General features: G+C 37.8%; 1 protein-coding gene and 1 pseudogene across 1 annotated transcript; both read left to right on the forward strand.

Moving 5' to 3' along the window:
• Positions 1–14,620: 14,620 nt before the first annotated feature.
• LOC149185261 (cyclin-U2-1-like) lies at positions 14,621–16,804 on the forward strand. Its single transcript, XM_089419067.1, has 2 exons — positions 14,621–15,462; positions 15,889–16,804. Exons 1-2 carry the CDS (start codon positions 15,044–15,046, stop codon positions 16,193–16,195), a joined length of 726 nt encoding a protein of 241 aa, XP_089275193.1. The 5' UTR covers positions 14,621–15,043; the 3' UTR covers positions 16,196–16,804.
• Positions 16,805–30,660: 13,856 nt separating this feature from the next.
• LOC149185262 (cyclin-U2-1 pseudogene) lies at positions 30,661–54,841 on the forward strand (annotated as a pseudogene).
• The last annotated feature ends 17,248 nt before the right edge of the window (positions 54,842–72,089 follow it).

The raw sequence follows: 72,089 nt of genomic DNA on the forward strand, positions 1-72,089 counted from the left end.
CAGCAGAGGTTTATTCAATGGCTTAGCCATCAGGCATTGAAAATTTGATTCGGCTAGGAGTTAACATCCATGTGATAAAATAGATCATTCCGAAAGCTGAAAGATCGAACTTCTGGGGGAACCCATTGAAAATTTGCTATCAGAGCATGTTTTAATAGGGTGGTAGTTGTGGCCACAACAAGTCCACAAAGCAACAGAAGAGATTGGATTTATCATTGCGGCATTCCTCCACAATGTTCCTAAGCGTAACGAGGTGGTCCGTTGTTGAGTGCTACCTTCTAAAACCCACTTGATATACCTATCTACATATATCAACCATATTAATAAATATAATTGTACTAATATATTCACATTTAATATAAATTTACATAAATATTTTAAAATATAACAAAATTCAATATATTCTCACCCAACCTTCAATTCCCATAATTACTTCACATATATAGTTACTTCAAGATCTTTGGACTTACCATTTGATAAATTTTGAACTTTTGTAGATGCATCCCAAAAAAATTTGGTATAGTCTAACAACGCAGAAGAGTTGCCTGGAAAGTTATGAAAATTTCGGCAAGGATTTTTGTAAATCCAAGTTATAGTTGTTAAACTTCAAAATTTTAGGTGTTCTAGAAGTTTTTGATGGTGTTGAATCCATTTCCACCATCAAAAATACGATTCAAACACTACAAGATTTTTTAAATTTTTTTGCCCGGATTCCAACCACTTTTAACTGTCGAGTCAATTCCTTCCCTCATTAGTTGACTCCAAAAAATTGTGTCAAAAGTTATACGTGGATTTACATAAATGTTTTAAAATATAGCAAAATTCAATATATTTTCACCCAACCTTGAATTCCCATAGTTACTTTAGGGATTGGTGGACTTACTATTTAATAATTTTTTAACCTTTGTGCATGTATGACAAAAATATGTGATGAGAGAGAGGCTGGCATCTAGGAATTTGTAACGGGTGATTCTTTCGATGTCGTTGTCTTGAGATTGGAAACAGTATAGTAGTACAAGATCAAGAAGCTTCTCATAAAATTTGTTAGAATTTATGAGAATTTGTTAAAATTTATGAGAGGTGATTTTCCCTGCACGCACATTTGTTTATTTTGTTGAGGACCAGCGTGTCCATTAGTCAGAGGAGCTACCAGTTATGGGCACAGTAGAGTCATATTCAATTTTAACTGATTAAAGTTGGCTCATAGGAATATATTTAATCTATTAAATGATGGTATTTCTATACATAGCAAATTTTTTTGAAATATAGGTTTTTGTCTTTTATAATAAGTTATTTTGGATAAATGATATTTATGTTTTGTAGTTTTATTAATTTCGAATTATAAAATATAATTTATTTTGTTTTAATAATGAACCATATTTTATGGTTGGAAAAGTTTATGATTTATTTGAAATAGTTGATTATAAATATTATGAAATAATAAAATTTATATATTTAATAGAAAAATGAATATACAGTAAAATGTTTATTTAGATTTAAGAACAATTTAGAAATTTAATATAAAATAAAGTAAATAGTTAAACTTTTATTTATATTTATTTGATTTTTAAAATATTTCAAATCTACACTCAACTTATTTTGAAAATCAATTATTAACATTATACCAAATTTATTAAATGTCTCAATTTGTAATCAACTAAAACTCAAATTGAAAAAAAACATATTCTATAAAAAAAGTTTTTTTTTTTAAAACACCCTTAGGGAAATGGGAAAAAGTCAATTTTTTTCCAAGTATACCTGCAATTGCACACTTGAATAATTGCACACTTGAATAATTATAATACATACATGTAGAAGTTTTAGCTCACTACATATAGAAATGGCTAACTTGACTAGGTACGCTGAACACATGAGAAGGTTCCAGCTGATTATTTATACATATTATTGATTAGAAGGTTGTCAACTTGACTAGTTAGGCTGAACACATGAAGAGGTTCTCCTCTGTATATTCTGACTATACATACAAATTGTCAACTTGACTGGGAGTGTTAGACACCAGGTGAAGTTCCTCTGGAAATCAATCAACTTTCCACTAAATACACATGAAAAGGTTTCCACTAATTTACATAAAAATGGCCAACTTGACTGGTTACATTGAAATTCCAATCGTTTATGAGGAGGTTCTCCTCTGTAAATTCTAATTATACTTACAATTTGTCAACTTGATTAGTAGTGTAAGATGACCATCAATCAACTTTGCTCTGCGGTTCCCATTTCCCAAGGCCCATGAAATGATATCAACAGGTAAATTTCCGGGCAGCTAGTTCTACCACCATAAAGAAGAGATTTGTTTGTTGTGTTAATATTATAAGTATTAGTGTCTTTCTGATCAGACTCAGATTTTGTGTGCTGAAGTTTCCCAAATATTTCCTTCCACTGACATCTCTTACTTTATTATTTTCTATTTAACACTGGCATCACCGAAACGACACGACACTGACATGGGTCTGTGAGCAATAAAATCTTTTTTAATTGAATTTGACTGTTACATATAACGCCAACGCCGGTTGGATCACGAGCTGGCTGATAACTTATGGCCAGCTGCACTTACTCACATTTTTCGTTGCATATGGATCTGTCAGCCATGATGAGAGTGGGGATCAAAAACTTTAAGAACTTGTTTACCTCACTCCGGTTTACCGAAATTATAAAACTTACACCGTTATAGTAGAAATGAAATAATATTTTAAAGAGAGACTTTTATGGGACTATTTTTATGATCTGGCTTGGTTGAACACTATATTTTTGTTGATTTTTTTAGTCAAATAGTTGTATTGAAGTGGGTCTTTTGTTTCACAAACAAAGGGTCTCATACATTAATTTGGTCTCTAGTTTAGCAGTGAACTTAAAATTAGATAATAATAATAATAATATACTCATTTTTGTTTAGTAAATTTTGGAATTTTCTAATAAGTAAGAATAAGGTGAACTGTTTGACTTTATTCATATACATAAAATTTCATAAATGTTGTGAAATCTACTGTGAAAATAAAGGTATTTCCATTTTAGTTCCTAGTATATAGTGTGTAGTGGTTTGGTTCTACAAGTTTAGAGAAAAAAGATATTCACATTTTCATAGAATAAGATTGATTGAGATCATTTTTGAAAATAAAAAGTCATATCATTTATATCAATTTATCAAAATTTATTAATTGAAAATGTAAACTTTAATGAGTATAGCTTGCAGTGAAAGTTTTTAAACCCTTAGCATTTCAAAGTTGGAAAGCCATAATTAGAGTTGAAATGAATGAAAAGTGTGTTTAAATCTAATTTAATTGGTAATATGGATTTGGAAGTATTATTTCTAAGATGGAATATTTGGTATGTAGTTGTGATCTTTTTAGTGGTAAAAGAAGATACAAAATTTTAAAACTAATTTGTAATTTTTTATAATTTTATTTGTGAAATTCTATGATATTTAAAAATTTAAAAATAAATTTTCAAAACATAAAATTAAAAATGGATTAAAAATTGCTTTTCTTTTTACTTTTCTTTTTTTTATGACATAATATTGAGATTTATTTATAAAAATTTAAATACTATGAACATAGGAGGATAGGAGGTTGTTAGGGATACATATGAAACTTATTTTTATCTGGCTTTTTATATATATACTTAATAATAAATATCTACATGGACATCCTAGTTGCCCATATCTCTTGGAATGTCATGGGCATGTAAGATATTGTATTTTATTATAATGAAATATTATGTTTTTTTCCTTTAGAAAAAAATATATAATCTTAATTTTAATTATAACAAAAATACAAAATTTAAATTAAAAGAGAATAAAAATTCTCATTTTGTCATAAAAATAATAGAGTTGTCTCTATTGTGATTTTTTGGATTTTCGGGTGCCCAAATCCGATTAACAAAATTGAGGTGAAATCTTCATTTGTATTACTTAAACTAGTTTTTTGAGTGTATATATGGATTCAACACCCTAAAAAAACCAGTGCACTTTGATTTTACAGGGGTTACCTATCAAACTTGTGATTTCAATAAATTATTGCCAAATTTTAGAGAAATTAGACCTGAAAAAACCCAAAAAAAAATTTCAAAAAATCACACTAAAATAACTGAAAAAATAATTATATTACTTTATATATATATATATATATATATATATATATATATATATATATATATATTTTTATATATATATATATATATATATATACATATATATATACACTTTTATTTTGGAATTTTTTTTATTATTAAGTTTTAATATTTTTAATTTTATAATTTTCTATTTTAATTTGATAAAATAATATTTTTTTTATTAATTTTTATTATTATTAACTTATTGAAATTCTAACTTTAATATAGTTATGCAAAAATTATTTAACAAAATACCTTATCACTAATTATTTTATTGATATATTTTATTTTTAATAATAATAATAATAATAATAATAATAATAATAATAATAATAATAACAACAACAACAACTACTACTACTTAAATATTATTAAATTAAATTTCATTTTTCAGGGTTTCTATTTCATAATATAATGGACAAAGTTCGAGGAGATATCATTTTTTATTTTTAATTAATTTTTTAAATAATTGTATATATATATATAGATATAGATATATAATTTTGTTTTTATTTTTCTTTTGATTTAATAAAAATATTATTTTTATTTTTTTCTAGAGATAAAAACCTTAATTTTTATTTATGCAAATAAAAATTACATTTTGTAGATACAGAGGGGTGTGTATGCATTATTGTCATCCATAGAATATATAGAGCAAAAATATATACAACCTGAAATCATATAACAACATTAATCTTCATAAAACAAAATCATCTAAAACTCACCAATGAGTGAGTGCATTAAAAAATGCGAGAAAGAGTCAATATAAAGATAGTAGAAGTACCATAACAAAGTGCAAAAATAAAAATATAAAGAGTAGGATCACGATCTATTACAATGAAATCATGAAAGCTATGCTCGATCAGAGTAGCGACTGTGAGTAGACATGGACACCCTGCCCTCATGGAATTTCGATATCCGCTAATAATATTGATCCGAAGAAAGAGCCTCTTTGGAGAGGTCATCTCCACATTGTTTTAGTTCCCTATAAATATGATGACAAGAGAAAAATGAGAGCATATTTTTCAACCTCAGAATCTCATCTAAAATAGCCCAGGCTAATTGATAGTTTCTATAATATTGTGAACCATTTAACCAATTGACCACAAGTTTTGAATCACCATATACTTGTAGATGAGAAACACCTTGTTCGAAGGCAAAAGCAAGTAGATTCTGACAAGCAAGAAGTTCAACATAATTGTTTGAACCAACACCCAATCCCACTAAGGCATGAAAATATGAAGTGTTTGAGAGGAAAAGGTTAAAACCACCCCTGCTTCTGTCACCCGAATTAACTAAAGCATTGTCCAAAAATGCCCAAACTTTTGTCTTGTCAGGGTGCACATCAATAATAACACGAACCATTTGAGAGTCTTTCTCTTGTGGAAAGTGGCTAAATATGGCCAATGCTTCACTTGTTATAGACTTTGGAGAAGAAACATGATCTTGAAGGATGGCTCGGATCCAGGCAATCCAAATTCCCTAGTGGATGATAAGAGGAAGAGCTTTAACAGTGTGAGAGGATGCAACCAATAGCCAGTGAATCCATGCATATCAATAAAAGGGCCCTGCCAGGGACCGATTTGTGCCTCCACATATCTGCAGTGATCCCAAATTTTCCAAGTGAAAGAAAAATTTAGAAAAAAGGTGATAAATAGATTCTCCATAAGCCTAACAAAGAGCACACCAGCTAGGACTGACATAGTAACACCTTTGAAGAACTTCCCAAGTTGGGACCTTCTTGTTCATAATACACCACATAAGAATCATTGCCTTTGGGGGGGGGGGGTTTATTTCCACACAAGTTTCCACCACCATTGTGTGACATTGGGAAGTCGTTCAAATGAAATAAAAGTGTAACCAATTTTTGGTGTATTTATCTGCTTTTTGCACCAGGGCCCAAACAAGTTCATCATCCATGTCTGTGATACGAACATGACCAACCTTTAAGGCATTGATATAAATATTCCATTGTTCAGTGAACTGTGCAGGAATGCCTAGACCGATCCCTGATTTCCACCCTTGACACCATATGTGTCACACCCCTACACCTGCGGTAGTCTTTCAACCGCTTATAGCAAGGTGCGACACTACCAATCATTTTCTTTTCACCAATACTTACGATTGTAGACTACGCCTAACATTCCATACTTAGTTTTATTTTTGTTACCAAGTATTATTTTTATCCTTTATACAAGTGAAAGCCCATAACATTCACATAAATAACATTATACAAGAGAAATGCACAACAGTATAAAGGGAGGGGCAACTCCCTGCAATATGAGTCTACCCGAATCAATATATTATACAATCTTCACTTTTACAAGTACAAGTTAAATCTTGGGAAACCCCAAATTTACACTTAGCCAATTTTCACAACTTCGGAAAACTCGGTTGCCCAGCTTGCCGGCACCTTCGCACGGTCGCTGCACGACTCACCAACCCTTCGTTCACCTTGTCGCACGATCGTGTTGTTTGCCCAACTTGGGTGCGCCTCGTCGTAACCAAGTCGCCACACACGGGTGCCTCCGCACGAGTCACACCTCTGTTCACAATCTCAACACTTCACCAAGTCACACCGTGCACACTTGCACGACGAGCGGGCGCTCACCCGAGTCACCCAAGGACCCGTGCCAAGTCGTCGCACAAACCGGGCGCCCACGCCCTTATTTACCGTCGGGCGCTCCTTCGCAAAACCTAAGCGCTACACACTCATGCACGCCCTTCTCTTCATTTGGCGGGCGACCCCTACCTGCGCCCTCACCCAAAACTAAGACAGCGTGTTTTCCTTCGTGTAGCCTCGCCCAAGGTTGGGCGCATCACCTTATGCGACCTCCTTATATTGTTGCGACCACCTCTTATTCCCATGCACTTCTCCTTTTGTTGGATGAGCGAAGATTCTTGTTGAGCGATGAGTGATTGTTCAAATTCCATCCACGTATCTCTAATATATATGAGCGTAGGGCGAGGTCGCAGCTACCCAGCCAACCTGCCCACGCCCTCAAACATTATCGCAAATGTGAGTCGCCATCCTCCAAACGCTTCCAACCATCGATCGGGCTGTCATGTATGTTGGTCAGCCCATGGGTTGAGCCAACCGCTCCCCACGCCATATAAATCCAGCTCACCCTCATCTACGCACTTCGCATTATGACATAACACTTCACATGCCTTAGTCGAGCTCGCTCATCAAGCCGGAACGTTGTTCGTTCAAGCCTTCAACCACGCGCCCTCCGTTCGGTCGCAGTCACACTTTGGGCGGAACCGTTCAAGGACTGCAGGTCCTTACATCCTCCTCCACCTGAAGTCGTTGTCGTCCTCGACAACATATCATCCTGGTAGCCATCCACCAAGATTAATAATAATTGTCTCATCCATGATGTCAACTCCTCCACATACTGCAAACATCCTTGCAACATATGTAGAACCACCGTCTCCATCATGTCTCGTCCTAGTAACCATCTGTCACCAAGATCACCATACCAAGGTATACACCCCATCGGTATGTCATACATCGGAAATCATCTCAATCCATGACCATCGACCACCCTGTCACAATCTCCACGTGCTGCTCTCCATCGTGGAAGGCTGGCCCCTCCATCTCAACCTGCATGCTTCCTGCAACCTCCCGTGTCGACCTCATCATGTATCGTCCTCATGTGAACTGCTGCCATGATACTCCAACACAATGCTAACATATCTCTGCACACTTCGCGACCCCATGTCTGAACTAGTTGGGTAGCTAATCCAACCGTCACGCTCAAACCATGAGAGTGAACATCCTCATGCCACCATCAGTCGTTTCTCAAAACTTCCGTCACATCCTCAACTCGATCAAGAATCCATCTCCATATAAGTGTAAGCCATGCTCAGGTCCATGAAGTAGTCCTCATCTCATCTGCAACATGTTGTCCATGATGTCTAGTACTAATGTGCTGCATGAAATCAGCTACATCTACCCCAACATCATCATCCATATGTGTGCCTCCTCAACTTGAAGAGACCATCTCATCAAATTCTGACTCTTGATGTGCCACATTCAGGTCCATGAAGCAACCTCCATCATATCTGTATGTCCCATCCCTCAAGTCTGTCATAGAAACAAGTATACACCTGTCTCATCTATCCATGTGCTGCCCATGATCATAGATTAATCAGCTCCCATGTGTCCAAAAGTGGTTGAGTCCCGGCTCAACCCATGCCCAAGTGTTGCCACCAAGGCATCATCATCGTTGTAATTTCATCACTCCAAAGTGTCTCATATCGATCCTCCACATCAAGTCACTCTTTCAAGCCATTCCCATACATGTACTTGAAAGTATGCACCCCATCCTACATCAAAGTCTCTGACCTCAGCTCCCCAATGCATCAGATCCTCTAAGTCCACCATATATGAAGCCCCAAAGTCACAACCTCATGCCATCATGAGCTCCATGAGTCATCTCCAACCAACATCTCAGCAAGCATGCAAATCTCGGCCCAAAGGTCTATGCAAGATGCCTCAGCTCCCATGTAGTAGGAATGCTCCATAGTCTGCTCACAACTTCATCCAAGTCCATGGCCTTGTTGTACAAGAGTGCACAACCTCTCCATCGACTCATAAGTAAAACATCTCCATGTCACAACAGCAAATCCACCAGCACAAGATCCCTGCCTTGGCACTCCTCATTGGATGCCTATAAGTGACACCTCTACAAGTGCTCTTGCATAATGTCCCTGCATAGACTGCCATGCTCCATGTCTCCAACCTGATGTCCATGAATAAGTTGCCCATGTAGTCCAACCAAGTGGACCCATCACAACAATCGGTCATCCTCATCCAAGTCTGCATATTCGATCTAGTGAACTCGGTCACCCAACCATATCATCATCATCACGAGTCCCTTCCATCATAGCTCCCCCACTGAAGGTTCCACCAAGACTATCTCTTGATCTCGGCCATGAGAAATCCACCCAAGCATCATCATACCTCAAGTGTGTGCCCTTCAATCTGTCCATGAGTCATGCCAAGCACTTAGCCAATTCTCCATGTGGCTAAAGCATGACCCAACCCTCCGCAACAATCATCATGTTCCTCCCTTGTCACGGGCCTTTGTACCTTCTACCATAGGGTCACAAACAACCTCAACAAGTCCTGCAACAATCAACAATCCTTGCTTCTCCATACAAGGTCTCATCGTAGTCATCCATGGTATGATCCTCCTTGGCATTGGCAAACTGATTTTTCCCTTCCCTGCATACGGTCCATCCACCAAATGCTCAAATGAAACACAAGTATCAACAATACTTACATCATCATCATGAGGCTCCTCCATGTGAGTATCCTCATCCATCCATGTCTGCAAACTGCACGATCCTGGTCCAACTTGATCAACCTCAAGTTCGTCCTCCATCGTTGTCATATCTGCAACATCCTCAATCATCACAGCTTCCTCTTCCTTGTTAGAACAATCTGCAACTTCAACTTGCTCCATTGTCCAACCAAGTTGAAGAAGTACGTCTTCAACATTCTTTTCCAAGACTTCAAGTTCCTTTTGAATCCAGGGGTTCTCTTCTTTCAACCGCTTTAACCTGTATAAGGTAAGCAAGAGCTTCCCTTCGCATTCTTCCAAACTTGCCATGCCTTCTTGTTCAACTTGGTCTAAGCACTAAGATTCACCTCTGCTAAACCTGTTTCACCATTCACCTAAATCACCCTGATATTCCACCTGTCACCTACAAAACTTGAGCTCCCTGCCAAGTCTTCGGTCTTTGTAGAATCAGCTCCTTGATTCAGTTCACTAGCTCTAATACCACCTGTCACGAAGTGTAGGTGTGTATCAGCTTCAACGCTTCAACACTAGCACCAGCTCTCCGGCACTAGCTCTGATACCACCTGTCATGCCCCTACACTTGCAGTAGTCTTTCAACCGATTATAGCGAGGTGCGGCACTACCAATCATTTTATTTTCACCAATACTTACGATTGTATATTATGCCTAACATTCCATACTTAGTTTTATTTTTGTTACCAAGTATTATTTTTATCCTTTATACAAGTGAAAGCCCATAACATTCACATAAACAGCATTATACAAGAGAAATGCACACAGTATAAAGGGAAGGGCAACTCCCTGCAATATGAGTCTGCCCGAATCAATATATTATACAATCTTCACTTCTACAAAGTACAAGTTAAATCTTAGGAAACCCCAAATTTACACTTAGCCAATTTTCACAACTTTGGCAAACTCGGTTGCCCAGCTCGTCGGCACCTCCGCACGGTCGCCGCACGACTCACCAACCCTTCGTTCACCTTGTCGCACGATTGTGTTGTTTGCCCAACTTGGGCGCGCCTCGTCGTAACCAAGTCGCCACACACGGGCGCCTCCGCACGAGTCACACCTCCGTTCACAATCTCAACACTTCACCAAGTCACACCGTGCACAATTGCATGACAGGCGGGCGCTCACCCGAGTCACCCAAGAACCCGTGCCAAGTCGTCGCACAAACCGGGCGCCCACGCCCTTACCGTCAGGCGCTCCTTTGCACAACCTGGGCGCCACACACCCGTGCACGCCCTTCTCTTCGTTCAGCGGGCGACCCCTGCCCGCGCCCTCACCCAAAACTAAGACAGCACGTTTTCCTTCGTGTAGCCTCGCCTAAGGTTGGGCACATCACCTTATGCGACCTCCTTATATTGCTACGGCCACCTCTTATTCCCACACACTTCTCCTTTTGTTGGATGAGCGAAGATGCTTGTTGAGCGATGAGTGATTGTTCAAATGTCATCCACGTATCTCCAATATATATGAGCGTAGGGCGAGGTCGCAGCTACCTAGCCGACCTGCCCACGCCCTCAAACATTATCGCAAATGTGAGTCGGCCATCCTCCAAACGCTTCCAACCATCGGTCGGCCTGTCATGTTTGTTGGTTGGCCCATGGGTTGAGCCAACCGCTCCCCACGCCATATAAATCCAACTCGCCCTCATCTACGCACTTCGCATTATGACATAACACTTCACACGCCTTAGTCGAGCTCGCTCATCAAGCCGGAACGTTGTTTGTTCAAGCCTTCAACCGCACGCCTCCGTTCGGTCGTGGTCACACTTCGGGCGGAGCCGTTCAAGGACTACAGGTCCTTACAATATGGATGTAGTTGTTGGGTTCACAATTCGTGTGAGTTTTGAAATCCCATGATCACAAAGAAAATCAATTAGATGGGTTGGGAGGATACGATCAGATGAGAGCCTGGTCATGGGTAAAGACCTAGACAAACCCGAAGACCCGATCCGACTCACCATACAAGATTACTGCGAATAGTTTCAAAACTATTCAATAAATCTCTCCAGATTACAAAGATATTTTGACGAGGTTTATCTGATCCTCACACCCAAACCTCTATCATAAGGGGTGATATATATTTGTCAATAACAACCATGGTCCAAAGACTCTGAGTAATGAGAATATGTGAGCCACATTTAGTTGCTAGAGCATGAGAAAAATGGAAAATGTTCTTTAGATCCCAACCACTAAATGCCTTTGGCTTTGCTATTCTGTCCCAGCCCACCTAAGGGAGAGTGGTCTCAAAATTAGAACCATACCATAAAATTTTATAGCAAACCCTCCTAATGTGTTCTAAAACTCTTTTAGGGATCCAAGCCAAAAAAGACCAAAAAAACAAGAAACAAATACTATTTTTTTTATTATTAAAAGATTATCTATAAATAATAATATTTCAAAAACCTAAAATATAATTATAATTTTTTTATAGTTTATATGTTATTATTAGAAAGATAAATATTATGTCTATTTGTAATATATTTATTTAAAGTAAAGTATGGAAATCATTACTTTGTAATCTATTCAAAATAAAAGATTGATAGCTAACTCATATGAATTGGATAAAGAAAAATTAATGAAGAAATTTAACAAAAAATATCATTAATTATATAAACATTTGTATGAAAGAAGATAATAGAAAAGTTAGGCAAACGATACTAAAAAAATATTTCGTAAACAAAAACCACCAACCTCTTGATTATATACAAGTACAACTCAATAAATATGTTCAATTCATATAATTTGTCAATTCAATGTGTATTCTAAAGTCTATCTCTATTTTATTTATATCTAGAGAATACTATCATTTAAAAAAAAATATGTACAATTTATATAATTTGTCAATTCAATATATATCTAAAGCCTATATCTATCTTACAAAGAAAAAGAAATAAAAGCTCAAATACATATAATACTACATTGTAATATATACAAACCAATAAAACAAAAAACAATATTTTTTTTATTAAAAATAGTATTTTAAATAAATTCCATATTAATAATTTTTATATACATTTTTATATAATTATAATAAAAAAACATTTAATTAGAAATATTATTTTAAATACTTTAATATATTTAGTATAATAGTTTTGCTTTCGTTTCCCATATTATATTTGTTTCGTTGAATTAAAAAGTTATAAAAAAACCGACCTTAAAAATTATCATCTATTTTTTTTTAATGTATCCATCTTAACAACTTGGCAAAACAACAAAAGGTTCAAACCATTACAATCCAAAAACATGGCTATTTTTTGTATTTCTTCATCTTGACAATTTTGCAAAACAAAAACACTAATGAAAATATATGAAATTTGATATTAAGTAGCATTCTATATTCTATAAAATTTCTCTTAAGAATGAGTTTGTATATTAAATGTCTAGTAAATTTTTATGTTAATTTTCAATCAATTTGATATTGATGATGATGGTTAACGTCCGCTGAGACCAAACAATAGTCTATGGGACCTAAAAGAAACAAATTATTTATTTTGATTTAAGATTTTATTCCTATGCTCAAAAAGCTTGGAGAGAAGCCTCCCAAGCTCACTATAATTTTGACATTGTAAAAGGCTAGGAAGGTCAGTATTGTAACAAAGATTGTGAAACTGAGATCTAATGTGGTTATAGGCAGGGCATTCTAAGAGGAAGTGGTTTTCATCCTAGATGTTCCTATTCTCACATATATGGGAGATCCTTTCCATCCATGGTGTTTTAGGAACTGCCCAACGACCTGTTTCACTATGGAGCTCATGAGAATTCGTTCTAATATTTGCTATATTAATTTTCTTCTTTGAGCTAGTTAAAATAGAGAGATACTTTTGATCTTCTAGGATGGGGTTGATGACCTTCTTATAATAACTTAATTTTCTTTTAGTTGCTAAATCTTTCTCACACCACATTTTTTCTTTGAACTTAGAGGTAACAATATCTTTAATGTTATTTATGTTTTGCAATGCATCATTTTCGTTGATCTCCCAATAGTTTAACTAGGCCCTTGTGTCTTTATGCCACCCTCGATTAAGTAGCATTCTATATTCTTTAAAATTTCTCTTAAGAATGAGTTTTCATATTAAATGTCTAGTAAATTTTTATGTTAATTTTGATTGAAATGAGGTAAGAATTTATTGGAATAGTAAGATTTAGTAATATAATTTATATTCGAAAGTTGTTCAACACGTTAAATTTATTTATACATTATAAATCACATTTTAAACAATTTAAATTCATAAATTTAAACAATATATTAGAAATCACATTGTAAACAACTTAAATTCATAAATTTAAACAATTTATACACAGCTTTTGCAGGAGTATTTTGCATGTGGGAACATCAAATTCTGATGTAAATTTTTTGCCCATGTTGTCTGTGGTCATAATATAAGTTTTTTTTTTCATAAATTCACTTTTACTTAATTTTTTTAAATGTGATAGACCTTTAAATATGAACAACAAAACTAATCCGATAGAAAATATTTTCCTTTTAGATAGTAATTTGTTGAATAGTGTTTAAGTGAGTTTTTTTGGAAAATCTAATAAGATTCATTGAAATCACAAGTTTGACAAGTGAATTCTTCACAATTGAAGTGCTCCATGGATTTTGATGGTGCTGAATCTATATATATACTAAGAAATCAGTATAAATAAAGAAATCAAGATTTAGCCACAATTTTTTTCACCAAATTTAAATAAAAAATTCCAAAAAATCCCACTTAAAAACTACTCCTTATTTGTAAAAACACATATAAAGTCATTTGTAAAAAGACAACTGTCGACTTAGAGGGGACCTTAGCAGATTTTGGAAAGTATGGAAAAGATAAAATCATATAAAAGTGTAAGTACTTCACATTATAATGACATATGTGTTTTTTCCTTTTGGAAAAAAAACGTATTCATAAATTCGCCAAAAATTATATCGTCCCAGTTCCTATGGAAAATACAAAAACGTCTGCTCCAAATTTATGTGTGCACTTTCATTAATAAGTCGTGTGGAATACCAGCTGTTGTTGGGTGAGCAGCAGCTTTGAAGTACGAAATGGACCTCCGTGGACGGAACGATTAGGGGTTTTACTTTACATTAACAGCTGCTTCCTTCTCCCTTTCCTTCCTTCTAATCTGCTTGCCCCAATTGGAATCATCCAACACTCTCATTTTTTTGTTTTTCTCCCGCATTCGCCAATCACGGGTTTCGTAGCCGTGGTCCTCCAGCTTGCAGCTTTTAGCTCCATATTTTAAGCCCTTCAAATCTTGGAAACTGGAATCAACTGATTTTATTAGCACCCATTCACGCGCACATTGGGTCGCCATTGAAGCCCCGGTACGGTTTGTCGGTGATGGTGTCAAATTTAGCAGAACAGTGAGATGTTTGGCCCAGGGATTCGCTAAATAGTTGTCCTGACACCTGCGTTGGGAAAGGGAAGACCCCACTCTTCATTATCTCTCCAATTACCCATTACGCTTCTTAGCTACCTATAAATACTCCTTCCACATCTTCCCTTCCTCTCACCATAATTGGCTTCCTCGTTCATCAGATACAACCCTTGCTTAGGGTATAGTGTTTTTTTGCATCGATTGAAAGTTGTGAAAAAAATCCAAATGGCTTTAGATATGATAGAAACCTATTCAGAGTCAGACCTGTCTTCTGTCTGTTCATCTGATCTATACCGTTCAGAGGGTGAAGATGGGTCAAGTCCCCTGATTCTTTCTGTACTAGCTTCTTTGCTTGAAAGAATAGTGGCCAGAAATGAGAGGCTGCTATTTTCTTCAGGGATTAGGATATTCTCAAGAGAAGACCTCTGTGTTTTCTCTGCGTGTCAAATCCCTGACATGAGCATACAGAGGTACTTGGAAAGAATCTTCAAATATGCACACTGCAGCCCTTCTGTGTTCGTTGTAGCCTATGCTTATATAGATCGCCTTATGCTCAACCATCCTGGGTTTCGCTTAACATCACTTAATGTGCACAGGCTTCTCATCACCAGTGTCATGGTTGCTACTAAGTTTCTTGATGACTTGTAAGTGTTCTCATTAAATAAGATGGTTTTGAATCCTTTACTAAACAAGTAACTATGCATTACGAGTGTTTCGAAATTCAATAGTATAGGTAGTCATTATTAGGGTTTTTGGATATGAATTGTATTGAAGTTTCAGAAATATTCAACTATTCTAATAGACACTCCATCCATCATCCTCTTATTATATCGGATAAATTGATCTATTTAAAATATTTAACAGAATAGATGTTTGTGATAAGGAAAATAGTTTTGAGAAAGATGGTGAAGTATTTGATCTTTAAAAATTAATTTTACTTCATGTTGATAACATAGAGACAGCATTGAGGAAAATGTGAACTAAGCTATGGAAACCTTTTTGCACAAATTACATTGTTAACTTTTTCTTAACTGGTTTTTGAGTTACCTACTTTTATGCCATGAATGCAGACATTACAGGAATGCATACTATGCAAAAGTGGGAGGCTTAACAACTGATGAAATCAATAGTCTAGAGATTGAATTTCTCTTCATGCAGCGATTCCGATTGCAGGTGACAGTTAGTGTTTTCCAGAGCTACTGCTCACATCTTGAAAGAGAGATTGCTATGGGTGGAGGGTTCCAAATAGAGAGAACACTCCTCTGCTTATCAAGATCTCCATCCACAAGAGGCAATATCCAGGAAGTCAAATCATGTAGGCAAGATAAGTCCAAGAAGCAGAGAGTGGCCACCACTTATAGCTATGCTGGATGCTGAACTTGATTTTCATAGCTATATAATTGTTTAAAGCCCAATGAAACAAAACAATTTTTTTCTGATTCAGCTTCCATTGCCTTTGTATATAAGATAAGAGGGCCTAGTTTAGATTGTATTATAAGATGAGAAGGCTCTGACAACGGATAATTAGCATTCAGATGAATTCAGACAATGTACCTGTAAACAGAGTATCTGTGATAACCAGGTAATCCTCCTCAAGAAGCCAAGCATTATTAGAGGCTGGAGGCTTAACGTCACGACCATCAATCCACAGAAAAATTGGGAGGTAATCAGAACTCCCTCTTGAACTAATCAAGGATTTCACCCTCCAAGGATCGACCATCATTGACCAAGAAGCACATGGTTTTCCTAGAGCATGATCACATCTGGAGAATTTGTCTGTACAAGAAACTTGAGGGCTTCTAATTTTGGGGTACCCCTAACCCCTAACATTGAAAGAAAGGAAAATCATGGAGTACCCTTTACTCAGGCACTCCCAGGCATCGAAGGGTCTCCAAAATTGTAGCCTGTTTGCCACTTCTCACTTCGTTTTGAGCTTGCTACTAGGCAAGTGATATATGGGATTAGAGCACTTTTATTTTTAATGTGAAAACATTCAACCAAACGCTGCTTCAACAAAAACACATTATATGACATTCAGAGAATGTTAGAAATAGAAATTGTAATGGAGGACGAGGTAGTTAATTACAAAGTGCAACGTGCAGGTTTAATAATAAATTATTGAGTATACAGATTAACAATTGAGTTTTAAAAACAAAAATTTGCCACGATGGTCTTAGCCCAACAAGACATGAGCTTGTCATGCCTACACATAAAAAATATCAAGAAGTCCATAATTTGCACTGGATAGAGAAAAGGAGGAGATCGAGCAGATATAGTAAAACCATAAGAAGGTACAACTTCCAAATTGACTGTTTATGTTCACAATATGTATGATGTGTGAAGTGTTTATACTTAGTCTGATTGTACTTGTAATTAAATACAGAAAGTTTGAAAAGTTAATTAACAAAATTAAGATACTAAGTTTGTTAAATACCTAATTTATTTTAGGAATATTTTGATATTTAAGGAATATGAGTGAAGTTAAATTAATTTTCCAAAAGTGGCTGGAATCCGGGTAAAATTTTTTCAAAAGTCTTGTAAAGGCAGTGTTTGAATCGTGTTTTTAATGGTGGAAATGTATTCAGCACCATAAAAAACGTCTAAGACACCTAAAATTTTGAAGTTTAACACCTATAACTTGGATTTACAAAAATTCTTGCTCGGTTTTCTCTAAATATAACTTAAATTTCCATAACTTTCAGAGCAACTCAGTACTACCACTTTAATTTGTTTCCCAACCAAATTTTGTGTGCTTAAGTTTCCCAAATCTTTCTTTCCACCGACCTCTCTTAGTTTATCATTTTCTATTTGACACTGCCATCACCGACACGACACTGACATGGGTCTGTGAGCAATATATATTTTTTAATAGAATTTGAGTATTACATATATATTTTTTTAACTGATTTTGACTCTCCCAGAGGTTAGCTATGCATTTTTCTGAACTCAGTTTTCTCTCCTCTCCTATGTTGCCTCCAGCTTTCTCCCGGTTGTCTTCGTTGGTTTCTTCTTTGCGTTTTTCCGTTAAGAACTCTGACAGGAGGGAGATAAGTGAAGTGATTCTTTAAAATTGTCTAGTAAAAGAGTGTTTTTTATCGGTTATCTGATGGCGTTTTTTCTCTTAACACAAGGATAACCACTCCGTGTTTCATCCTAGATCACATTGCTAAAAAAAAGCCCATCCTCAAATAATTGTGTTAGTGAGGCTTCACATTTATTAAATTTTAATATTAGTATTATAATTTTTTATTTCAATTTTAATATTATTATTATAATTTTTTATTTTAATTTGATAAAATAATTTTTTTGTTTTTTATTATTAACTTGGGAGATTTTAAATTAAATATCTTAAATATTATTTAACAATATACTCTATCACTAATTATTTCACTGATTTTTAAAAATAATTCAAAAAAATAAAATTGACTTTTAGAAGCAAAAAAATTGGAACTTAAATATTATTAAAATTAATTCTAATTATAATAATTTCAATTTAAAAAAAAAAAATCCAAATTTAAATATTATTAAATTAAATTTCAATTATTTTGGTTTCAATTTCATAATATAATGGAGAAATTTTATAACTATTAGAGGATAATATAACAAAAGGGGAAGGAAATATAATTTTTTAAATTATTTCCTTTTATGTAATTGTATATCTATATTATTTTATTAAATGTATTATTATTATAATTCTATTTTTTTATTAAATATATTATTTTTATATTATTATAATTTTGTGTTTTTTAATTTAATAAAAACAATATTTTTATTTTTTCCAAGAGGAAAAAAAAAGAAACATAATTTTTATTTATGCAAATAAAAATTACATATTATAGAAACATATGAGTGTGTATGCATTAATGATATCCATAAAGTATATAGAGCAAAAAAGTATATAGTCCTAGATCATATAACAACATTAATCCCCATTAAACAAAATCATCTAAAGCTCACCAACAAGTGAATGTATTAAAAAATACGAGAAAGAGCCAATATAGTCCGTATGTAACTAGATAGTAGTAGTACCAGAAACAACAAAGTGCAAAAATAAAAATATAAAGAGGAGGACCACAATCTCTTGAGTTCAAAACATGAAAGTTGTCTGAATGTTGGATCACAGTAGTAACTGTAAGTAGATGTGGATACTCTGTTCTCATGGAATTTTGATATCCGCCAATAATCGTGATCCAAAGAAAGATCCTCTTTTGAGAGGCCATCCGCATATTGGTTTAGTTCCCTGTAAATATGATGACAAGAGAAAAATGAGAACATATTTTTCAACCTCAAAACCTCATCTAGAATAGGAGTTAGTCGATAGTTTCTGCAAGATTGTGAACCATTTATCCAATTGACCACAAGTTTTGAATCACCATATACTTGTAGATGAGAAACACCTTGTTCTAAGGTGAAAGCAAGTAGATTCTGACAAGCAAGAAGTTCAGCGTAATTGTTTGAACCGACACCCAATCACACAAAGGCATGCAAATATGAAGTGTTTGAGAGGAAAAGGTTAAAACCGCCCCCACTCTTGTCACCTGAATCAACCAAAGCATCGTCAAAAAATGCCCACAATTTTTTCATGTCAGGGTGCACATCATTAATAACATGAACCCTTCGAGAGTCTTTCTCTTGTGGAAAGTGGCTAAATATGGCCAATGCTTTAGCTTGTATAGACTTTGGAGAAGAAACATGATCTTAAAATATGGCTTGGTTCTGGGAAATCCAAATGCCCCAGTGGGAAGAGCTTTAAAAGTGCCAGAGGATGCATGCAATAGCTAGTGAAGCAGCCATGCAGATTCAGTAGAAGGGCCCTACTAGGGACCGATTTGTGCCTCCATAGAGCTACATTGATCCCCAATTTGCCGAGTGAAAGAACAATTTAGAAAAAGGTGATAAATAAATTCTCCATCGGCTTGACAAAGAGCACACCAACCAAGACTAACAAAGTAATGCCTTTGAAGAACTTCCCACGTCGGGATCTTCCTGTTCATAATAGACCACATAAGAATCATTGCCTTTAAGGGGGGGGGGGGTGGGGCGGGGGGCGGGAGGGATTTTGATTTTCACACAAGTTTCCACCACGATTGTGAAAGTGTAACCAACTTTTGGTGTATATATCCACTTTTTGCACTGGCCCAAACAAGTTCATCACCCTTGTTTGTGATACGAACATGACTAGCCTTTAAAGCATTGATATAAATATTCCATTGTTCAATGAAGTGCATAGGAATGCCCAGATCGACCATTGATCTCCACGCTTGACACCATATGGTACTTGGGTTCACAATCCGTGCGATTTTTGAAATCCCATGATCGCAAAGAAAATAAATTAAAGGGGTTGGGAGGATATGATCATGATGAGATCTCGATCATGGGTCAAGACCTAGACAAACCCGAAGACCTGATCCGATCCGCCACATAAGATCACCGCGAATAGTTTCAAAAGCATTCAATAAATCTCTCTTGATTACAAAGATATTTTGACGAGTGTTATCTGATCGTCACACCCAATCCTCCACCATAAGGGGTGATATATATTTGTCAATAACAACCATGGTCCAAAACTCTAAGTAGTGAGAAGATGTGAGCCACATTTAGTTGCTAGAGCATGAGAAAAATGGAAAATCTTCTTTATACACATTGGCTTTGTTATTTTGTCCCACCCCAACAAGGGGAGAGTGGTCTCATAATTGGAACCATACCATAACATTTTATAAAAAACCCTATTTGTATGCTCTAAAACTCCTTTAGGGATCCAAGTCAGTGAAAACTAATAAACAAGAAACAAATACTATTTTTATTATTATTAAAAGATTATTTATACATAATCATCTTTCAAAAACCTAAAATATAATTGTAAAAAGTTTATAGTTTATATGTTATTATTAGAAAGATAAACATCATGTCTATTTATAATATATTGATTTAAAATAAAGTATGGAAATCAATATTTTATAATCTATTCAAAATAAAGATTGATATCTAACTGAAATGGGTTGGAAAAAAGAAAATCAATGAAGAAAAATAACAAAAAAATATGATTAATTATATAAAACTCGGTAATAAAGAAGATAATAGAAAAGCTAGACAAATGGTACTAAAAAGGATTTCATAAACAAAAACCACTAACCCAATGATTATATACAAAGAACGACCCAACAATTATATATAGAGAATAATATCATTTCTTAGAGAAAATATCTATTCACAATTCATATAATTTGTCAATTCAATATATATTCTGAAGTCTATATCTATTTTGCAAATAAAGAAAAATAAAAGCAGAAATACATGTGATACTACATTGTGTTAAAATGGAAGAAACAATAGAATATATTCTCGAACTGTGCAGCTCACGGGTGAGGAGCTTCTCCTGGAGATTGCCTTTGGAAAAACGCTCTACAATTGATCATTATTCATCAAGAATATATAAGTTTACATGAGAATAGGAGAGTTATAACTAACACCTAGAAAGTAGGAACTAATTCCTAAACTAGGACACATGCACAACTAATGAACATACTCTCTCCAATAATACACATTCTCTATTAATTCCAACACCCCCCCTTAATGGAGAAAGGGTTCACTAGTACTCCTAACATCTCCCTAAACATTTCAAATTTAATCCTCCCAATGGGCTTGGTAAAAATATATGCAGCATTATCACAAGTATTACAATATTCAATATAAATTTATTTTGACTAAACCTTCTCTCTAACAAAGTGAAACTGTGTATCAATATGCTTTGTGTTTTTGTGAAACACGGGATTGTTTGCAAGTTTGATTGAGCTTTGGTTTTCACATTTGATAATTGTACCAATTTTTTGTTCTTCTCCGGCATCGTGGAGAAGTCTCCTCAACCAAACTGACTCACACATTGTTGCACACATTGCTGGATACTTTGCTTCTACTGAAGACAAGGATACAATATTCTTCTTCTTGCTGCATGAAATGATCTTGGACCCAATGCTGAAAGCATAACTTGTTATGGATCGTCTATCATCCAGATTTCCAGCCCAATCTAAATATGGAAAACCTGTCAATCGAACATCAAACAAATCAGTATATTTAATTCCAAAGTCTAAGGTTCCTTGAAGATACCTTAAGACACCTTTTGTTGCCACCCAATGACTCTCAAGAGGTTTTGACACGAACGGACTCAAAATGTTCACTGCAAAAGCTAAGTCTGGTCTAGTTGTGGTCAAATAAATCAGACTCCCACCTAGCTACCTATCCAGTGTTTCATCCACCTCCTTAGAACCATCATCATTATGAAGTTTGACATTCTGTTGTAAAGGCACTGAGGCAGCTTTGCATTGATTCATTTTGAACTTTTTCAATAAGCTCTCGAGATACTTTCCTTGAGACAGAAAAGTCTAGCCAGAATCCCTCAAGACTTCAAGACCCAAACAATAGTGTAACCCTCTAAGGTCTTTCATCTCAAAAACCTGTGACATTTGCATTTTGATTTCTTTAATGAGCTCATCATCATTTCCTGTAATAATAAGATCATCTACATATAAAGAAATCAAAACAATTCGCCCCTTTTCATCAAACACAGTATACAGATTTGGGTCGTTCTTGCTCCTCTTATAACTATGCTGTAAGAAAAATGAGTCGATTTTTTCATACCATGACCTGGGTGCCTATTTTAAACCATATAATGCCTTTTTTAATTTGCAGATTAAATGCTCTTGTCCTTGATTGATAAAACCTTCAGGTTGTTTTAAATAAACCTCTTCTTTCAATTCTCCATTTAAAAATGCAAACTTCACATCTAGTTGGTGTAGACTCCAATGATGTTTTGTAGCTAAAGCTATCATCATTCTAATAATATTTAGCTTAACTATTGGAGCAAAGGTTTCATCATAATCAATTCCTTCTCTTTGTGAGTAACCTTTATGATCTAGGCGGATATTGGTGGCCACCCGCCTATTCCACTTGGACCCCCACCATTGTTTCTTTCAGTTTCTTAGTTTCCTTATTTGTAGCACAATTTATTATTTTTGGCAGTTTTTCGGGTCCTGAACTTCCAGAGTCGTTTTGAGGCCCTAAACAACGTTTTTTTGGGAAAACTGGGACCAACATGGCTAGTAGACCGATGTATCATTCAAAAGTTGTATTCCTCGAATATATATTTCTAACGAGGTGTTGTGCACATCAAACAAAGATTGCATGCCAAAGTTATGACCCCGGGAAGTTGATGTACCGATTTACCCAACCGGGGCCCATAGTTTGGCGCTTCATCTCCTAGGGTTATGTTTTTGGATGTTTAGGGTTTTCCATTGTTTCTCAATAATAAATAGGCCTTTGAGCCTCATTTTAACACAGTTCAGAGGCATGTAGCCACCACATCTCTTCTCATAGATAAGCTACCGTCGACCGAACTAGTCTTATTTCCTTTATGTTTGTAAGCACATTTCAGTATTTGATATTAATGAAATGAAGTGTTATTTCTACTACATCTTTGTATTTATGGTTATATCTGTAATTTGTTACGTTCTTGTTTAAATACGGATCAATGGTATCAGAGCGGTCTGCTCTTTCTTTGTTTTTCTTTGCATGTCCTCAACAAGGTCGGGATATAAGGAGTTAGGGCGCAATCTAGTTGAACCTTTGCAAGATCAACCTCGCAAACCCTGATGGTTGCCCATGGGGGAAGAAAATAAAGACGAGGAGGCAGGAGATCCTATCAAAATATTGCTCGAGGAGGCCCTTGAGAAACAAAGAAACGTGATGATAGGTAACTTTTTCCAGATCCTTCAATGGTTGCCCACCGACGGTGCATCCACATCCAGTGGCCACTCTGGAGGCTCCACTCCTTTTAAGGTACAAGTAAACTTTGACATTCCCATATTTGAGGGCCAAATAGTCGTAGATGCCGTAGATAAATGGTTAAATCTTCTATAATGATATTGTTTTGTTCATGATTAGATTACTTTTGATCTTCTCAAAGCCGCCCTCCACGTCAAGGACTGGTGGGAAACCTACTGTGAGCAGAAGGATGAAAGTACGACCTCACTGTTTTCAGCCGCACCCACTTAAAACTCATTCTGGGATGCCACCAAGGAGTAGTACTACCTTGTCGTGGGCTATAAGGATAAATAGATAAAGTGAACAACGCTACGGCAGGGAAGGGACCAAGATGTGCCAGAGTTTACCAATGTTTTTCATACCCTTTATACGAAGTTGGGTATCAAGGATTCTGAGAAACATTTGGTACTCAAATACTACGACTGCCTACATAGGTACATCCAGGATGAGATGGAGCTCCTGGACATCTCCTCACTCGACACGGCATACCAATACGCCATCAAGATCGAGCAGATGTTTAAACAGAAGAAGCGAGACTTTGGATCCGAAAATCTGAAACAAGGGAAAGGTGCCTCCAAACCATAGAACAAATGACAAAGCCAAGGTGGGGCGGCCCGAGACAAGCTGCCAAAGCCGCAAGCAAAGAACAACATCGCAAAGCCGAAGAAGGACATGGGAAAGTCGTGTGAGTTCCATAAGAGCTCCACTCACAACACAAGTGGGTGTTGGGCTAAGCAGACACTGGTGGTCGAGCTGAAAACTTTGGAATCAGATGCATGTTCCAACTCTGAGTTTAAAACCGACAAGGGGAATGACAAAGGGAAGCAGATTATCGATGCGGAGCCCAACGCCACAGTTTCCACCACAAAGATCCAGAAGGAGGAACCCAAAGATCCAGAGGAGGAGGAGTACCTCTTCCACTCCCAGATGTGGGTAAAGGGTTCCCCACTATAGTTCATTGTCAACAATAGGAGCCAAAAGAACCTCATTTTGGTAGAGGTCGTGAAGCGGTTGGGCTTACCAACCACAACACACCCACACCCGTACACCATCAGGTGGCTTCACCAAGGAAGGTATCTTCGTGTGAGCCAACAGTGTCGCCTTCCATACAACATCAAGCACTTCCACGATGAAGTATTATGTGATGTTTCTCCCCTTGATGTTTATGATGTATTATTAGGCGAACCATACTTGTGGAAGCAACTTTGGGAAATAAGTTGTACAAGATACCAGAGGTAGCACTGCCTACCGTCATCTCTTTGGTTACTACAAAACAATGCAGTAAGCTCATCTCCAAAACTGGGAAATTTGTTTTTCTTGATGATACGCCCTCAAGGAAAGAAGAAGACGGTAGCCACAATCTCCAGATAGGGCCCCTCAGCACGACAACAATAGATGGAAAAGGTCATGGAGGAGTACGAGGACATATTCATCTCTCACGCAGGGGTGCCTCTGCACTGTCAGGTAAAGCACTCCATTGATATGACCCCAGGTGCACTATTTCCCAATGGACCAATCTATCGATGCTCCGTTCTGGAGAATGACGAAATCAAGAGGCAGATTCAGGAGCTGATGCAGAAAGGTCACATCCTGCTGAGTTCACTTCCCTATGGGAGCCCGATTGTCTTGGTACAAAAGAAGAATGGGACTTGGAGACTCTGTATTGACTATCGGGTGCTGAACAAGATCATTGTTTAGAATAGGAACCCGATCCCATGGATTGATGACCTTCTGGACCAACTCAAGGGGACAAAATATTTCAGAAAGATTGACTTGAAGTCCGGATATCACCAGGTACTAATCGAACCCTCCAATGTGTGGAACACTGCCTTCAAAGCCAAGGAGGGCCTTTTCGAATGGTTGGTTATGCCTTTCGGTTTGACGAATGCTCCTGCAACCTTCATGAGGCTGATGGATGACATCTTGCGCCCATTCACCAACTCATTTGTGTGCCAATTTGTAGAAATGCACTTTTGGCATGACCTAAGTTTAATATCTGGGATACATTATTGATGAACGGGGGGTGCATGTGGATCCAACCAATATCCAAGTCATTTGGGATTGGCCAGCCCCAACCACTCTGATAGAGCTCCGCAACTTTCTGGGTCTTGCCAATTTCTACCATAGGTTCGTGTTGGGATTCTCTCATATCACTTGGCCCTTGAGTCAAGTCACCAAGGGAGGAGCGAAAGCAAAATTCTTTTGGTCTGAATCTCAACATAAGGCATTCGTAGAGTTGAAACATCGCCTCTGCTCTGCACCAGTGCTCACATTACTAGACTTTCAACAACCATTTGATATCGAGACAGATGCCTCTGACTATGCTATTGGGGTAGTCCTTACTCAACAGGGGAATCCAGTGGCATATCATAGTGAGACACTTTCAGACACAGTCTAGAAGTATCCCACTTATGAAAAAGAGATATATTCCATTATGCAGTCCTACTGACAATGGAATCATTACATTTTGAGGAAGGAAACAATCATCCACACAGACAACTGGCCCCTGCAGTTCATACAGACATAAGGGAAGTTACAAAATGATCGCTATCAGAAGTGGTCCACATGCCTACAAGAATTCCATTTGAATATCAAGTATAAGAAGGGCAACACCAATAATGTTGCAGACTGCCTGAGCTGACCACTGATCATATCGTTAACCACTGTGCTCAACTCTTGTGGGCACGAGACTTCTAATTTTCCAGTTCTCACAAAAGCGACCCAGTATTCGGCCACACATACCAGACGCTCTTGAAGGATCAACAAGTTCCAGATTTTCACCTCCAGGATGCCCTGTTATGCCACATGGGACACCTTTGTGTTCCTTCAAGCGAGCGTGCCAAGATGATTTGGGAAGTGCACTACAGTCAGGCCGCTGGGCATTTCGAGGTTGAGAAAATGGTGGAAGTATTGCATAAGTATTTCTATTGGCCGAATCTTCGCCGGGATGTCAGGAAGTACATCAGATCCTGCACTTCCTACATCATTGCCAAACTAACCATCAAGAAGCAAGGCCTTTATACTCCGCTGCCCACCCTTGGTCGACCTTGGGAATCCATCTCCATGGATTACATGTCGGTCCTTCCTTCTACAAATCATGGCAACGACTGTGTTTTTGTGGTCGTTGACAGATTCTCAAAGATCGCCATTATGGAGGCCTACAAGAAGAATATCATAACAGCCACTACTAAACTCTTCTTTGAACGAGTGTGGGTACACTTTGGGATCCCACAGTATATCATCTCAGATCATGACAACAGTTTCCTCAGTGAATTTTGGTTCAGTCTCTGGTCAATGTTGGACACCAAGCTCACTAAGTCCACAAATTTCCATCCCCAAACTGATGGCCATACAGAGGTTGTCAATAGGATGATCATACACATTATGCGCATGTACAACTCAAAGCATCCACACACATGGGATGAGAGCCTCCCCTATGTCTAGCATAGCTATAATCGGGCTCTCCACAACTCGACTAGCCACAACCCTTTTCAGGTGGGCTTGAGATTCCAACCACTATGTCCCATTGATGTGGCCATACCATTTGTAGCTACTTAGGCAGATTCGGATCATGTCCAGTCCAATGTCGATAAGGCAAACAACTTCATTGAGCACATCCAACATATCCGCTAGCAAGTCCATGACATTATAGAGAAATCAAATGCCAAGTACAAGCAGCAACATGATCAACATCGGGTGCCACACAAGTTTCAGGTGGGTGACATAGTTTGGTTGCATTTGCAGAAGGAACACCTTACCAGAGCCTATTGAAAACTCAGACCACTCCGATATGGTCCTTACACCATTACCAAGGATGTGGGAGACAATGCATTTGAGCTCATCATTCCCCCATTTCTTGGCCTGCACCCAATGTTCAATGTGAACCGCCTTCGACCATACTTCCCACCATTGCTAGACACATCAAACATTGCAGAAAAATTCACACCTACAGAGTTAAATCCATATTGCATGGAACAAGCCACAACTGATCGAATCATGGAAACGCAGATCAAGAACACCCAACAACAAAGGATACAACTATATCAAGTTTTCAAAGCAGGTCAACTCCTTCACTAGGGCAAGTGGCTCACCAGGGACCAAGTTCAGCGAAAGTTTCCTCATCTCATGGAGGAACTCAACGCAATGGAGGCCATTTCTTCCTAAGGGGTAAGGAATGATCCAGGTGGATATTAGTGGCCACCCACCTATTCCACTTGGACCCCCACCATTGTTTCTTTCAGTTTCCTTATTTGTAGCACAATTTACTATTTTTTGGCAGTTTTTTGGGTCCTGAACTTCCGGAGCCGTTTTGAGGCCCTAAACGATGTTTTTTGGGAAAACTAGGATAGATATTTCTAACGAGGTGTTAAGCACATCAAATGAAGATCGTATCCCAAAGTTATGACCCCAGGAAGTTGATGTACCAATTTACCCAAACGGGGCCCATAGTTTGGCACTTCATCTCCTATGGTTAGGTTTTTGGATGTTTAGGGTTTCCCATTGTTTTTCAATAATAAATAGGCCTTTGAACCTCATTGTAACACAGTTCAGAGACATGTAGCCGCCACATCTCTTCTCTGAGATAAGTTACCATCGCCCGAGCCAGTCTTATTTCCATTCTGTTTGTAAGCATATTTCAGTATTTGATATTAATGAAATGAAGTGTTATTTCTACTGCATCTTTGTATTTATGGTTATATCTGTAATTTGTTGCGTTCCTATTTAAATCCGGATCACTTTAGATACTAGCCTAGCTTTGTATTCATTTACACTACCATAACATTTAAATTTAGGTTTATATAACCACTTGCAACCTATAGATTCTTTCCCTTTTGATAATTCAACTAAATCCCAGGTTTTGTTTTTAAGTATTGACTCATATTCCTCTTCCATGGCTACCCTCCATTCATCATATTGACTTGCTTCTTTATAATTTGAGGGTTCAACAACATTTAACATACTAGTTATAAGAGCATGATCCCTATATCTTGCTGGCAATTGAGTTTGCCTACCTGATCTCCTTAGTGGTGGACTTGCCTCAAATCTATGTTGCTCATTCCTTGGTGGACTTGACTTGCTAAATGTACCTGCATCACTTGATTCTTCCATTTGATGCTACTATTGTTGTTGTTGCTCAACATTTAAAATACTAGTTATAAGAGCATGATCCCTATATCTTGCTGGCAATTGAGTTTTCCTACCTGATCTCCTTAGTGGTGGACTTGCCTCAAATCTATGTTGCTCATTCCTTGGTGGACTTGACTTGCTAAATGTACCTACATCACTTGATTCTTCCTTTTGCTATTGCTGTTGCTGCTCATGGTTGTCCCTTGTTTCATCACTTCCATCATCCGCCAGCAAAGGCATGTGCCACTCTTCATTGCCTTTATCATCAACCTGCTCATGGAATACTACATCTCTACTCGCAAACACTTTATGAGTAGAGGGATTAAACAATTTATAAGCTTTAATGTCTGTACAGTACCCAACAAATATGCATTTAATGGCCTTTGAATCTAATTTCTTCCTATCCTCTTTTGGAATATGAGCAAAAGCTTTCGAGCCAAAAACCCTTAAATGATTAACTGCAGGCTTAAAACCTAATAAAGCTTTGAATGGAGTCTTAAAATCAAGACTTTTTGTTGGACACCTATTCTCTAAATACATTGCAATATTTATTTCTTCTGCCCTTTACCTTTTAACATGTTTCATGCACACTCCACAAGGGTTCGATTCTTCCTCTTTGCAACCCCGTTTTGTTGAGGAGTGTGGGTTATTGTGAACTGTTGAACTATCCCATGGTCCTTGCCTGTCTGTTTTTCAACTATGCTTTTGAACTCTTTAAAGTATTCAAAAGTATGAATCTTTTTTCTGAGAAAATATACCTAGGTAAATATTGTATAGTCATCAACAAATAATAAAAAATAATAGGCACCTCCTAATGACCTTGTCTGCATCAGCCCACATATATTAGTGTGCACAAGGTCTAGTATATCTCTCTTCTTTCTATCTAATCTTGAGGGAAAATCATCCCTGTGCATCTTCCCAAGAGCACATGCTTCATAATCAATATGAACATTTTTTAAAACAGGGAGACCATTGACCATACCTCATTTATGAAGTAGCAGCAAGTCATGAAAATTGACATGGCCAAATCTTTGATGCCATAAATTTTTTGTAGTCATAACTAAAGAAGTCAAGGCTTGGTGTGGTGCGCTTCTTACATTCAACTTGTACAAACCTCCAACTCGAATACCTGATGCAATTGGCTTCATATGATCTAGTAGATCTTTAATAACACAATAAGACTTAAAAAATTCTACCTTAAGATTATGATATGTTATCATAGAGACAGAGATCAGATTCTTTTTAATTCCTAGTACATACATCACATTTTGAATACGCCTAATATTACCATCAGGTAATACCACAAGAATATTTCCATACCCCTTAATTTGGTACCCTCTGTCATCACCAAGGTATATATTAGCACCACTGCTGGTTTCTTTAAAATTTTCAAACCAATGTATTACCTGTCATGTCAGTAGAAGCCCCTGAATCCACAAACCAAGTTTCTGCTTCATAATTCTCGGTAGAGAAAAGCAAAATCAGATACAAACAATCTGAGATTCTGATTCTGATCTTCATCAGCAAAGTGCCCTGCATGCTTCTTATGTCTATGTTGAGTTTCATCAAGCTTCTTCTTATGGAAATTCCTAGCAATGTGACCAGATTTACCACAGTAAAAACATTTGATCCCTGAATCATTTCTGGTCGAAGACATACCTTGAGGTGGCTTTCTCTGTGGTGTACCTCCGCCTTTTTGTCCTGTGCTTTCTTTTCCTCTGAAAGGCTTTTTCTTTGCCATTAATGCTATATCTGAATTCTGGGGTTTCAGAGTCATCCACCTCTCTTCCTCTTGTATCAAGATCCCTGTCAATTCTTCGAAATTGGGGGCTTTCTCCCTTGCATTCAGGCCTGTAATAAACATCTAATAATCGCCAGTCATACCATTCATGGTAACTATGACGAGATCAGTGTTCGATACTGTCTCCCCTATATCAGCCAACTTATTTCTCAACTCCTTGATCTGAGAGATGAATGCAGTGACTGATTCACTCTCCTCCATTTTGATGGAGAGAATCTTGCTCTTCAGGAACAATAAATGATTTGTATTCTTTATCTCATACAAATCCTTGAGAGTTGTCCAAATGTCATTTGCTGATTTACACTCTCTGATGTGAGGGATAATGCAGTCTTTCACTGACAATTTCAACAACACTTTCGCTTTGTTCTCCCTCTTCTCCTAGTCTTGAATTGTTATAGTTGTTGCGCCTTCGGCTGCAGTGGGCTTCAATTCATCCCCATTTGTAATCACCCATGCACTTTTCCCCTCAAGCAAGGTCTGCAAATTGAATTTCCAATTAGAATAATTGGATCTAGTGAGCTTATTGCTCTCATTCAAGTATGCTTCTTCCATTTGATTATTCATCATGACAGATTGGTCTATGAATCTACTCCAAGATCCCTTTAGCCTCGAGCGATTGATCAAGGAGAGAATTTAATTATCAGATCTATTAGCAATGGATCTATCTCCAGATCGAGAGGAGCGATCTCAAAAACATAGCTCTCTCCAATAGAGGCCCCACGATGGGCGCAACAATCAAAAAAACCGCAGTCTTAAACAAATAGCTCTCTCCAATAGAGGCCCCCCAATGCTCACCACTAAGCAGGTCTCACCACCAGGCAAACTCCTTGGTCGACGCTCTACTGGACTTCAAATAACTTTTTACAGTAGTCGATGTTCAAACCAATGGATTCCACGCTCAAGAAAACGACGATCTATGCTCAAGCAAACGACAAATTCCCTACTCGCTTGCTGTGAAGGAGACACAAACAGACCGCTTACAAGGTTGTAACCACCCACTAACATAGCCACAAGTGTGACTCCTCCACCGCAGGTCAACTATCCTCCTCACCAAACCCAAATTTTCCAGAACCTCCGCATATTAATCAACAGTATAATGAATTCATCGAAATTCAAGACAATGTGACATCATCTCCAGCGCGAATTTTTGGAGAATAAGACGTGCCGATGAACCGCACTGATGCAAAATGGTATAAGGAAGGGTTGATCACATTGTGATCAAGCCTCAGATCCGCGCTGATCGTTGAAGAAATCCGATCAGTTCAACGCGTCTATTTGACAAACCTTCACACTGCTCGTGCTAGTGCGCCACAACTCCTCCAGCTTCCACAAATTGTTGGTCTCAATCATATTGGAGTGGGTTTCAATTCCTCAGGCACTAATCCTGGAGATTGTTGAGAGAGCAACATGCACGCAGGCTGGGCACGCGTTTCACGATCCACACATTAACAACCCACACAGTGGCATTGACAATCGTGAAACTACAAGATGCAAAATACCAAGATGTCAATTTTTCTGTCGTTAAAAAAAATGTGAGGATGTGCTTAGTCTAATCTCGACAATGCAGTTGAAGACGCTGAGACGTTGAGAGCGAGCGAGCAAGGGTTTTGATTTCTAATGGTAGCGCAACAATGAGGGGATCTGGTCTTCCAGCGAATAATTCTCGACAACACTCTCGATAAAGATCTGGATCCTCACCTGCGACAATCGGATGCCAAACAAAAAAAATGCAGATCACACCTTCAAAGGACTCGGCCTCACAAGACACATAGGCCTTTGAATCCATTCTCTGGTACCATGTTAAAATGGAAGAAACAACAAAATATATCCTCAAAATGTGTTGCTCACTGGAGAGGAGCTTCACCTAAAGACTGTCTCTAGCAGAACGTGCTACCTTGATTATTATCCATCAAGAATATATAAGTTTACATGAGAATAAGAGAGTTAGAACTAACACCTAGAAAGTAAGAATTAATCACTAAACTTGGACACACTCACAACCAACATATTATACTAAAAAACATTTAATATATAAAAATTTGAAATATTTTTTAAATTTATAAAAAATATTTTATTAAAACTATAAATAATCATATATCAACTCTACATATATAATAAAATAAAAATTTATTTAATAAAAATCTATATATATATAAAATACTGATTTCAGTTTCTCATATTTTTTTTCGTTGAATAAAGAACAATGAAAAAACTATCCCGTCATAGATTACCATATTATATATATATATAATAAAATAAAAAATTATTTCATAAAAATACATGTATATATTTTTGATTTCAGTTTCCCATATATATATTTTTTTGAATAAAAAACAATGAAAAAACTATCCCGTCATAAATTACCATTCAATAACATGGTTGGTTAAGTTTTTTTTTAATATTTTTTAAACGCCTCTATGCCTTAACCACTTTGCACAATCCAAAAACATGGCTATTTTTTTTCTTTCCTTCACCGTGATAACATTTGACATATGTAGCATTTTATATTCTTTAAAACTCTTTTATTTATTTTTTATTTTTTTTATTGAAATTGGACCATAAAAAATTGAAATTGTAAATTTTAGTGATATAATTTACACTTAAAAAGTTTTTCAAAATTCTGAATCTATTTATATATTAGAAATCACATTTTAAATTTATAGATTCTAAATCTATTTATATATTAGAAATCACATTTTAAATAATTAAAATTCATAAAATTAAACAATTTACACACGGGTTTTGCAGGAACATCAAATTCTGATATATTTTTTTGTCCATCCTGTCTGTGGTTAGAGTACGGGTTTTTTGGTTTATAAATTCACCTTGTTATATTTTTTAATATGATAAACTTCTAAATATGAATAAAAAACTATTCTGATAAAAGATATCTGTCTTCTAAATAGTATTTTGTTGAGTAGTCTTTAAATGTAACTTTTTTTGAATTTTTTTTGGTTTATTTTTCGATCTAATGAAATTACAAATTTGATATGTGAACTCTTCACAATCAAAATGTCCCAAAGCTTTTTGAGGGTGCTGAATCTATATATACACTCAAAAAAAATAATTTAAACAACATAAAAAATTTTCACCAAATTTCAACCAAAAACTCTCAAATATCTCATTTAAAAACTATTTTCAAAATTATAATACATGACAAAAGATTTATTGGTTAAAAAACATCTGTAAGTTATTTGTAAAAAGACATATGTACACGTATGCATATGGAAAAAAAAAATCATATGAAAATGTAACTACTTCACACTATAATTATATATGTGTTTTTCTTTTTGGAAAAAAAACATATTCATAAATTTGCCAAAAATTACATCGTCCCAATTCCAATGGAAAAGACAGAAACGCCTGCTCCAAATTTATGTATGCACTTTCATTAAAAACTGATGTGCAACACCAACTGTGTTGTCAGCTGCTTTGAAGTACGAAATTGCCCTCCGTGGACGGAACGATTAGGGGTTTTACTTTACATTCACAACTGCTTCCTTCTTCCTTTCGTCCCTTCTCGTCTGTTTGCTCCAATTGAACCCAATCACTCTCATTTTTATTTTTTTGCAGTTGCCAACGGATCACATCGTACCGGTATGGGGTTTCGTAGCCGTGGTCCTCCAGCTAGCAGCTTTTAGCTCCATATTTTAAGCCCTTCAAATCTTGGAAACTGCAATGAACTGATTTTATTTGCGCCCATTCACGTGCACATTGGGTCGCCATTGAAGCCCTGGTACGGTTTGTCGGTGATAGTATCCAATCGGGATCAATAAATCCCATGCTATCGGGCCATAAATGAACGGCGGGTGTTTATGCCCACCGTTCGATTTTGTTAAATCCGAAATCGAACGGTGGGCATAAACACCCGCCATTCATTTATGGCCTGATAGCCTGGGAAATATGGCTCGCCTATCCAATTTATCAGAACAGTGAGATGTTTGGCCCAGGGATTCGCTAAAAAGTTACCTGCGTTGGTAAAGGGAATACCCCATCCAGCAGTTAAATTTGACAGGGGACCTTACCCGTCAAAACAAATTTTTTTATGATGTTTTTATTCTTAAACTGTTCATATGACTTTTAAAATTTATTTGTACAAGTTTCATCTAATTTTAAATTGTACTCATAATTGTTCAAATTTTCCATTTTTTGTTGTACCATTAAATTCAAGTCTCATTGCTACACTTTGTTTTGAGCCCTGTTGATCAAATTTTTCTACAAATTTTCCAGATTGTTCAAATGTTCCGAGTTTTTTTTGTTTAAAATAGAAACAGTGATAAAATAGATGGGAAATATATATAAAAACAACAAAAAATAATATTATGAAGTGAAAAAATATATATTCATAATTACTTTCACATGAAAATAATGAATGTTAATATTGTTGCAACAAATTTGACAAAAATAATTCACTCACACATACCATGTTTCCTTTTTGAGTCACTACCTTGTTAATCCCATTAAAAGAACAATAGTTGTGAAATAATTTTCAAACCAAAAACATAATGTGCATGAACTATGTAAATGTTCAAAAAGTAGATTCAATATCACCATGTACACAAACTAAATTTTGGACAGTTTCACCAAAAGAGGTAATTGTCAAAACACCACTATTACAAACATAAAAATAAAAGCAAAAACTTTAAATATTTAAGATTCTCATTTCTTTAGCATCTTTCCAGATGTCAAATACCCTATCCCATTCCACCATCGATGAATCAAGCCCTGTTAGAGACACCCGCATCAAGGCATCCAATGCAACTAATGATAGCTTTGTTCTTCGGACATCTTTTATTATGTTGTCTTGAGAATCCTCTCTCACAAGCCACTGTACCTGTAGGAATAGTAAGTATCGCCTGCCATAATTTTGACATGTGAGGAAAATTTGTATGCAATCCTGTAACCTAAAACATCCTCCATGCATCTTTCATGGATGATCCCTCGCAATTAACACAAAGAATGTCAACAAATGGATGCAACTCTTTCAAACAAGCCTCAAAATCAAATGTAGTTTTGTTTTCTTCACTTTGATAATAAGGATGTTGTAAGTGTTGAAAAATCTTTTCGAGCCCGCTATTTGAATTCCGTTCTCTGCCATGAACATCCTCTAAATCATGGCAAGGGCTAAACAATCTTGCTGAATTGAAAAATGCAAGATCAGGGAATCTTCCGTTCAAATTCTCTACGAGAGCTTGAACATAATCTTTTGCAAGTTGTTTGCAACTTTCTATTGAACCTTCAATACACGGTTTCCATGATTGTTTTTGTATATCAACACAATCAACATATGCATGCGGAATTGCTACAAATCATAATTCATGCTTGTGAACAAGCCCCTCCTTATCACAAATTTCTAGAAAGCCAAATTTAGAGGCATCTATAAATTTAGATAAATAACATGTGCCATCCGCAAGTGTGTCGCTTCTTAGAAACCACCTTTTCAAAGTGTTTACCGTGACATCTATGGCTGCCCCTAAAGAGCTGACATCAATGTACTTGATCCGGATTTAAACATGTACGCAACAGATTACAGAGATAACCATATACACAAAGATGCAGCGGAAATAATACTTCATTTCATTAATGGAAAACACTGAAATATGCTTACAACCAGGAATGGAAATAAACCAGCTAGGGCAATGGTGGCTTATCTCTGAGAAGAGATGTGGTGGCTACATGCCTCTGAACTGTGTTACAATGAGGCTCGAAGGCCTATTTATTGTTGAGAAACAATGGAAAACCTTTAACATTCCAAAACCTAACCCTAGAATATGAAACGCCAAACTGTGGGCCCCGTTTGGGTAAATTGGTACACCAACTTCCCAGGGTCGTAACTTTGGCATACGATCTCCGTTTGACGCGTACAATAGCTCGTTAGAAAGATCTATCCGAGCACTGCCACTTTGGGAGGCAACATGGGTCTATAGACCCATGTTGCCCCAGATTTCCCAAAAAACGTCGTTTAGGGCCTCAAAACGGCTCCGGAAGTTCAGGACCCGAAAAACTGCTAAAAATAGTAAGTTGTGCTACAATTAAGGAAACTGAAAATGTTGAGAGAAACAATGGTGGGGGTCCAGGTGGACTTGGCAGGTGGTCACCAAGATCCACCTGGATCATTCCTCCCCCCTTAGGAAGCAATGGTCCCCATTGCGTTGAGTTCCTCCATGAAATGAGGAAACTTTTGCTGAACTTGTTCCCTGGTGAGCCACTTGCCCTGCTGAAGGAGTTGGCCTGCTTTGACAACTCGATACAGTTGGATATTCTGTTGGCGAGTGTTCTTGATCTGTATGTCCATGATCCGATCAGTTGCAGCTTGTTCCATGCAATCTGGATTTAATTCTGTGGGTGTGAGCTGTTCTGCAATGTCGGATGTGTCTAGCAATGGTGGAAAGTATGGCCGAAGGCGGTCCACATTGAACACTGGGTGCAGGCCAAGGAATGGGGGAATGCTGAGCTCAAATAAATTGTCTCCCATAGCCTTAGTAATGGTGTAAGGACCATATCGGAGTGGTCTCAGTTTCCGATAGGCTCCAGCAAGGCGTTCCTTTTGCAAATGCAACCAGACTTTGTCACCCACCTGAAACTTGTGTGGCACCTGATGTTGATCATGTCGCTGCTTGTACTTGGCATTTGATTTCTCCATAATGTCATGGACCTGCTGGCGAATATGTTGGATGCGCTCAATGAAGCGGGTGGCCTTATCTGTTTCGGACTGGACATGAGTTGAATTTATGTGATTAGCTGCAAGTGGCATGGCCACATCAATGGGGCATAATGGCTGGAATCCCAAACCCACCTGAAAAGGGCTATGGCCAGTGGAGCTGTGAAGAGCTCGGTTGTAGCTGTGCTAAACATAGGGGAGGCTCTCGTCCCATGTGCGTGGATGCTTTGAGTTATACATGCGCAGAATGTGCACAATCATCCTATTGACAACCTCTGTCTGGCCATCAGTTTGAGGATGGAAGGCTGTGGACTTCGTGAGTTTGGTATCTAGCATTGACCAGAGACTGGACCAAAATGTGCTGAGAAACCGACTGTCCCGATCTGAGATGATAGACTGTGGGATCCCAAAGTGCACCCACACTCGTTCAAAGAAGAGTTTAGTAGTGGCTTCTGCTGTGATATTCTTCTTGCAAGCCGCCATAATGGTCATCTTTGAGAACCTGTCGACGACAACAAAATGCCCAGCAGCCCGACTGTAGTGTGCTTCCTAAATCATCTTAGCACGCTTGCTTGAAGGAACACAAAGATGACCCAGGTGGCATAACAGGGTATCCTGGAGGTGAAAATCTGGAACATGCCGACCCTCCAAGAGTGTCTGGTATGTGTGGCCGAATTCTGGGTCGCTTTTGTAGAGAAGTGGCCAATCAGAAGTCTCGTGCCTACAAGAGTTGAGCACGATGGTTAATGCCATGATCGGTGGTCGACTGAGGCAATCTGCAATATTATTGGTGCTGCCCTTCTTATACTTGATATTCAAGTGGAACTGTTGCAGGTATGTAGACCACTTCTGATGACGATCATTCTGCAATTTCCCTTGGGTCTGTATGAACTGCAGGGGTCGGTGGTCTGTGTGGATGACCGTTTCCTTCCCCAAAATGTAATGCTTCCATTGTCGGCAGGCCTGTACAATGGAATACATCTCTTTATCATAAGTGGGATACTTCCGGACTGTGTCTGAAAGTGTTTCACTGTGATATGCCACTGGATGTCCATGTTGAGTAAGAACTGCCCCAATAGCATAGTTAGAGGCATCTGTATCGACCTCAAATGGTTGTTGTAAATCTGGTAACGCGACCACTGGTGCCGTGCAGAGGCGATCCTTCAACTCCATGAATGCCTTCTGTTGAGATTCAGACCAAAAGAATTTTGCTTTCGCCCCTCCCTTGGTGACATGACTCAAGGGCCAAGTAATATGAGAAAACCCCAACACGAACCTGCGGTAGAAGTTGGCAAGACCCAGAAAGCTGCGGAGCTCTGTTAGAGTGGTTGGAGATGGCCAATCCCGAATGACTTGGATCTTGGCTGGATCGACATGCACCCCCTGTTCATCAATGATGTATCCCAGATACTAAACCTGGGTCATGCCAAAAGTGCATTTCTCCAAATTGGCACATAGCTTGTGTTGCCGTAGTGTTTGGAGAACCTATCGGATGTGGTGGAGGTGCTCTTCCCAACTCTGGCTGAAGATCAGAATGTCATCCAAGTATACTACTACAAAGGAGTTGGTGAATGGCCGCAAGATGTCATCCATTAGCCTCATGAAGGTTGCAGGAGCATTCGTCAATCCGAAAGGCATAACCAACCATTCGAAAAGGCCCTCCTTGGATTTGAAGGCAGTCTTCCACACATCAGAGGGTTCGATTGGTACCTGGTGATATCCTGACTTCAGATCGATCTTGCTGAAATACTTCGCCCCCTTTAGTTGGTCCAGGAAGTCATCAATCCACGGGATCGGGTACCTATTACGGACAGTGATCTTGTTCAGCGCCCGATAGTCAATACAAAGTCTCCACGTCCCATCCTTCTTCTGTACCAACACGATCGGGCTCCCACAAGGCGATGAACTCGGACGGATGTGACCTTTCTGCAGGAGCTCCTGAATCTGCCTCTTGATTTCATTGTTCTCCAGAACGGAGCGCCGATAAATTGGTCCATTGGGTAGCGGCGCACCTGGGGTCAGATCGATGGAGTGCTTGACCTGACAGTGCAGAGGAACCCCTACAGGGGAGTTGAAGATGTCCTCGTACTCCTCCACAACCTTGTCCATCTGTAGTTGTCGTGCAGAGGGACCCCGTCTGGAGGCCGCGACCACCGTCTTCTTCTTTCCTTGAGGGCGTATCATCAGGAAAACAAATTCCCTGGTTTTGGAAATGATCTTACTGCATTGTTTTGCAGTAATCAAAGAGATGGTGGTAGGTGGTGCTACCTCTGGTATCCTGTACAACTTATTTCCCAATGTAATAATAACAACACGGGGCCTTGATTCATACACAGCATGTCGCTTCCACAAGTATGGCTGTCCTAATAATACATCACAAACTTCAAGGGGAGCAATGTCACACAATACCTCATCGTGAAGGGCTTGATGTTGTTTGGAAGGTGACACTGCTGGCTCACGCGAAGATCTCGTCCTTGGTGAAGCCACCCAATGGTGTATGGTTGCGGATGTGCTGTGGTTGGTAAGCCCAATCGCTTCACGACCTCTGCCGAAATGAGGTTCTTTTGACTCCCGCTATCAACAATGAACTGTATCGGGGAGCCCTTTACCCACATCTGGGAGTGGAAGAGACGCTCCTCCTCCTCTGGATCTTCGGGTTCATTTTTCTGGATCTTGTCGGTAGCAACAGTGGCATTGGGATCCACATCAATGATCTGCTTCCCTTTGTCATTCCCCTTATCAGGTTCTGACTCAGAGTCAGAACATGCATCTGATTCTGAAACCTTTAGCTCAGCCACCAGTGACTGCTTGGCCCGACACTCACTTGTGTTGTGGGTGGAGCTCTTATGGAACTCACACCATTTTCCCGTGTCCTTTTTCGGCTTCGCGGTGCTGTTCTTTGCTTGTAGCTTCGGCGGGTTGTCTTGGGCTGTCCCGCCTTGGCTTTGTCCTTTGTTCTGTGATTTAGGGGCACCTTTCCCCTGCTTTGGATTCGCCGATCCAAAGTCTTGCTTCTTTTGTTTAAACTTCTGCTCGACCTTGACGGCATATCGGTATGCTGCGCCGAGCGAGAAGATGTTCAGGAATTGTATTTCTTCCTGGATGTACTTGTGCAGGCAGCCACGATATTTGAGTATCAAATGTTGCTCCGAATCCTTGATACCCAACTTTGTGTGAAGGGTATGGAAAAGATTGGTGAACTCCGACACGTCTTGGTCCCTTCCCTACCGCAGCGTGGTCCACTTTATGTATTCATCCTCATAGCTTCCGACAGGGTAGTACTGCTCCTTGATGGCATCCCGGAATGAATTCCAGGTGGGTGTGGCTGAAAATAGTGAGCCAGTACTTTCATCCTTCTGCTCGCAGTAGGTTTCCCACCAGTCCTTGATGTGGGGGGCTGCTTTGAGAAGAGCGAAAACAATTTTTTCCCGACTCGAAAATTCATGAACATAAAAATAACCCTCTAGCAGATTTAACCATTTATCTACGGCATCTGCGTCTATCTGACCCTTGAATATGGGGATTTCAAAATTAATTTGTACCTTAAAGGGCGTGGCATTTCCAGAGTAGCTGTTGGAAGCCGATGCGTCGCTTCTGGGTAGCCGCTGAAGGATCTGGGCAAACCTGTCCATCATCGCGTTCCGTTGTCGCTCTAGGGGTTCTTCGAGCAAGATTTTGATGGGATCTCCTACCCCCTCGTCTTTCTTCTCATCCGCCATGGGAGGCCGTCGGGATTTCCGAGGCTGGTCTTGCAAAGGTTCGACCAGTTCAAGCCCTAACTCCTTATATTCCGACCTTGTTGGGGACATCCAAAGAAAAACAGAGAAAAAACAGACCGCTCTGATACCACTGATCCGGATTTAAATAGGAACGCAACAGATTACAGAGATTACCATATACACGAAGATGCAGCGGAAATAATACTTCATTTCATTAATGGAGAATACTGAAATATGCTTACAACTAGAAATGGAAATAAACCAGCTAGGGCGATGGTAGCTTATCTCTGAGAAGAGATGTGGTGGCTACATGCCTCTGAACTGTGTTACAATGAAGCTCGAAGGCCTATTTATTGTTGAGAAACAATGGAAAACCTTTAACATTCCAAAACCTAACCCTAGAAGATGAAACGCCAAACTGTGGGCCCCGTTTGGGTAAATTGGTACACCAACTTCCTAGGTTCGTAACTTTGGCATACGATCTCCGTTTGACGCGTACAATAGCTCATTAGAAAGATCTATCCGAGCACTGCCACTTTGGGAGGCAACATGGGTCCATGGACCCATGTTACCCCAGATTTCCCAAAAATTGTCATTTAGGGCCTCAAAACGGCTCAGGAAGTTCAGGACCCGAAAAACTGCTAAAAATAGTAAGTTGTGCTACAATTAAGGAAACTGAAAATGCTGAGAGAAACAATGGTGGGGGTCTAGGTGGACTTGGTAGGTGGCCACCAATATCCACCTGGATCAGTACTCTTCTTGGAATTGCTTGTTCAACTTGTTTAATTCACACATTATATCTGCAAGCATATGTAAACAAAATTGTACTGAAAAGATTCTTGCCTTATCATACCATGAGTCTTTTCTTTCATTTTTCCACAATGTTAATATGGGAGGCATAAGTGCAACAAGTCTTTCAATGACTTGTCCCCTTGAAAGCCATCTAACTCCATGGATTTGAAGAGCTTGAAGAGTTTCAAGTTGCATAAGTTCCTGTAGAGCAATAAGTTGACTATTTCTTTTCATAGAATTTTGCAGCCAAGAATATACCTTATTTGCTAATTTCTCAAAAAATAATAATTCAGGTATTTTTTTTGAAGCATCTGATGCAGCTAAGGCTTCACGATGAGAAATGCAATGAACACCTACAAGATTAGGTACATCTTTCTTCAAGAAAGTGATAAAACCATTTTCATTACCAACCATTGAAGAAGCGCCATCTATGGAAACTCCTATCAATCTTTCTGTTGAAAGGCCCCTTGATTCCATTAAATGTTTGATTGCATCGTAAGTTGTTTTCCCTCTTCCATTGCAAACATTTATGAGCTTTAAAAACTGTGAAATTGGAGGACCCAATCCTTTTGAGTTTAAAAACGTGGCATAAACCAGAAGATGTTTTTATAAACTACGGTCTGTACTTTCATCTAACATCAATGAAAAAAAGGGCTATCTAGCATTTTGGAAGTTTGTAGCTCTTCAAGGTACTAAGATATAGCAAAAATGAATTCTTTTGCAGCCATGTGATTTGTATATGATGTGTACTCTTTCTTCTTTGGCATATTTGGCGTGTGTAAAGACATTGTAAACAAACAAAGAGAGTGGTAGATCCTCTTGCACTATCCAATATACTAATTTCATAGTAGTGATGACCCTTTCTTTGTTCATATCATCAATGCATGCAATGTGTTTTGTAATAGACTTCGCCTTCTTCTCATTTCCACATATCCACTTTGCCTGTGAGAGTTTATGAATGCTTGAATTAGCATGAACAATTATAGAATCATGGTGCACTGTAGAGCAACCAGTCCCAATTCCCCATGGCCCCATCGCCTTATGCATTTCACAATATATGCATTTCATAACTGTTTTTCCTTCATGCTTTGCCTCTCTCAACCACTTATACTTAGTTTTCCACTGATCACGAAACTCTCTTTTTACTTTCATTTTTCTTTTCTTTTGGGTGCTAGGTTCTCCGTGGTGAAATTCTTCATCACTTTTTTCATTATGCTCCAAGATATCATATTCTTCATTATGCCCCAAGACATCTAAATCTTCATTTAGATCAAAATCATGATCTTCTTTATCAGGCAATGAAGCTTGAGATGTATTAGACCATCCAAAGAATTTTTTGATAGAAAGTTGATTCCCTTTTTTTGAAGACATTTTTGATATATAATACCTATATAATAAAAATAAAGTATTTAGTATATATGAATTTCATTTCATCAACTAAAACCATATTAAAAAAATAATCTTGCAGTGATACAAGAAATGATATTAACCAGAAAATATACCTATTTATTCTTTATAATTTATAAAAAAATACCTGTTAATTCTTTATAGTATTTAATATTTTCTCAAGAGTAGCTTTCACAGATAAGCACTGAAACTTCCACGGTGGCCAGAATAAACTTGGACGTTAAAACTCTGAAATTATAAGACAAATCAGCTACCTGAAAATGGGAAGAAATTGGAAATATCAGGAAAATCAAAAATATGCTAGCGACGAAAGATATTTCAGACAGCTGGCCACGTTCTTGGCACAGAAATCGGCTTCCCAAACACGTCACTGACATTATTGTTAGATATAATTATGTGTATTGTTGATTAAGGCCTTTATCTGACCTTACGTTCTCCGGAATTGCTATCATGTTGTCTTGCTTCTTTTGTTATAGAATCTTTTGTTTTCTCTTATCAGCTGCATAATGGCTATGGTTTTTGTTGTAGGTTTGTTGGTTCTCGACGTTACTTGTTCACTTTAACATAACCGTTTGTCTTTTTTTTGGAGGCCAAATTGGTAGTCCTTTTTGTGCTTGCAATGTCAGTAAGTTCTGATAGGATAGACCAGGTCCACAAACAGTTTCAAAGAATATCAATTATAAGTTGGTTTTATCTTGAATATTAATAAAACGTTTGGTCACATTTATAAAAATAAATCAATATAATGATGTGCATTTATTTATAAAAATAAATAAATATAATGATGTGCATTGTTGATTAAGGGGTAGTTGGTTCTCAATGGAATAAACTTTTCACATTACAATAATTGTGGTTCGTGAAACGCTAGAGTTTTTCTGAAGTGTTTTGGGATAATTTCATAGAATTATTATTATTTTTACTTCAGTAAAAAAGCCTGGTGGATGCCAACTGAAATATATGAATAAAGAATGGAACGCGCCCCTCGTGGGGCGCGACTGGGGCCACTATTTAGGTTAGTTCTATACAACCATAAGGATATTCACATGATAAAGATCCTACCCATGTCGATTAAGGCACGTGATTGAGGGTTTTAACAATGTGATCAAGGGTTCGACTCCAATTTCTCATACCCGCGGTTTCTATTACCACACCATAAAGACAAAGAGCTTCTTTAATCATAAGCATATTGGTACGCTGCTGAAAATCCCAAACGCTAAAAATAAATCTAAATAAATCATTTAATAAAATTATAAAAATACATCTTTAACAAATTCAATTAACTAATCCAACAAATGAAATTTTACAACAAAAATCCAAAACTAAACAATATAACAGAGCTGTTACAAAGACATTTATCCAATTCATCAAAAATGATATAACAAACTTTTACATGAATTGATATAACAAACTTTTACATATACAATTTATTATAGTGAGAAATCTAACTCATCAAATTTCACAAAAAGTTTAACAATTTAACAAGCATGTACAAAAACAACAACAACAACAACAACACTAATTTTTACAATTAAAAACTTTTTAAAAAATATAAAACATTTAAGTAAGAAATGTAAAGCATCAAATTTGAAGTAAAATTAAACAATATAACATGTTTATTACATTAACATATTTTATAAAATGTAGGGGGCAGGAGGGAGAGGGGTACTGTATGGCTCTACGGTTCAAGTACTCATGGGATCTAGGTCATATAACAAATAATCAAACAGAGATATATTGTCTCTACAGGGGACTTTTGTTAGTCAAAGAACAACAAGCTGTCACACTTGTGGTCATGAGAGATTCTCTCCTAATCCTGCATCATCTGGTCAAAGGTTCTCTTCCAAAAGAGAAATCTATGAAAAACATCCAGAAAATAATCTGGAAAATTGCAAAGATATCCCATCCAAAGCATATTTACATGTACTAAGAGGCTTCAACCCAGGAAAACAAGTATGTTGAGGAAAGGTGTAAATTGAAGATAAGTGACTATTAATTACTAAATCAGGCTTGCTATAATTCTCTATTGACAAATAAAGTTTATTAAAAAAAATCCCTAATAGTTTTATGTGTTGTAAATTTTTTGTTTTGTTAGGGAAGTTTTGTAAAGTGTTGTCTTACAAAACCTCTCTTTTTGTTACACAGATAATTGGAAAAGAAAAAACTATTGAAAATTTTTGATGAATTAACTCTGTAATTCTAAATATATTTGTTAAAAACCAAGCACAACATTATATAATACAATTATACAAATACTCTTTTAGATTTGGTTTAGACATAATTCTTCCAGATTTAGTTTAGACATAACTCTTCCAATTAAAAGATTAAATATATAATACAATTATACAAATACTCTTTTAGATTTGGTTTAGACATAATTCTTCCAGATTTAGTTTAGACATAACTCTTCCGATTAAAAGATTAAATTTAATTTAAACATAAACTAAATTTAACCTTAAAATTTTCCTTCATCCTACCAAACATAGCCCTAAAATTTTTCATCGCCCTATCAATATACGACTAATTAAATACCACTTCTATTCTAAACACATTCAGAATTCAACAACATATTAATTGATTCAGCATTCTGTCATTGTCCTATTTACAATTTTGGAATTTTGAAACAGAAGATTGCATTCATGGCCAACTAGAAAGAAACTGAAAAAAATCAGGGACTAATATTACACTAAAAGCAGACGGACAACAACACCAGATAAGCTAACCTTCACAAAGACACTCATCCAAGGGAGTAATTGCAGAGGATAACAAATTCCTTTAGCGCCTCAAAAATACGAGACAGACGGAGACACTGAAAGAGCGACGCTCATCTATTGGAATTAAAGCAAAGCACATCCAAAAAAATAAAATGTGGCACCACACAATTATATCATCCATGAATCACTTCAAAAAATTACCAGCTATAATAGTGTAATTGTTATTTGTACAGAGAGAGGGGGATGGATTTCAAAAAAACTTGACAACCCAAAATTTAAGTTGGGCACTGCTCTTCCGCCACGGCAATGTATATAAACTGATGACAGACGCTGAAAACTCAACAGAAATCGCACCAGACACACGACGAGAACTCTGTTGGGGTTGATGTTGGTTTTAACTGTGTGTAGCGTCTCTGGCACAAAAGTATAGTTGACGATAAAGCTTTAAGCGATGGATTATTTCCCCGCGACAAGACTCATTAATGGAATCTTGTACACATTAAAGTTTAGGGGTGGTAAGTTGGTAACTGGTAAGTTTCTCTCTAAATGCTCAAGTGCTAAACCCGAAGGCAATTGAATGCGAATTGAATGCGAAAATCCGCAAATCTGATAGCTATCCGATCACTGTCCTTTGTCACTAAACGCTAAACTTGCAAGTTGCCCCGGCCGGAGATTATAAGGTATAAAAAATATATAACGTAAGGTTAAACATATATATATAATTTATAATTTTTTTTTTTAAACTTTTAATTTTTAAACATGCCCGTCATATTGATGTTTTTAAAAATGAATGGCAAGTTACACATGACGTGGAGATTTGAAACTAAAACGTATTTTACGGGTAAAAAAGCCAAATACGGGTATATGGGCAAGGTTAAACATATATATATATATATATATATATATATATATAATTTATAATTTTTTTTTTAAACTTTTAATTTTTAAATATGCCCTTCATATTGACGTTTGTAAAAATGAATGGCAAGTTACAGATGATGTGGAGATTTGAAACTAAAACGTATTTTACGGGTAAAAAAGCCAAATACAGGTATACGGGCATCAAATTTAACCCCTAACCCCACCATTCATTATCTCTCCAATTACCCATTACGCTTCTTAGCTACCTATAAATACTCCTTCCACACCTTCTCTTCCTCCCACCATAATTGGCTTCCCTAGTTCATTCTCAATTCATCAGAAACAACCCTTGTTTAGGGTCTACTGTTTTTTTTGCATTGATTGAAACTTCTGAAAAAAACCCAAATGGCTTCAGATATGATAGAAACCTGTTCAAAGTCAGAGCTGTCTTCTGTCTGTCCTTATGATCTATACTGTTGAAATTATAATTTCAACTGCAGTGAATAGAACAGCAGCAGCTACTTTACTTATTTGTCATGATCCAGCGCCCACATTTATTCCTGATCTTTTAAGCCACCGCCATTACCATCTTTTCACTCTTTAATTATTTTTGAGTTCCCGAAAGATGAAGATCAGATACAACACTACATCATTACTTCTCAACAACCATATTAATGAGCAGAACGGCTGAAAGAGAAAAGAACCAGCCTCGAGCCGACGCAGCATTTATCAGTCATAGATTTCATCACCACCGACTCAAGAAATACAGCAAAAGACCAAATCTGTTAATCATGAGCAGTAGAGACTTCATCAGCAAGTTAAAGCGGTGATGACCCTTTCTCGAACTATAAAGAGAAATAGAAATAGAAGTAGAAAACAGAGGAAACAGATTGAGAGTTTTTTTTGTATTGCACAGCAGTGCTGAAATTGTAATTTTCTCAGATAGCTGGTTTGTGGAACTGAAACGTTCCTGCTGTAATCCCTCTGTCAAGAGGAAGATGCTCTTAAGCATAATCTTTTATGAAGATCCCTCTATGTGAGGAAGACTTAGTTTTATCAGTTAGTTTATTTTTATAAATAGAAGTTTCATTTTGAGTGTTGTTGTTACACCGTAAGTCAAATATAGGCTTGACGTCAAAAATCTTCGTTGCTATTACACCAAAAGTTATTGCGTCAAATCACCATTGCTGTTACACCGTAACTCAAAAAATACTTGACGTCAAAAAAATTACGTTGCTGCAACACCACGAACAGCAACTGCGTTGCTGCAACACCAGTTACAACAAAGCGATTTTTTTTTTGTTTTCGCTATATTAAAACAGAGTATTGTTTTGATCAATTTTTGATCCTGAGGCAAAGTAGAGTATTATTTTATGCTCTGTTCTTGTGTTTTTGAATTATCAGAAATCCCAAAAACAGAGTATTACTCTCTGTTCATATTTCTTTGTTTCAGAATTTATCAGAAAATTCCCAACAGTGGAAACATAGGATTTTTCCACTGTATTTTGTTTGGAATAACCAGAAATTCTCGACATGGTATCAGAGCTTGTCCAGGCTCTTTGAAGACATCAAAGAAGCTGAAAGAAGATTTCTTGCTGCAGCAAATTATCCAGCAGAGCGAAAACGCTGTCAAGGTATTTTTCAGATTAGTTTTTTGTGTAGCTGCTGAAAACAGTTAAGTGAATTTTTTTTACACAGTCAAGTATTGAAAGAATGGCCAGCACCAGCGTGGGTATGTTTAATACCCAGCTTCCACAGTTCAATGGGAAAAACTATGACTACTGGGCAATAACCATGAGAGCCCTGTTTGCCTCACAAGATTTATGGGAACTTGTTGAATATGGATTTGAAGAGCCAGCAAATGAAGAAGAGTTTATTGGATTAACTTAGGCAGAGAAAGAGTTGTTGAAGAGCAATAAAAAGAATGACTCAAAAGCCCTTGTATTCTTATATCAAGCAGTGCATGAGAGTGTGTTTCCAAGGATAGCAGCAGCCAAGACATCTAGAGAAGCATGGCAAACTCTCAAGACAGCCTATCAAGGTATGGAGAGAGTGAAGACAACAAAACTACAGTTGCTGAGGAAAGATTTTGAGAACCTGCGTATGAAGGAGTCAGACAATATTGACTCATTCTTCACACAAGCAATTGGTTTGGTCACACAGATAAGGTCTCATGGAGAAACTCTTGAAGAAAGAAGGACTGTGGAGAAACTATTGAGGTGCCTACCCTCAAAGTTTGATGTGATTGTTACCACCATAGAAGAGGCAAAGGATCTCTCAAATTTTTCAGTTGATGAACTTCATGCATCACTAATAACACATGAGCAGAGGTTGAGTAGAAATGAAAACTCATCTCTGGAGCAAGCCTTCAAGACCCAGATGTCATTTGGAAGAGGAAGAGGTCAAGGTAGAGGAAACAAGAGAGGAAGAGGGAGAAGCCAATACAGAGGTGGAAGAAACAGTACAACAAACATTCAAGGAAGAGGCAGCAATTCAAATCAAAACCAAGGCCATGGCAGCAGCCAACAAAGTGGACATCATCATGCTCAAGGACAAAGGTATGAAAAATCCAATGTCCAATGTTATTATTGTAAAAAATATGGGCACTATGCAAATGAATGTAGGAAGAAGCAGCATGATATGAGTAATAGATCTAGTGCAAATATCACTAGAGAAAATATTAGTCAAGATAATGTATTGTTAGTTTGTAATATGGCTGAAACAAACAGTGAGGATATATGGTTTCTAGATTCTGGTTGCAGCAACCATATGACATGAAACATAGCCCTGTTTTCTGCTTTAGATTAGAGTGTGCAGTCACAAGTCACACTTGGGACTGATAGTAAAATTTCTGTTATGGGAAAAGGAGAAGTTAAAATATTTACAAAAAAAGGTGAAAAGAAAACCATAGCAGATGTTTATTATGTTCCCGGAATGAAGTGTAATCTCTTGAGTATTGGACAGCTTGTTCAAAAGGGTTACAATGTTTTCTTTGAGAATGATGTATGCACCATCATGGATAGATTACCTAGCAAACGTTGTATTGCTGAAGTGAAGATGACAAGGAACAGGATGTTCCCTCTCAGAATAAGGGCATATTTGAAAAATAAAGAAGTAATTGCAGCAGTGACACAAGAGGCTCTCCAAAGCATACCAAAGGATGAAAATTGGTTGTGGCATTTGAGATTTGGACATCTCAACTTTGGAGGTCTTAATTTATTGAGTAGAAAAGGAATGGTAAGAGGATTACCATTGATAGAAAAACCAGACAGCCTTTGTGAAGGTTGTATATTGGGGAAACAACATAGAGAAAGTTTTCCAACCGGAAAAAGCATAAGGGCAAAAGCACCCTTAGAAATTATCCACTTAGATTTATGTGGACCGATGCAAGCTCCATCACTTGCAGGGAGCCAATATTTTCTAACATTTATTGATGACTTTACCAGAAAGACGGGTTTATTTTCTGAAGAATAAGAGTGAAGTGTTTGAAAAATTTCAAAATTTCAAAGCACTTGTAGAAAATCAAAGTGGGCTGCGTATCAAGGTTTTGAGAACTGACAGAGGAGGTGAGTATATTTCCAAAGAATTTTTACGTTTTTTCATAGAAAATGGAATTCATAAGCAATTTACAGCAAGGTACACCCCGCAGCAAAATGGAGTTGCTGAAAGGAAAAACAGAACAATCATGGATATGGCGAGGAGCATGTTGAAGGCAAAGCATTTGCCTAATGATTATTGGGCTGAAGCTGTACACTGTGCAGTATATATTTTGCATAAGTGTCCTATAAACGCAGTAATGAATAAAGTGCCAGAAGAAGCATGGAGTGGGAGAAAGCAAGGAGTCACCCACATGAAAGCTTTTGGTTGTGTGACTTACGCACACATTCCAGATCAGCTAAGGAAGAAATTAGACAGCAAAGGGGAGAAATGTATTTTCATTGGATACAGTGAGGAATCCAAAGCTTACAGGTTATATATCCCATCCACCAAGAAGTTTTTTGTGAGCAGAGATGTTCAATTTATTGAGGAGGAAGCTTGGGATGGAAGCATAGAGAAAACAGTTAATGTTAAAAACTGTTTGTCTCATAATGATGAAGATGATGAGTTGGATGAAACACATCCCCAAACAACAACATCAACACCAAAACAACAAGAGACACCCTTGAGGAGAAATGAGAGTGCTTCTCCAAGCACACCACAAGGAGGAAATTCAAGTGCATCTACAAGCACTTGCACACCAAATGAAAGAGGTAAGAAATTCAGAAATTTAAGTGATATTTATGATGAAGGAATGAATTCTTTGTTTGCTTTGTATTGTAGTGTTGATGACCCTGTTCATTTCGAAGAAGCAATTAAAGATAAGAAATGGATAGAAGCTATGGATGAGGAGATGAATGCCATAGAAAGAAATAAGACATGGGATTTAGTTGATCTACCAAAAGGTAAAGAAGTCATTGGAGTTAAATGGGTCTACAAGACCAAGAGTAATGCTGAAGGCAAGATAGAAAGGCACAAGGCAAGACTTGTTGTCAAGGGATACAAGCAGCAGTATGGAAGAGATTATGAGGAGACTTTCGCACCGGTTGCAAGAATGGAAACCGTGAGAGCAGTGTTGTCCATAGCAGCACAAAACAAATGGAAAGTTTACCAAATGGACGTGAAGTCAGCATTCTTGAATGGAGTATTAATGGAAGAGGTTTACATTGAGCAACCTCTAGGCTATGAGAAGAAAGGCCAAGAGCACAAAGTTTGCAGATTGAAGAAAGCTCTTTATGGGCTGAAGCAAGCACCAAGAGCGTGGTACAGTAGGATAGATTCCTATCTACTGGAGAACGGATTTGAGAAGTGTGAGGGAGAACCCACTGTTTACATCAAAGAAAAGGACTGTAAAATTTTAATTGTTGTGTTATATGTTGATGATGTGATTTTTACAGGTAATGATGACTACCTCATTGAAAATTTCAAATCAGTCATGAAAGAAGAATTTGAGATGACTGACATGGGTTTGCTGAGATACTTCTTAGGAATAGAAGTAGATCAAAATAAAAATGGAATTTTTATTTCACAGGCAAAATATGTAAATGAAGTGTTGAGCAGATTTAACATGCAGGACAGCAAGGAAGCAAACACTCCCACAGTGATGGGATTAAAACTCAGCAAAGAGGACAACAGCAAAGATTTTGACCCTAGTGTGTACAAGAGCATAGTTGGCAGCCTTATGTATTTAACTGCAACTAGGCCAGACATAATGTATGTTGTTAGTTTAATTTCCAGATTCATGGAGAAGCCAAAAGAAACACATTGGCAGGCAGCAAAGAGAATTCTGAGGTATGTTAAAGGTACAAAAAGGTATGGCATATTTTATACTGTTTCAGAATGTTCAGATTTAGTTGGATATACAGATAGTGATTGGGCTGGAAGTGTAGATGACCGGAAAAGCACATCTGGTTACATTTTTCACATAGGTTCAGGAGCCATTTCATGGGCTTCCAAGAAACAGCCAATTGTGGCATTGTCTACAGCAGAAGCAGAGTACGTGGCAGCTACAGCAGCAGCGTGTCAAGTAGTTTGGATGAGGAGAATGTTGAGAAGTCTATGCCAGGAGCAGGCAACAACAACAATTATTTTTTGTGACAATAGTTCAACTATTGCATTATCCAAGAACTCTGTATTCCACAAGAGAACAAAACACATAGACACAAAGTTTCACTACATCAGAGAATTGGTGAACAATGGAGAAATCGTTTTACAACACTGCAGGACTCAGGAACAGGTTGCAGATATTCTGACAAAGCCATTGGACCAGAAAAGTTTTGAGTTTTTAAGGAAACTTCTGGGTATGACTGATAACCCAGCAGTTGAAATTAAAGGGGAGTGTTGAAATTATAATTTCAACTGCAGTGAATAGAACAACAGCAACTACTTTACTTATTTGTCCTGATCCGGCGCCCACATTTATTCCTGATCTTTTAAGCCACCGCCATTACCATCTTTTCACTCTTTAATTATTTTTGAGTTCTCGAAGGATGAAGATCAGATACAACACTACATCATTACTTCTCAACAACCATATTAATGAGCAGAATGGCTGAAAGAGAAAAGAACCAGCCTCGAGTTGACGCAGCATTTATCAGTCATAGATTTCATCACCATCGACTCAAGAAATACAGCAAAAGATCAAATCTGTTAATCATGAGCAGCAGAGACTTCATCAACAAGTTAAAGCAGTGATGACCCTTTCCCGAACTATAAAGAGAAATAGAAATAGAAGTAGAAAACAGAGGAAACAGATTGAGAGTTTTTTTTTGTATTGCACAGCAGTGCTGAAATTGTAATTTTCTGAGATAGCTGGTTTGTGGAACTGAAACGTTCCTGCTGTAATCCCTCTGTCAAGAGGAAGATGCTCTTAAGCATAATCTTTTATGAAGATCCCTCTATGTGAGGAAGACTTAGTTTTATCAGTTAGTTTATTTTTATAAATAGAAGTTTCATTTTGAGCGTTGCTGTTACACCGTAAGTCAAAAATAGGCTTGACGTAAAAAATCTTCGTTGCTGTTACACCAAAAGTTATTGCGTCAAATCACCGTTGCTGTTACACCGTAACTCAAAAAATACTTGACGTCAAAAAAATTACGTTGCTGCAACACCACGAACAGCAACTGCGTTGCTGCAACACCAGTTACAGCAAAGCGATTTTTTTTTTGTTTTCGCTATATTAAAACAGAGTATTATTTTGATCAATTTTTGATCCTGAGGCAAAGTAGAGTATTATTTTATGCTCTGTTCTTGTGTTTTTGAATTATCATAAATCCCGAAAACAGAGTATTACTCTCTGTTCATATTTCTTTGTTTCGAAATTTATCAGAAAATTCCCAACAGTGGAAACAGAGGATTTTTCCACTGTATTTTGTTTGGAATAACCAGAAATTCCCGACATACAGTTCAGAGGGTGAGGATGGGTGAAGCCCCCTGATTCTTTCTGTACTGGCTTCTCTGCTTGAAAGGATAGTGGCCAGAAATGAGAAGCTGTTATTTTCTTCAGGGATTAGGAAATTCTCAAGAGAAGACCTCTGTGTTTTTTCTGCAAGTCAAATACCTGCCATGAGCATACAGAGGTATTTGGAAAGGATCTTCAAATATGCACACTGCAGCCCTTCTGTGTTCGTTGTAGCTTATGCTTATATAGATTGCCTTATGCTCAACCATCCCGGGTTTCGCTTAACATCACTTAATGTGCACAGGCTTCTCATCACCAGTGTCATGGTTGCTACTAAGTTTCTTGATGACTTGTAAGTTCTTTGTTCAGTTTAAATAAGAAGATTTTAAATCGTTTACTGTTCAGATTGCCTTCTAAACAAGTAATTATGCATTTAAGGCATTAAGTGTGTTTCAGAAGTCAATAATATAGATAGTTATTATAGGCTTGCCAACGCTACGAGGGTTTTTGGAGATAAACTGTTTTCAAGTTTTTGGACACTCCAACCATCATTTGCTTATTATATAAGATGGGTTACTTGTTTAAAAGATTTAAAAGGATGGATGTTTGTGACACAAGGAAAATAATTTTGAGAAAAGATGATAAAATATTTGATCTCTAAAAATTAATCTGACCTGATATTGATAACAGAGTGACAGTATTGAGGAAAATTATATTGATAACAGAGAGACAGCATTGATAGCAGAGAGTCAGCTGAACTATAGAAACATTTTTGCGCAAATTATATTGTTAACTTTTTCTTAACAGGTTTTTGAGTTAAGTTGCTAAGATTCTTTTATGCCATGGATGCAGACATTACAGGAATGCATACCATGCAAAAGTGGGAAGCTTAACAACTGAAGAAATCAACAGTCTAGAGATTGAATTTCTTTTCATGCAGCGATTCCGATTGCAGGTGACTGTTAGTGTTTTCCAGAGCTACTGCTCACATCTTGAAAGAGAGATTGCATTGGGTGGAGGGTTCCAAATAGAGAGAACACTCCTCTGCTTATCCAGATCTCCATCAACAAGAGGCAATATCCAGGAAGTCAAATCATGTAGGCAAGACAAGTCCAAGAAGCAAAGATTGGCCATCACTTATAGCTATGCTGGATGCTAAGCTTAATTATCACAGACATCCAAATGTTTAAAGTCCAATGAAACAAAACAAATTCTTTCTGATTCTGCTTCCACTATTGTGATAGCCAGTTAGTTTCCATTTCCTTTTCTACAGGGCAAAATCTCACGATTATCAATCAGCAAAAAATTTGGGAGGTGATCAGGTCTCCCTCTTGAACCAATCCAAGATTTCACCCTCAGGGATAGAAGGGCATCCCTTACTCTAAGGGCCACTTGTCACTTCGTTTTGGCAATTGATAAATGTCATTAGAGGACCTTTATCCTCAATGGTCAATCCACCTTCCACGGGAACCTCTGAGGGCGGAGAGAGTATCTTCCTTTGGATTTTAATTTTCTTAAATGAAAAAAAAAAATTACGATTTTTACATCTTTAATCAAATTATACATTACTCATGAATAAATAGGTCAGCAAACCTTCATTTGAATTTTAACACTAACTGCTAAACCTACACTTTAACAAATTAATCTACACATTTTTCAACCTTCAAAATTATCCATGAATGCCTTAATCTACACACTCTTCAACCACTCATCATTGTTTTAATTTTGTTTTATATATCACAGGAGACAGGCTGCTTTCACATGTTGAAGAACAAACTCCAAAACTGGTTGATTATAATAATGTAAAAACATTTTACCACACGTTGTTTAAAACAAATCAGAGAATGTTAGAAATACAATTTGTTTAGTTACAAAGTGCAACGTGCAGGTTTAATAATAGATTATTGAGTATAGAGATTGACAATTAGGTTTTAAAAATAATAAACTTGTAACGATGAAGTTGTGTGGGGATGCAAGTCAATATCAGCGAAACGAAAGTAGTGGTCTTCTCTAAGAAAAGAAAACATAACCAACATAAGTTCTACTTTGAAGGCAACATTCTGGAAGAAGTTGCGGAATACAAATACCTCGGAGTTGACTTCAACAAAAATCTAAGCTGGAATGGTTGTAGAAAGAAAAGAACTTTGGGGGGTTGTAAAGCATTTTATTCTTTTCAAAATAGGTGTAGAGAGGCAGAGTTATGGGACTGGAAGACCACTCAAACTCTTTTTGGGCTTCTAGTGATTCCAGTGATTCTATATGGTTGTGAACTGTGGGCTAGCAGTACTTCCGACATGCAGTGGAGACAAATTGAGAAAATTCAGAAGCGTTTGATTACAAACAAATTTAAGATTAAAAGTGCAGTGCCTTATGATATCTTGTTAAGTGAAACAGGGGCTGCTCCTATTGAAGCAATTGCTATGGTGCAAGTCATAAGTTATTTAAAAAAAATTGAGCAAATGGAAGAGGGTAGATGGCCTAAGGTTGTCTTTAATGATAGATTGTACAAGAGCAAAAAAACTTGGATGCAACAAAATAACAAATGGTTTAGTAAATGGGATATTTGCTTGAACGCCTGCCCCATAAACATCAAAGAGATAAAAGCTTTTGTTATGGAAAAGTTCCACAAACGTACTTGGGAGAAGGAACTAGGAAGAAAGAAAAATTACTATATTGAAGTGTTTAATCCCACTCATAATCATCAACCAAAAGCATACATAGAGGCCAATATCTCTTGGAGATCTAAAATTCTTATTGCTCAGTTAAGGACTAATTCTCATCAACTCGTTGTGAAACAGGGCGTTGGAAAAGGCCAAAGGAAGTGTGGGAGGAAAGGTTATGCATTTTTTGTTCTTCCGGAAAAGTGGAAACAGAGAAACATTTCATTTTAGAATGTGAGGCCTTCAAAGACAACAGGGAAAGTTATGCAGATATGCTGGCAGCTAGCTCTTGGGATAATCTATTTAACGAGGGGTTTGTCGAGAAGACGGGAGCATTTATTGTGAAGCTTCACAAAAAAAGGGCCGAATACATCAAGTAGATGAAAAAGCAATCTGTCCCATAGGCTATCTTTAGCCTCGTAGACGTTAAAATAATTTCTTTCTTCTTTCTATTTGTCCATCGACTATGGTGTTGAGATATTTAACATTGTCCTATGTAAATAGAGGCCATGCTGCGGGTTTATGAAACAGAGGAATCGACTGTGCTGCGTAAAGAGTCAAGATAGTGCGAGTTTGGAGATCTGTTTGAGATCTGTTGGCATTGTTAAAGAGCCAACACCTGTTGGAGAAAAATTATGCCGCAGAAAAGTAGCACTGGCTACCCTAATGAGACCACGGAGAAAAAGTCCACTGCAGAAAAGAGCATCGGAAATCCTACTAAGACCTCGCCTGCCTTAAATGACGACGTGAAGCCACCACCGAAGCTGATATCTCTATGCGAGGAAATGGACGGTGAGGGCCTCATCAATTTATTGGCCAATTCCCGCACTGGCATTAGCAGACACGAAGTCCCCGCGGCGCTGAGATATGCGGCGGACCCGGCCAAGCTGGTTCTACAAGCCCTGGGGTGTGTTTATGTGGACGGTAATGTCCAGAAATCATATACGTACCTTTTGGGGCAGAGAAATGCCTGTAATTTGCTCTTCGACTCCCTTCATTCTGTTTTGACTGTGGACAAGGTGTCGTCAGAGGCGAAAAATGACGCTCAGAAAATTGTTATGTGTGTCTCTCGGGCACTTCACCCCTGTCGGCAATGGCGGCCCTCAATCCCTCGGTCATCATCCTCTCGGGGGGTCCTCACAATGTTCGCTAGGAGGGTGCCCCCTCACTGCCGGATGGATTCTTTGACTATGTGTGGGAGAAGGGGATTCATGTTATGGGCATCTCCTATGGTCTGCAGCTCATCGTCAAGATGATAGGGAGTGAGGTCAAGCGTGCCGAATCCCAAGAGTATGGGAGAATGGAGGTCCACACGCACGAGGGGTCGAAGCTTTACGGGGACATCTGCGTCGGAGAGAGGCAGAGTGTGTGGATGAGCCATGGGGATGAGGTCGTGAGATTGCCTGAGGGCTTCGTGGTCATGGCCACAAGTCTGCAGAATGCCATAGCTACCATTGAAAATCCCCACAAGAGATTATACGACCTTCAGTACCATTCAGAGGTGATCCATTCAGTGCTTGGAATGGAGACACTACGCCATTTTCTTTTCAGTGTTTGTGGCCTCATAGCTGATTGGATTCAAGGATGGTAAAAATCGTTGCTTTGTTTGAGATCGTGTTGACTTCCCTTCACAGGCGTTAATAGGGTTGATTTGAGCAAGGGCATAATCACAGTCATAACAATCTCTGGAAATGGGGAAAGATTTGAGTGAGGAGCAGATCACTCCAATGCGGGAGGCGTTCAACCTCTTCGACACCGACCTAGGTACATCATAGCGGCCGAATTGGAACCGTGCTGCAGGGAACAAACTCTTTCGAATTTGTGAGATTCAGTGATTCCATGGCCTTATCAGTGACATAAACCGTAAAATGAAAAGTAATTTTCTCTAAATTTACTTGGAGTTTGGTAAGCCAGTAAATGGTATTTATAAATGTTTTGGAATTAAAAGCATTGAGCATAGCTAATTCAATGGAGTGATTTTGTTAGAATTAGCTACTCTAACAAATCATCTAGGTGAATCCAAGACAATTAAACTTGAAAAAGAAAGAATAGACTAAAGGCTTTCGTGGTCAAGGTTGAAGTGCAATAAATATTGTTTTTTGTGCAACAAAGACATTGGAAATTAAATGATGATGGACAACTAGGTGAAAGTTTGTGTGAGTTTGTGGAATAGACTCACTAGCATGTTATTTTATGAGTCACATTTTATTAGTAAGCAAGTCTAGGGTGTTTTATAGTGGTCTTTGAAAACTGTGTACCTGGTAACTTCAGAGTTGGAGTGTGAAATGTAAGCCTTGTAAGGCATGTCTATCCCCATACAGTTTGTGGTAATCTAAAAACCACTTTGTATTTGCAATGTCGGTTTGTGGTAAGCCACAAACCACGTGTAAGAGTGAAGTGGGACAGAGATTCCTGTTGGCATGGTTTAGGGTTAGCTGAGAAAACCCTTCGCTTGGTTGAGTTGGGTCTTTGGAGTGCCTTAGTGGCAGGTTTGTAGCCCAAAGTGGCTAGAGTGCCCTAGTGGCAAGTTTGTGGCCCAGAGTGGCTGGAGTGCCTTTGTGGCTGAGCTGAGCCTTCGTGGCTGTGTTGAGCCTTGGTGGCTGAGTTGAGCCTTGGTGGCGGAGAGCCCTTGGTGGTATAGTTGAGGGTGATCCGATAAAACCCAATGCATGGTTACAGGTAATCCAACAAAACCCAGGTTAACAATGATGGAGGGGGATTTACACTTACAGGTTATAATGGTTGACAGAACCATGTATGTGAAGGACATCCTACATCACAATAGTGATCTAAGTTTAGCTTTTTCCATTAATTCCAACACTCTCGCTTAATGGAAAAAGGGCACTGAACAATAACATACACTTGCTAGTCTAGTCTTAGCTAGGCTTACAATTAAAACATGAAACAACTTGGTAAAAGAGGTTTTCATTTTTGTCTTCTTGCAGCAGAGCCCATACTTGTTCATCTTGAGTCGAGGCTTCATCTTTGCTTTCCTCGCCATGAGGTAGTGATATCTCTTCACCTCATTTCTTCCCAAGTGATGGAAAGCTTGAATTCTTATTCTTGCCCTTCTCAAGATTATGACAAGCTGGATATGAGACAAGTAATCATTAAGGGGGAGTGTTGGAATATCTAATTCTTACTTGTATCAGTTACGCTGGAGTGGGGTTCGATCCCTCAGGCACTTATGCCAAACCACAAATTGCAATCGAGGTTTGACTCCTTAGGCACTAATCCTAGAGGTCATTGATAGAGTAGCATGCACGCATCCTGGGCACAAGTTCCACGATCCACGTTGAGAAACGCTGGTGTTGATCCACTGCTGAAACGATCCACGCCGAATTTACTACACCATGGGCAATCTCACTGTGATCCCTCTGCGATTCGTCCTCCTGGTGATACTGGCCTCCTTCACGGCTAGGTTGAAGGAAACTCCATGCTGCCAATGCAGAAGATGCCAAACAGATTATTTAGATCTGCCGCATTGAAACAGTCTCGACTGTCAACCTCCAGTGCACCGAGGTCTCACTTCAGAAGAGGTCTCAAAAGAAAACGTCGATCTACAAAAGAACTGCTTCTGATCTCCTTGAAGGGCTGCTACGATCTCTTCACAGTAGAGGCAACCACACAACACACAGGCCTCTGTCCTATAGCTCTGATACCATGATAAAATATGCGAATCCAAATTAATTTGTTAATCAAATGAAATTACATATATACAAGAAGTGTTGTCTTAAGATAAGTAAGCTATCTTGGACACATAATCTGTTGGTTGAGAGATTATCTCAACCACGCATCCATCTAGGAAATAGATCCTAACTACTAGGAACAAACTCCTTTACTTAGTAAGAATCACGACTGAGACAAGTAAGAATTAGATATTCCAACAGAAAGTGTGGGAAATGATTCAATTCTAATTGTAGTGATTTTATGCTCCATAGCAACATAATCGCTAAGAGGACTAGAGAGATTGCAAATTAGAGAAGAAAATCTATCTATAGGGGATAAAAACATACCATAGTTTCTCATAGGTCCATAGTGGTATTTGCATTGTACATTATGATAGCTATGAAGATAGGCACATATGCTTCATTTTGTTGAAATCTTTTCCACACAAGGTTTCTCTAAGGTGAGTGTTGTGCTCATGACATTCCATTAGATGTTTTTGATATTGTAATTATGTTCTTATTTCACAATTTTTTTGGACCCTGTGTGGTGTATTTTAATTTAAGTAAAGTAATTTAATATAAAAGAATAATTATGCAATTAAGCCGAGGCTCATATTTAGATATTGAAATATTCAAGGAATTTAAGATCATCTCTAGAAATATCCACCTTGATCTACATTGAACCACCTAAGACACATCTCTACATTGAGGCACATTGTGGAAGACTCTACATTAAGCCGCTTTAATAGTTGATCCACACTAATGAATAGATTGGATGACCTTAAGACTTTATCAATGTATCTGACTCAAAATGATAAGACCACTTCACATAATGTTTGTGAAATAGTAAAATACTCACCTATGAAGTCACTTGCCCACCTATATTAGATAACAAGGAGTAACATAGATGCCCCACTAAAAGAACATAATAAATCTAACAATATCCAATTACATATATATCAATGCTCTATAAATGATGGATTTAAATGCTACAATTTCCATCATAATGGCACAAATACACCAATGATTGCAACAAAATAAATGAATGCTCTACTAAAGGACCTCAATAAACCAAATATTACCCCATTACATTTACATAAGTACAACTAAATAAATCTTTGCTAAGACTTCAATAAATCAAATAATGTTCCAATACATGTGTATTTGTTACCCAAAAATAATGGCGATGAATGTTACAACTACCATAGTAATGTCATTAAGTACATCAATAAATGTGATAAATAGAACACATTCCACCATATTTCCATCATTCCTTTTTTTTTTCAACACGAAAAAAAGCTATATTTATATTATATTCATATAGAGGAAATTGTACAACATAAGATTGTTGGAGACCACAAGGTATAGTTGATATTTGTGGAACAAGCCACAATCATAGGGATGGACAAAAAAAACCCATATATCTGTTCTTCTTCAGATTGGTCATATGGTTCAACATACTAATAGGCTAAATAAAAGGTTGTAATCATACTCAAAGGCCGAATCTTTAAGAATATTTTTCAAAAAGGAAATCTATTTAGTGGGACCCATATACATACCATATTGACAACAATGAGAAAAGGAAGTTATGTACCTGGCATGCAAAATTCCTGAGTCTGGAAAGTTTTGTTGTCCACTGTTATCTGCATCATCCAGACTTCATGTTGAGAAGAAAGACCTTTCTTCGATAGAGCATCCGCCATCCTGTTTTTTTCCTTGTCAATGTGGATAATTGAGTAGTCCTTCCTACGGTTCCATAAAGCCTCAATCCTGCTCAGCCATCTTGTTAAATTGATATTTTTTATGACATGTTTTGACTGAACATGATTGATAATGACTTTTGAATCTCCAAAAATTTGAAGCTTTTGTATGTCTAGAAAATCACAAAAAGATAGAAGACCAGCAAGAGCCATAGCCTCTGCTTTATTGTTGGATCCAGCACCTCCATTCCAATATATTTCTATCTGTTGTCCTTCTTCAAGAATAATATAAACTCTGCAGGCGCATATTCCATGTAGTGCCGCCCCATCAAAATAGGCACGCGGAATCCCCGTAGGATCCCTTGATAGAGTCCTCCTCCCACTTCTGTCTCTGGAATGATTAGTCAATCCAAGCGCGTTGTGTAAACAAAGGATAGATTCATAAACTGTTAAATGGCATTCCCTTTTTGAGTTGAAAATTGACGCATTCCGCCATTTCCAAATGGCCCATATGGCCAATAAAGGAATGGGCCTCCAATCAATGTTCATGTCACCCCACCATCTAAAAGCTTCTGACATGGAAGGGAAGGAGATTCTGTTGAATCCAAAATGGGCAGCTAGATTCTGCCAAATCATCTGAGATTGAGGACAGAGAAGAAAAATGTGTAAATTGTTCTCTGTATTTGATCTACAGAGGGGACAAATGGCTGGCCCGCTCCAATTTCTCTTTTGAAGATTTTCCCATGTGAGATTCTTGTTGTGGAAAACCAACCAAGCAAATAATATGATCTTAAGGGGGTAGCCTGTTTTCCATAGGGATTTTGGAAAGATGTGGGACATTTGTTTAGATTCGGAAAAAAAGGAGTTGATGATAAATGTGCTTTACATAAACCAAAGAAGTGCCACCATGCCCCTTCCAAATAATGAAATCCATGTCCACAGAATGAAAAATACCATGAGCCCGCAAAGTCGAAATAATAACATTCCATTGAAGTCCCAGATCGTCATTTAGACTCAATTCAGATCCATATTTCCATATTGGAATGGCACCCTCACATTTGTGAATGGCCTTGTCCCAGAAAAATATACCCCTGCTGTGCAATGCCCTTAGTAACTGAGAAGAAATGGGAATCTTCCCATCCCCACCTGCAATAGCATCCAAACCAATAATAAATTTTTTCTCGGACTAAAATTTCCAAATCAGGTTTTGTTGGAAGAAGAGCTCAATTTTCCGGAAACCTCTCCAAATAGCAGAGCCCCGAGGGGATCCAATGGAACTTTGTCTATACCAGAAAGACATGTCTTTATTATCCATATACTTAGATCTTATGGTCTTGCTCCAAAGAGATTCCCCCATAACAACTTTCCACATGGATTTACAAAGTAGAGCTTTTCGGAACAAATTTAAGTCCATTATGCCCCAGCCTCCCATCTGTTTTGGTCGAGCCAACATCGCAAGTTTTGTCAAATGATATTTTTTTTTGTTCTTTGTGACCTCCCCAAATGAAATTAGTAGTCATTCTATTTAGACTATTGATAATGGATGCAGGTATATAGAAGAGATGTGCCCAATAGACCATGATTTGCACCAGCACAGCCTGGGAGAGAGTCGCATGACCACCAATGGACAGAAACTTGAATTCCCATCCGGCGATTTTCTTATAAAAGTGATCGGGAATGCATGACCAGTCTACAACATTATATCCAACAGATTTTAGATTGAAGCCCAAGTATTTTACCCCAAGCTGGATAGGAATAGCTTTAATATTGAAGAGTTGTGAAAGGAAGGTTATAAGATCCCCATTGATATTCTCCACATGAAAAGATGATTTTACTTCATTGACACACATCCCAGTGGCTTTTTGAAACTTCCCCAAAATTTCATGTAAACATATCCAAGATGCCCTGCATAGTATAGTCGATAGAAGAATGTCATCGACAAATAGACTATGGGAAATGGAAATGCCCCTGCTGATAAGGAGAGGGCGACATCTATTTTGTTGGATTGCCCTTTTTATATGTAGACTCAATGAGTCCATGACAAGAATGAAGAGAAGTGGAGACAAAGAACAACCCTGCCTCAAACCCCTGGCAACCTTGAAAAAAGGAGTTGGGATTCCATTTATAAGAACTGCAAAATTAACATCCACTACACAAGCCATAATCCATCTGGAGCATTTGCCATCAAGGCCAATCTTAGCAAGGAGGCATCGAATAAATCCCCAGTCAACACAATCATAAGCTTTTTTAAGATCAATTTTTAATAATGCAGCTTCTGTCTTCCGGCAATGCATGGAATGTAGACATTCTTGAGTGAGAGCCACTGCTTCCAATATATTGCGGTCCTTTAGAAAACCATGTTGCTCAAGGGACAAATGAATAGATAAGATATTCCTCAGCCGGACAAGAATAATTTTAGAAATAATCTTATATAGAAAATTGCACAGAGAGATGGGCCTATAGTCCATAAAAGTGAGGGAGTCCTCCTTTTCTGGAATTAATGCTATATATGTGGAGGAAATATATTGGCTAATGTAGCCATGAGTCCTAGATTCCTCAACCATATTCAGGATATCTGATTTAAATAAGTCAAAAAAATGGATGAAGAAGTCAATAGTCCACCCGTCTGGACCAGGACATTTATCTTTTTGAAAAGATTTCATAGTAGCCAATAACTCCTCTTCAGAAACCGCCAAATAAAGGATGCTATTCTGATTTGCATCAAACATGGTAGGATATGGGTCAATACCCCATAATATGTCCTCTATGTCACAATCTACTTTCTTGTTGTAAGCCCGTTTGAAATATTTCACAGCTTCTTCAGCAATAGCCTCCTGTCTAGTGTAAGATATGCCTTCTTCATTCTTAATCTCCCAGATAGTATTTGCTTCTCGTCGTTTATTAGCGAATCTATGGAAAAACTTTGTATTTTTGTCCCCCTCTTTGAGCCATATAGCTCGGCTCTTAAGAAGCCAAGAAGCTTCTTCTATTGCTAATAATTTTTTCTTTCTTTCCTCTAAATCCCATATTTGTTGACAGATAGCAAGAGGCATACAGTGAGCTTTAAAATGCATAGATAATTTTTCCAATTTCTTACATATATCCAACAGAGCCAGTCTATTGGAGAAAGATTTTTCACGTTGCCATCTTTTGACCCCTTTCCGAAGAGAAGACAGACGTTCTAAAAAAGGGCGCGGGGGATCATGTTCCGAAAGAGATGGGGATTCCAAGCTTCATGTATGAATTTGTTGAACTGTTCATCAACGAGCCATGTGCGATTAAATTTGAAGGGATAACCAAATCTGTGACCAATATAATTCCAGTGGATAGAAATGGAACGGTGATCGAAGATGAAGGATGGAATGATATTCACCGATGGGAATCCAAATCTGTTAATCAATCTCTCATGTAAGAGGAATTTGTCAAGTCTCTTAGCTAGAAAAGATTCATTCGATCGCCCATTGTCCCACATGGGGCCAAAACTAGTTGGCAAAACATCTACAAAATTATGTTGAATGATGGTGTCTCGAATCAAACCCCCCACAGGGTCATTTTTCCTGCCATTACCCCATATTTCATCGTTACATAGAGTATAATTTAAGTCTCCGCCAACCAATAGGGAATCTATTTCAAGAAGTTCTGAAGAGAGAAATAAATCTCAGAATGGAGTTCGATCTTTATATGGAGCATATACATTTAATATGTGAACGGGCCTCAGAGAACCGTGGAAATAGGCAAGAATAAGGATACCAGTAAAGCATTGAAAGGCTATCGCTGAGATCCATTTGGGATCCCATAAGACTGCTAGACCCCCGGACAAACCTACAGCATTTGTCGCAACCATATTCCATGAGGGAAACATGCGTCTAAAGTATGTAATAGATTCTAGACTGTCATGCATAGTCTCTTGAATTAGGAGCATTTTAGATTTTAAGGAGAGAAAGAGATTTTTGAGGGCCAGAAACTTAGGGCCGGCCCTGAGACCCCGGATGTTCATAGATAGAATGTCAATCATTTTTGTACCTCTGCAGGCCTGCTTGCTCTAAGGGGCCTCGTGTCAGATATTCCATCAATAGCAATTTCAGAGATAGGAATGTCAACTAGGGAAAGGTCCCAAATTGACACATCCTGTCTACCTCTCCTTCCCCTGAAATGTCTACTTCCCTGATTTTCTTTGCGCTGAACAGTGATATTCCCTGCCGAATTTGGGCTAATAATAGGGGAAGGGGATCGATTCGATCTATGGACAGTAAGAGGATGAAGTTTCAAGGATTCACGTTTAAGAAGAAGATCTAAATCACAGTCAAATGAATTATTGGGCGAGGATACAGGGGAATTGTAAGGGGAGATCGAAATACAAGGAGATTTACCTTTGGGATCCGTTCTGTGATAATGAGAGAGAGAAGATGGAATTCTTTGGGGAGGGGGGTTGTGTGATAGGGGAGATTGGGGAGATGAGGAGATATATTGAATGTGTGAGGTAGATGGACAATCCCAAGATGGCTTGGGAATAGATTGTGGATGGGAAATAGCAGAGTCTGGATCTGGCACCAGAGGCGAGGGAATGATAGTGAATATCGATTGATGGATTGGCGGATCAATATTTGATAGAATTGGGGATTTAGAAATGGAGGAAGATTGGGGGCGGGTCTCTGTATAGGAATTATTCTGACGGATAGGATCCACAGACAAAGAGCACGTGCGGGGAAGACTAGAAGACCGATCCCAAGAGATACCCCGAGGCATTGATAGATGTACAATAGGGAATACAGGATCACGAAAAACCTCCGCATGATTAGATCATTCCTTTTTAACTGTTGCTTTCTCATTAGTATAATCAGGAATATTTTCCGAATGGATCTTCATCTTATGTCTACCACCGAGGTGACGAGGACATTGAGAAAAAGATGGCCCATTTTGTGACGAGCAGAACATCTAAATGGGACACCCCAATAATCCAGATGTTGCCGAATTTTGGACATATCCCATGATAAGTCAATTGACTCTGGGAAGCCACCTCTATAATCCTTTTCAATAAGGACCCAAGCAACCCGCTTGTCCTTGGCCCCTATGCATTTAGGATCAACATATATAAAGCGGCCAATAGCGTTACCAATTTTCTCCATCGATTCCTTAGTCCATAGTTCAATTGGTAAGCCTGGAAGCTTAAGCCATATATAATTATTTTGAGGAGTGCATCGAAGGGGATTAAATCCAATGAACCATCTGTGTAAAGCTAAAAACTCTTGTCTCGCACCCATGGTTTAGCAAATATAGTCTCCAAATCACGAACTCGAAGAAAATGAAAGCTATACCAATTGTTCATGAGGTGAACAATGGTCGGGGAATATCCTAGGAGGGGAGCCCATTTAGCTACAATCCAGGATCTGATTTGAGTGTCTTCCATTGTCGGAAAATTCCATCGTCCAACACGTGCCCTCTTTTGTAAACTGGCAATTCTATCAAATAATAAGGATCCATCCAAGTTGATAGCTTCGGGAGGAGGGGAAGTTTTAACAAGACGAGAATGCTTACGACGTGGTTGATATGAACCGCCACCACAAGGAATATGTTCAGAAAAGGAAAGGGGAATGATCTCAGCCTCCAGCGCGGATTTCCAATCAGATTTGTGAGCTGAGCTGGCAAAGGTCTTCTCCACGTCCATGGTGGCCCAAACCATGGCCAGTGCAGCGGATGTGTCAGAAAAAACATCCATGATGGAGGTCGACACAGAGCCCCAAGAGAAAAAGAAGGAAATCCCAAGGAGATAGGCAGAAGGACAAAGGACATCCAAGATTTAATAAAAAGTAGAAAGTTAAGGAAAAAATCCGATAATGGTCACTACAAAGACATGGGTCGAGAGTACATCACAGTACGAAAATATAGGGATTTGAGAAGAAAATAAGAATGACGGCCTATGGACCCATTAAAAAATGGATATCAAATCACGAGAGCCTTCCCATACTGACAAAAATGTGGAAGAATGGAACATTTGCTATTAGGCGAAAGCAGGAAACTCATATATGGCGACACTCATTGAATGAGAAATGGGGAAAATATTCAAGACCATTACGTCATGGCCAACCTACTAGCCGGAAATGATAGTCCGGTGCCGGAAAAACCAGTGAACACCGCGGCCCAGAAGAAAAAATTCATGAGGATATGTCTGGGCAAATAATGCAACAGCAACAAAATTCATAGATACACCACCATGGACCAATCTTAAAACGTAGGTCTGCGCATGGTTTGGTAATAACAAAATATTTCTTAAGGTTGTTTATGGAAACCCAAAAACAACCAAAATAAACAGACCAAAACATGAGAGATAGGTATGTAGAAGAGTGGATAAACTTCTGGGAAATGGAATTGTAAAAAAAAAAACAGGGGAAATATGGGAGACCAACGATACATGATTTTTGCAACAAGTATAGAGCTACTCCTGAAAGAAAATGAAGAAATACTATAATTCTCTTCTCATAATACTTGAAACATATATAAAATACCCAGTCCAAAGCTTATATGAGAAAACATAATTATTCATGGGGATTTTCAGAGCACTAACCTTTATCTCTAAGCGTTCTCCGAGCGAAGAGCACCGCGAAACCTTCAGCGGACCAACACCAGAAACCAATAGTTGAACGAAAACCTGAACGGTTCCAAAGACTATGGAACGATGATGAGAAAATGGAAATAGAGACGCAGGGGCACAAAAGGAAGAAATAAACTGGAGCAGTTCCAGGGATTTCTAGTCCAAGATAAGGATATGAGCATGGAATGTATAAAATTTCGGGATATTAGGGAACAAATATTTCAGGAAAATAAGCCTCCAAATATCAAAGAAAACAAAATGAACACAGACCTTCATCCCCGCTCAAGGGAGCGCATGGGGGGAAAGACGAAGCCAAACTTTATGCAATTGCTGGGATAGTCAATATCAGGATGGATTCAATGCCAATGAGCTAGACACGTCGAAAAGAACAGAAGGCGGTGTGTCAACCTACCAAAGAGCATGAATGCTATGTGTAGGGAAGGAGGAGAATAGCTAATGCGTGTCGATGGATCAGGAGGCGACGCATGCAAAAAATCCACCTCAATATAAAATGATTGGATCTGATACAGGCATGTTCAGGGAGAAATGGTTGGACAGAAAAATGGAAAATGTACTTGATTGGTCACCATCGCTATGCTCTCCACATGGCGCTCCCAAATCCATGGATGTTCTATATGCATGTGTCCAAGGTTCTCCCACCGGACTGGTGCAGACCCGTTACCTGCTTCAGCAAGTCCAATAGCGCTTTGACCATATTTCCATCATTCCTTACTTAAGAGACTCTACATTAGAGGGTTAATTTTATGGCCATCATATAAAATCTTTGTACGGTGAATATTACTTTTACGTTAGTATGTTCTTTTGAAATATGCTAGGTAAAGTGATGCTATAATCACACAACATAAGCATGATAAAAATATATCATTATGTTCATCACTATAAAAAATTTAAAATATCTATTTTATTAAATAATATTTCCAATTTATTAACCTTGGATATAGTGATAAATGTAAGAGTATAGATTATGAAAGTGATCATCACTAATAGGTAATAGGTTACATGCCTAGTGAAGGAAGTAAAGTTGAGACATAGGAGTAAGGTCCAGAATATGATTATTACTTTGATATTCTCCTCGTAGATTTTGTGCACACTAATTGTCACTTGCACTAATATGTTTACAAATAATAGAATTGAGGTGGAGGGGGAATTAAGCTAACTATCTACCACTCAAACTATTGTTGTTTGACAATATATGCTTGTTCTATTATTAAACTTAAACATTTATCATATTACTAGATTCCTCGTTATAAGTGTAGATTCTTAATCATAAATATTGAAATATTGAATTTGAATGGCATTGAATTTGAAATATCAATAAATTAAATAAAAAATTTAAATGAATATTATTTAAAAATATATATAATTTAATTTATAAGTTATAAATGGTACTATTATCTTTCTTATTTATTTAAATTTAACTTCAATCAACATGTTACATTTTTTATAAATATATTACTAGTATAGTTATATAAGTTAAAGTATAATTGTTTGTAGACTTTAAAATGCATATCTATGATACATCTTACAATGTCAAGATTATAAAAAATCATAAAAATTAACTAAACTATAATTTTACTTTAAATTATTATTAATTATTTTTAGTCTCACTAGCACAATCGATTGAGGATGGGCCTCGTCAGCAAGGCGATCCAGGATAAAATGTCACGGGGGGTGGTTGTGCCCTGTGCTAAGGGGAGGAGACATGCCAAAAAATCCAGTCAACTAAGGGTTGGTGTGGCCCAAGTCGGGTGCAATCCCCAGGTGACTTTGACGTCTTAGATGCCCCTAGGTCACGGCTTCTCAAGCCACATGTCAAGCTTGGAGGATCACAGACAACTTGACAAACAAAAAAAAATATTATTAATTATAGAAATAATTAATATATGAGTTAAACATATATACATCTAAAAAAACACGTTACAAGATTTTTAACCATAAAGATTCACCCGTACGTTACCATGGAGACTCTTAATCTATAAATACAATTTGTTACAATACTATAGACCAATACCATGAATTTCTAATATCACATGACCAAAAAATCATAACTCGTGTTCATATGACATATTTTTAAATTAATCAATTTAATTAAAAAGGAAACAATGACATAACTACTTTTGAAATAAATCCCAACATTTCATCTACAAGTATGATCCAAAAATGAAAAGTGAAGTTTTCATGAATTAATTTGCAAGTTATTTCATGTCCTTTAGGCAATGGATCATGGTTGCAAAAGTACACAAACTTAAGAAATTTGTAGAATTTTAATAGTCAAAAGTGGACAAACATGCAACATCAAACACAAGAAAATTGATAACGGAGTTCACCCATCTTGGGCTACATCTCTGGGTCCAGCTTCTAGTGCGACCTCTTTATTATATGCTCAAATGCTCAATACATAAACATACAAGCTTCAATCTGCAAAAATAACATTTTCATTGTGTTTAGAATGCTCAAAAAACCATTTATAAGCTCTTCTTGAGCTCAAAAAGGCTGAAAAATGAGCAAAATATGACCCTTTTTCCAAACTGGTATGAAAACTACTCTATAAGATGTCTCAATTCTGTTAACCATTCAAAAAAAGGTCCTTTATTTTATTGGTGGCGCCAAAAATTAGTTGGGAGGACGTCACGGGTTTGACTCACACCTCCCGCCGTTGTTTGTGTTGATTTTGTTAAAAACATTAAAAATAATTTAACACATGGGTCGTAGCCCCCCTTAATAGGCACTGCTCTAGGTTTTGCATAACATTACGTTACCATAGGCATATGTGGAGGTTCTATGTGCTCCCCTTTTTCTTTTCTCGACGATGGTTCTACTGACTACATAACCACATGCTTTGAGCGAGGGTGGTGGTGCCACACGCCCAACCCTTAGCCCCCACCACTTCACCGACGGTCATGACACATGCTGAAAGCCTGGGGCTGATACCTTTGCACCTAAATCCACTGCAATCAAGCCTCCATTGGATGTTGATCACATGGGTTCATATAACCAGGGTTGGGTCGGTCGGCCGTGCCTGCCGACCCGAACCTCTCCCCTAACCGTCAACCCACGACACTTTAAATAAAATCGAGTGACTATGGTTAACAAGGATCACCCATGGCCCAATGGTTGGGAACTTGATTCGTTGGTTGGAGGTTATGCAATCAAATTTTCTGAAGGTTGTCGATCGATATAAAAAAATTGGCGCATTTCTTGAGGATAGATGGCGACCTCTTGTGGGGCCACTTGGTTCCCTCTGATTGGCCCATGTGGTGGCTTGTGATTGGTCCAAATTCAAATTCAACTGCCAATAACCACTCGTCACTTGTCCTCATGGGATTGGCTCACTTTCCAATCTGTACAACCCAGTCACCCTGCTAACGTTAGTACCACGTTAGTGTACAGACTACCATGTGGCATTCGTACCTACATAGTCAACCCTAAACTAAATTTTTTGTTGTTTGCCAAAAACTTCAGAACGCATTAACTTCCTCATACATTGTTGGATTGAGGCAATTCAAGCATCGTTGGAATAAAAAATGATGAGCTCTACAATTTGGCATTGGTTTCGGGATATTTTGAGCACTTTCGTGTTTTAGCATATTTTTTATCCCCTGGATCACTCCCCATTGGAAGATTTCAGACCACCAAAAGTCTATTTTTACTTAGCAAATAGGTGAAGGTACAACTCCCTCACTTTCCTAATCTCTATCCACCTTGATTTGCCTGGATTTGTACCTTTGAGCTTCACATGAAGATACTCCACATTACCATTGCGTGAAGTTCTTATCCTCCTGTCAAGAATAGAGTCTTCC

The sequence above is a fragment of the Pinus tabuliformis genome, chromosome 3_2 (genome assembly GCF_031772625.1).
Source record: "Pinus tabuliformis cultivar Carrire ecotype Pingquan chromosome 3_2, CPIR1, whole genome shotgun sequence".
In the NCBI taxonomy this organism is placed as follows: domain Eukaryota; kingdom Viridiplantae; phylum Streptophyta; class Pinopsida; order Pinales; family Pinaceae; genus Pinus; species Pinus tabuliformis.

Excerpts from the sequence above, each read along its gene's own strand:
- LOC149185261 (XM_089419067.1), top strand. The coding sequence starts at position 15,044 with ATGGCTTTAGATATGATAGAAACCTATTCAGAGTCAGACCTGTCTTCT. Across the intron at positions 15,463-15,888 it reads ACTAAGTTTCTTGATGACTT|ACATTACAGGAATGCATACT; the intron begins GTAAGTGTTCTC and ends CCATGAATGCAG.